Source organism: Lethenteron reissneri, chromosome 14 (genome assembly GCF_015708825.2).
Source record: "Lethenteron reissneri isolate LAM-NWPU_2019-01 chromosome 14, ASM1570882v1, whole genome shotgun sequence".
NCBI classification, from domain to species: Eukaryota; Metazoa; Chordata; class Hyperoartia; order Petromyzontiformes; family Petromyzontidae; genus Lethenteron; species Lethenteron reissneri.
The window spans coordinates 5,057,398-5,129,486 of NC_083792.1; the positions used below are offsets into that span (position 1 = coordinate 5,057,398).

Here is a 72,089-nt window from a genome sequence, read left to right on the forward strand (position 1 = left end):
GGCAAGATCGCTTATGAAACATGGGGGCCTTACCTGGTAAAAAAAAACTGTTTAGTTGATATTTTTGGTTCTTTCGGCAAAGTCACGTAGAAGGGAAACAATAACATCATAAAAATATAAAACAATTAATTTCACACGACGTTTCGATTGCAACACAAGCAATCATCATCAAGAAAAATGTATTGCTGTGGTTTTCAGTAGGTTAAACGTTGAGTTTTATAAGGGCACCACGGGGTTGCCAGCCCCTCCCCTCCCAGCCTCACCCCTCCCACCCCCCACCCAGCCCCTCCCCACCCAGCCCCTCCCCACCCTCCCCTCCCCACCCAGCCCCACCCTCCCCACCCAGCCCCTCCCCACCCAGCCCCTCCCCACCCAGCCCCTCAGTCCCCACCCAGCCCCTCCCTGCACGACGGACACAATAATCCCCTGTGGGCTGGTGTAACCAGGAGGTTCCTACCAGTATCAAAGTTTAGTTGATAGTTTAGTTCATGGCGATCAACTTTCTCACCAGGTGCTCTTGCTAACGGGGGATTATATATAGACGTTCCTGTCCCTCGCAACACAACCAGTTCTCGGCTCCTCGGTTCAAGGATTTCATCAAGCGTGCGCGGTTCAAAGCGGGATACGTCGATCGCAGGCCCGAGTCACGTCTCACACCAGTTCAATAATTGTTTCGAAATGAACATCTCGCTCAAATAAAACTGTCAGGAAGTTGTGTGTGATGAGGCCACATTCATCATCAGATGTGCTGCTGCTGCTGCAGAACCGTCGTGAGCTGCGTCTGCGTCTCTCTCACTTTTATTTACATTTCCACGATTGCACCCTGATGACTTTAGATTTTTTTTTATAATAGGCCCAATGTCATAAGGACACATGACATTTGATCAATCATATTCTATCACCGTGAACTCTAAATGTACACCATTGGTTGACATGGGAGCGGAAACACTCCGTGAATGTGCCTTGGCAGTAGTTTGATCTCTGAACCATTCAGTCACCCCTGTTACAAAGAATGTCATGGTGTGATTTTGAACGTATTAACAAACTATATTTACCGCGTTGGCCGGAGGTGCTCACCGATGGGACTTTTTCCAGATCTTTCCAGGATTTGTGAGCTCCTCACACAATCCAGCCTGGTTAAACCCAGGATTGATCGTAGGCAGGCCAGCCTAAATGTTTCTAACCGATGTTCCATTAGGGGGGTACCACGTTTCGTCCACACACACACACAGACACACAGACAAAAAAATACATTTATAGGTAAGAAGATGGCCGTGTCGGATGAAGGAGGGTGTATCACACACACTGGCATTGTCCTCCTGCACTGGTCAAATATCTATTCAGAACGCACTGTATATTCAACACAGTTGCTTGCTGCTTTTGTGCCAATGCTCTTGTGCCACAGACATTGCTGGTAAGGAGGCAATTCCAACAATCCTCATAATGTAATTACCCAGCAAAGGTTTACCGAATATCTCAACGACTAGCTATCAGCAAGATTTTGCTGCGGCTGTTTGGACCAATGCCAGCTTCTTAAAATCTACATGCAGAGAAAGTCAGCAACCTACATTCACAACGTGCCAGTGGGTGTCACACTGGGTGGATGTCAACACTTTTAAATAAGCATTCGCTTTTTCACGCCACCTCTCTGGCCTCTCTACACGCTGCGAAGAAGGGCCTTCACCCCGAAACACCACCGATGATATACCCGTTCTTTTTAAGGCGGTGTTTTATTGACGAATGTACCGATAATTTTTTGTTGCGCGAGCTTGTGCGTCACTGCCAACGAAGCAGTGTTTAAGTAAGTGGGCATGGACAATGCATTTCGCTCGAAGGCCATTGCTCTTCACTACATTTCAGACAGGGGCCACTTTCGCCGAAAAAGTCATCAGCGTGAGGGCCGCCACACATTTCAAACCATTGGGTTCGACAGCACGATGGAGGTGTTTTCACATTTGCGTATTGTCGGGGGCGGCACGTCAAGGGGCTGCACTAAAGGCCACCGGTTGCCCGTGGGCCTTGCAAAGAAGAACACTGTGCTACAAGGGATGACAGCGAATGGACGAGGCTGGTGACAAAAATAAATGCATTTAACTCCATCTGAAAGGTGGGGGGAAAAACACCTGGAAGATGGGCCTTACAACAGTTAAGCATTCCTTCGGCATTTTATCGGTTTGCGCATGTTTTTTTTCTATTCAAAGGGTTGTGTAATATTGAAAGCTATTCCTCTAAGGCATATACAAATTGCTCAACTGATAAGCCTCAACTCAAAAACTGCTCTACTGGGGAGTGGTAGAAAGTGGTTCACGCGCTGCGCGATGAACACGGGCGATCCGAGTTTGGCGTCCGGCGGTGAGTAACATCGGTGGCCACGTGATATCAATTTGGTGCTGCCCTGCCACTCCTTCACACTCTTACTGACCAGCGTGGTATGTATGGATGTTGAACTTCTTTTGCACCGTGCGAAGAAGTATGGTAAAAACAACAACCCTTGAACCGATGATGACTGGGGAGACCATCCATTACTGGATTGGGATTGGTTGGAATGTATTTTCTTTATATATTAACCATACCTACATCTCCTTTTGATCTCATTTTAAACATATAACTGCCATGAATGCCAACATATAAACATCTTATTCGCGCGAACAACCGATCCCACAATGTATTTTTTGCCAAATTTGATGCTGTGGGTCAGTGTTTAAATTAAGAGAAATGTGAGCCGACACATTGAGTGGCACACAACATTCAACTCTTGCGAAATATATCACAGGCTCATTAATAGCACTGTAACGATTGGTATGCCAATCGTTCCACGACCTCGTCTTTAACACACCCTCTACAACATGCCAGCGTGCTTTGGCAATGCCCCAGAAAATTAATGGATTGAGTCTGTGCTTAAATCGGTCAACCATTGCAATCAGCCTGTGGGAAAGTAATCTTGAGACTATTCAGCTGCCTAAATTGACCTGCACACATCATCATCATCATCAGCCATGATCTATCGACTGTTGCATGTGAGCCCCCACGTGTTGTCAGAACCCACTAATCTATAGAACTCATTCCCTCCAGGTGACACGTGCTTCTCAAGACCACTTCTTTTTTTAAGTCAGTACGACGCTGATAACTTTCATTTGTTCTCTGATCCACGTGCTCATGTGTTCCACCTCTCAGTATAATTCCAAGCAGGCATCTCACCGTGCTTATGTATGTTGCACTTCTTTCTCACCGTACGTAGATAATCGGAGGTGCGGGGTAGGACAGTTTTTCATCGTATTTTGGTTCATGACCATGGTTCATAACAGGTTGTAGCAGTGGCGGCTCCTGCAAAATCTCTCAGGGGGGGCAAATGTCTGGATGATTGATAAGGATAAGGTCCACCCATGCAATGGATAAATTAACAGCTTAAGCATGTAAAGGCAACTTCACTTCTTTAATATTAATGAAAAATAAAGTGACTCTTACAATACATCTTGCTTGTTTCTATACTCACTATTAAAACAAACCACTCAAGTTTCTTTTATTAAAGATTCCACTCGGTGGCAACAAATTATATTGTTGGATGAAACGTGCTTACGTATGATGACGTAAGCACGTATGATGACGTAAGCACGTTAGGGCGAGCCCTCCCGGAAGCCATAGAGAATGCATTGCAGCGCCCCCGTTCGAAAAAAAACATCTTTGAATGTAAGTCTATGGGGCCACTCGGGGCGATTCTCAGCCAGAGTGAAATCGCCCAATAAGAGGCGGTACTCCACAGAACGTGACATGACGCTGATTGGACTATATCCAGAGGCTGCAGTGACGGCGAGCGTGACTCTGTGGTTCAATGACATTGGTGGTGCGTCGCCCAATCGCCCTAATGAAGAAACCGCCCCTGGGTTGTAGTACACATTAATTTTAAAAAAAGTTTTAATCTTGGCGCAATGGCAATTTGATTTCCACGATCAAGCTTAGTTCTCTAAAATAATTCCAACCTCTCCTTTACCTCTTTATCATTTTGATTCTGATCCGCTATCGATAATTGACCGAGTTATACGTACGATCACGTGGTTTCCAATCGTGTACCTCTGTCGGGTATCTCAAATTGTTTAGTGAACTTGTTGTCCGTGGCTTTGGTTTGCTCATTTATCTTTGGTGCAACTTTGCAGCCTTCCTTGTTTAAGTTTTTCAATAATTTCCTGTGATTAAAATGCACTGTCCATGGATACCATTTTAAATGGACGAATTTCCAGACCAATCAACCACCATTGAGTAATCCTGATTTGGGAAAGACTTTTTTTCTACCGTCGACCACATAGTGCCATTAATCAGATTCGGCAAAAGGCATAATATAAAAAATCGTCGAGTCTAGCATTTGTAGAAATCGAAGAGGCATTTGATTTAGTAAAATAAAATGAAGTCTAAAATATGATAATTGTTTTTTTTACCCTTCTATCTGGCAACAAATCTGATAACTTTTTACAAGGACTCATGTTTGCATAGACCGCACTACCTGCAGTCATAATACAAACAAAAGACATAACTCTGATAATGTATGCACTGTCCTTGAAGTTGATTGGTCCACACCCGAGACAGCGCACGTGCGCCTTTTGGCGTCATCTGGTCCAACACCAGGGTGAGACTAGGCTCTAAGGAAAGCTGTCTCGGGTGTGGACCAATCAACTTCAAGGACAGTGCATACATTATCAGAGTTATGTCTTTTGTTTGTATTATGGCTGCAGGTATTGCGGTCTATGCAAACATGACTCATTGTAATAAGGTGTCAGTTTTGTTGCCAGATAGAAGGGTAAAAAAACAATTATCATATTTTTACTGGCAAATGAGGTTCCTAAAGTCTAAAATAATTTACAAGAATAAAACAGCTATACTGAGATGTAATAAATAAGGCAAGGACTATAAACATGTGTCAGAAGGGAAGTGAGGAAAGGTGACACGCTTTCACAAAGATTATACACCGTGACGTTCGATGATGTTTTCCAAATTGTGTATTGGAGCAAAAACCACGAACATGAATACGGGAAACTATTAAGCTAAACAAACCGCACAGAACGAAGATGGGAATGCAATAATATAAAAAGGGGGAGAGAGGGGGGGGGGTATTCGTGTTTACAGGTACAGTGCAATTTGACCCACAAACAACAAAAACCGCATTTAATCCTAACATCTGGCAGTGTGGCGCTCGACACAATGAAGGGCATTATCGGGCTACACGTGGCAAAGTGGAATCTCGCCAGAGATGTCCCGGGAGGGTTTAACGTATTAGGATGTCACCGACCTTGACGGGCAGAGGCTCCTGCATCGCTCTCTGTTTTTTAATCTCGGTGCAAATTTCCCAGGGATGTTCCTCCAACCTCTGACGGTGCTTATCACTGGGCCTGGTCTTGCTCATATCATGGGGGTGGTGGGTGTGAGGTGGGAGGGAGATGCAAAAAAAAAGATACGTGCTTGTAATACCAGTCCATTAAGTGATTCTCTGTAGCCGATTGCACAAGGGGGCCAGGTGTACACCGTTGGCATCGCCTTGGCAAGTCGTTCAGGCCCGCGTGAGTGATGATGTCGCGTCTAGACACGGCGAACGAGCCACACACGAAGGCGTGCCGACTTTAATGACATTGAGATGTCCGCGGCTCGCTCAGTAACGGGAGATGGATAATGTCCATTGCGTGGCTTTGTGAAACACGCACGGCTTGTTTTTTTGGTCTTAATGAAAATTATGCATGGAGCTAATAGTGCGTTGTTTACTTGGTTGTGGATTTACATTTTTGTGCCGCAAACGGTCAACACGCTCACTTGTGATTGCAGAATTCTGCATTTATCTAAGTGCTTGAGTTAATTCCGTTCTGTTCTTGTGTGTGTGATCCCAATATGTCCAGCAGCTAAATGGAAACGTCGAGGTCCGTCCGCCACGAGAGGCCTTCGGGAGAGAGTTCGCGTCGTTTTGCTATTCCCTCCGCTTTTTCTGGAAGACTTTGTTGTTTTTTCCTGGATTTTTTTTCTGTTGCGCGTAGTCACTTTAATATGTTTCTTGTTCATGTTTTTGTTTGTTGCGGTTGCACCCGATTCAAGAGCCGCATGGCTCGCAGGGCTATAGCTAATAAATTAAACTGAAACCGAAGAACAAGACTGCGGTGGTTCACTACGTGGTCCACAGTTTGGGTTGCATGGCCACACTAGTGTGGATCGTGTCTTTAAAGTGCCATTAATGAAGGTGGTGTGCGCATTCGCCTCTTGATGGTGCCGATGCGTATTCTTAGGTTTTTTCGGTAAAGTCACGTAGTAAAACATTAAAATTAATAAAAGTAAAATAAAATAAAAATCACGACGTTTCGGAGGCAACACAAGCTTCCGTCTTCAGGTGGAACCGTCACAGCAACGACAGCTGTAAATGAGAGATTACAAGCGCTACCACTCCGTTGAAAGCGGTGGGTATTACCTTGTTATCTCGGCATCTCTTGAGGAAGGCCAGCGTCTCGAGAAGCTGTGACTTCTTGTCTCGTTGTCTGTTAAAAACTCTAACAGATATGTGGAATTCCTCCCCGTAGAGGGCATTAATTCTATATTTGAAGCTTTCGTGACTGCAAGGATTCATATTCTTAGGTTTTTTCGGTAAAGTCACGTAGGTAAAACATTAAAATTAATAAAAGTAAAATAAAATAGAAATCACGACGTTTCGGAGGCAACACAAGCTTCCGTCTTCAAGTGGAATCGTCACAGCCATGACAGCTGTATCAAGTAAATGAGAAATTGTCTAGAATTGGTTCCTATGCGGTTCATGGTCACGCCATCGTCAGTACCGGATTATCCGAGTAGCAAAAGTAGCTACATATGTAGTAGCTACTACCGGCCCCGCACTTTCAGCTATCAATTCCGGTTCAGCGATTCTGCACTTGCTCTATTACTATAGTACTATACCGCCTTCAACTTTTACGAACGACTGGGTGTTTCAGGTTAGCGATTTGTCGTATTATCTGGCAGTATAGCAAAATACAATTACTTTACTATGCAAGTAAAAAATGTGTGTTTTAATAATTGCGTGGTTTTTTTTTCTTCATGTACGGCCCCATTATAACATATGCAAGAGGCGCCGCACTAACTTAGTGCGACACTGGGCAACGTGGTGTCTTCAAGCAGGAACATCAAAGTCAAGAGGCGTGCGATGTTTGGAACTCGCACGAGGCGGGGTTTTATTCTGGACGTTCGCGTTGTGTCCGCCAGGGTTAATCTCTCGCGCCAAGAGCTTCAAGACAACAAACACTACACCAGTGAGAGAGAGAGAAAAAAAATCAGTTCAAAGAAGATGCAGCCAAAACAAATAACTCGTACCTTGTAAACTTGTAATACGTGTCCCTAGGCTGGCTGTCGCAAGTTTGAATTTCAGTTTGTGTGAAAAAAAAACCCATGTATTCACGGTCAAAGAGCTTTTTAAAAACGTCAACTAGTGTATTATTAAGTATCGGAGTGATGCTAGTGACAAAATTGGACTGCTGTTGACTCTGAATGTCAGTGTTTTGCACCCTCAATTAATCGTCTTTTTTGTGTGTGGCACTGCGTTGGCAGTGTTACGCGAGCGCACAGAAGATTAAACGCATTCATCAACGATGTCAGAGCGGTATCGCAGATGTTGCAGAACTAGATTTGAAGCTTTCGTGACTGCAAGGATTCACACTCTTAGGTTTTTCGGTAAAGTCACGTAGGTAAAAATAAATAATAAAAATATATAATAAAATAATTGAAATAAAATAATAAATCACGACGTTTCGGAGGCAACACAAGTCTCCGTCATCAGGTGGGACCGTCACATCAAAAAATTACTCACTTTATACAGTAAATTTTAGCTGTGACGGTTCCACCTGATGACGGAGACTTGTGTTGCCTCCGAAACGTCGTGATTTATTATTTTATTTCTATGATTATTTCTATATTTTATTATTATTTATTTTTACCTTCGTGACTTTACCGAAAAAAACCTAAGAGTATGTTGCAGAACTACTTCTGAGGTCACCTCAATTGGCCTCTTATACAACACGAGTGTTGCGCCTTTGAAATTCCCTGCAGTGTTGATTGCATGTCAATCAAGCCGACGTGTTTAAGTCTTAGAGCTGCAATTTTAGCCGAATTTAAAACAAATGTTATTGTTTTACGTGCAGTAATTGGTGAGCGAGCCTATCGACCGTCCCCGCTGCATTTGAGAAGCCGGTTGTAATGTTCTTGTTACCGTGTCCGTCCAAATTCGAACCCAGGACTTCAGCAGCGGCCACCGAGTGCCCTGACTCCCAAACCACCAGGACACACTGCCTTGGTGTTGTGTCTTGAATCTCACGAGGTGTGATGGGGTGTGTTAGACCAACAAGTCTTTTGGAATTGGTGATTCACGCAGAGATGGATCCATCGAGCGTGCACGGCACCAACCTGTAGGGAAGCGAGGTGACCGCCGGAGTTAGTGTTGGAACCCAAGTAACGATATTGCAATACTACTAAGTACGAATGCATCTCATGATGCTGCACAAAACCAGTGTGATGAATGCATTTTGTATTACCGATGATAATATATAATATACTTTAGAGAAAACGGATAGCCATAGGCCAGCCGTGGTCAACTGGCGTCTCCCGAACCCCGTGCGGTCCTTTAATCCACCACATGCCACTCTATCACAATAGCAAATAATGATAAATTAAAGTTGTATATTTTGATTTAAAGCTTTCGTGACTGCAGTGATTCATATTCTTGGTTCTTTCAGTAAAGTCACGTAGAAGGGAAATAATAAAAATAATAATTAAACACATCTTTTTTTTATTATTTCCCTTCTACGTGACCAATAATATAAAGTTGTATATGTTGTATGATATATTATAAACTTGGCTATTTGCAGAACTCACGGGTACGTTGTGGCTCTTGGTCTGTCACAGGTTGGCCACCCCTGCCAAAGGCAAAAGAGAAGAGGACGCCGGACTTGAGCAGGGGCTGGGGGTCAAGAGCACGGATAACTGGGAGTAGGTTCCATATTGTGGAGTCGGTAGAGAATGAGCGTCCTCCCATCGAGCCGAGGCCGAGTGAGAGATTTCGACTGGGTGGCCTTGACTGCTGGATCGGAGAGATGAAAGGAAGTACGTATGTTGAACTTCTTTTGCACCGTACGCAGCCAACCGTGCTAATCGGAGGTGTAGGGGATTGACAACAAGCTAAACACAAAAAGCGATTCTAAAGAAATTGTTTTCTTCAGGCTAGCGATTCGCTTTCCTTTTCTGTACTTTGCATTCCTATCGTGTTTTATTTTTGTTGTAATTTTCTGACTCGCCCCCACTGGAGATCTGTGAAAAAGAGCTTTTTCGCTCATCGGATTTCTCCAGGATAAAAAAAACCCATCTGATTGCGTGATGTGGCAGGGGTAGGCGAGTGAATGGACGGTAGTAGTGAGAGGAGAGGAGATTAATAGGTGAGTTCGTCGAGGGGAGTAGGGCGAAATGAAAGGGGAGAGGTGGGAGATGAGACGGGAGGGGCCATGGGGGGAGGAGGGTAGTCCATGGAGAATCTTTAAAACAGGTGAGGGCAATCTTCAATATGAAGCATGAAAGATTATAAAATTTCTCCAAGGAACTCTGATCACCTCCTAAACACATTCACCAAAAATCGATTTGACCAACCACTCCGAAGTAAAATACTCCTCAAAAAGAAATCAATTCTCAGTGATATCCATATATATAGTTTTAAGATTACGCACGCAAAAAAAAGCCAGACTGCGCCATAGTAGCACACGGTTGTGACCACGAGCATCCAATGCCGCTCAACAATGAACACGTGGCTTTCTATTGCCCTTCATCCATCCCGACAGTGACCAGGTCCAAAACCTGCTTAGCTTCTTAAGTCTGATGCGATCAGGCTGGTGATAGGCTGCCAACTCCTCTTCTTTCGGGGGTACGTGTCTGAAGGACGTTCACACAGTAAAACAGTGAATTGCACAGCTTAATAGAAATACCCTTGACTGGCGAAATGAAGATGTAATTATATGATGGATGGCACCAAGTGATGCATTGGTGCAAGGCAAAGACTACGCTGCCTGAAATGACCAAAGCAATATACGTTCCAAGTGGTGACTGCCGTTTCAAAATTGACCTTTACATTTCCCTGACCATGCACGGATGATGCAACTAAAATGGGTGTTATTTTAGGAATATTACCTTATTCGTTGCATGTAGGACGAGGGAGCAGGTGGTGCAGTGGTTGGTGCACTGCACTGTGAATTCGTGGACTCCTGAGTTTGATCCTCGGCCACGACTTAACGAGGCTCGGTGATATCTGAACCGGTCCTCGTGACAACCCATGCTGACCAGCATGGTGAGGTATGGTCAACGCGCCCCCCCCCCCCCCCCCCCACGACAGACATGGTGTGAGAAGCCCTTCTTCCAGCAATAGATTAACATAGGGCTGGTTAGTATTACCTTATAATTCTATCATATAATAGATTGAAATCTAATTTCTTCCCCCCGCACCTCTGAATAGCATGGTTGGCTACGTATGGTGCAAAAGAAGTTCAACATACACACAAAGATAATGCTAATAAAGACTAATGTATGAGCAGTATATTGAACGTGTCGGCTTTCGCCACCAACGTTGTGAGTCGTCATCGACTTTTGGGCCAGATCGCACGAGTAAAATCCAAATGTGTGTTGTACACCCTCCTGCCACCCAACACAGCCAATAACATTGTCACGTGAAAAGGTGCCGATGTTTTGTTTTACTGCTTCAGCACAACGGTGTTGGAGAGCGATCCGGACACATTGAACAATTGCATATTTCTCTGGCAACACACCCGATGTGCCTAAGCAATCGTAAATTGGTACAGTATACAGATAATTATTAACTTGACTTACATATACTGAGGGTATGTCCAAAGTAATGTGGTTTATCATTAAAGCGAAACTTAAATAAAATACTAAACTTTCAAGTGCACATATTGCATGTAAATGTGAACACACGGATTGATTACATTAAACACACCCTGCGAACATCACAACCACCGACATACGGATGCATCATCCAGCCCTGGGCAAATTATCACGGTTCTGAATTCCGGGGATTTGTGGGATTATAGCCATTTGATAACAATAAGTACAGGTAATCACTAAAACTCCAGGGTCCAGTAATTGGAAATGCAATTATCACAATTACCATGAATGTGAATATAGTATGTCGGCAAAAATGGGAATGAATTTAGAATGTCATTAATCATGACAATGCAATTGTAACCGCATTTATATGGAATTGAATTCAAGAACATAACCCATTATATATAGTATTGCTATCTAATTGAATGTATAATGGGATAATGAATGGAACACATCTGAGATGATGTCCATCATGGAGAGATGGAGCGATGAAATCGGCTCGTGTGGAGGTGCTTGGGGGGGGGATTGCTATTTTTGCAAGATGGCGAGGGATAGTGATGGTTTGGGGAGGCCTTTGTCCAGCAGTGGATTGACCACGACGACGACATGATAAAGAAGCATTTGAAAAGTGATAAACCTGTGGCAAGGAATCATTAACATTAGCACTTTATTGCACTGACAGCCACGAACGTCCATTAAAACAAATAAGACGTGTTTCCTCAGCTGCTACATCCCAACAATCCCCACCAAAATGAACACCAAAGAACACTTGGTGAAATTATGAAGGCAGTCCATTGTTACCGCATTGAAATCGAGCAAATTAATGGTATGAAGGTTCATTAGCAGATTACATCGCTTCAGAAGGTGACAAAACAATTACAGTACTGTTATGCTTTTCAACAAATGGTGATTTTAAGGTTTAATATATCACCTGTAACGATTTTAAAGCACAACAGTTTACAATTTTTCAATTGTAAATATTTAGCCCTTTGCTAATCCACTGCTGGATGAGGGCCTCCCCCCGCCACACAGGTGGCAAGGGGGGTTATTTAGATTATACACTGGTCAACACATTTTTTCTGGCATAAGGTATTCCAACAGTTGTAAGGTAATTTTGGGGTGCTGATTCCAAATCTGGCATCAGTTTTTGTCTATCACTTCAGGTTTTTGAGATATCAAATATTGCATTTTCAATAAAAACTGCAGAAGAAATATATTAAATAAATGTGGATACTGTATCTACATAAAATGATATTATAAACACACTATCCTAAAAATACAGCACCATATTTTAACACTAAAGCAGTCACTGACTCCCAATCATAAGTGACAGAGTTAATTTCGGGTAAAATCAATGAAAATGGGGTATGCCGATAGCATAAAAATGATGTGATAGAGCAAATCTGAGATCAGATTTGGAATCAGCATCCTGAAATTAGTCTAAAACAGCTGCAACAGTCCAGGGCACGCTGGTCAGAGTGGGTTGATGAGGCTTGGTGAAGGCAGGGAGCATACACATTGGAGCAGAGTACTGCACAACACTGCATGTTGCTGCACTCCCCTCCACTGAGTAACAGTTGCCCCGCAGTAGGCCTACAACACCTGTTTAATGCGTGGTGGTCGCCCATCCAAGCACTCTCCAGACTCAAACCTGCTTAGCTTTCGACATCAGGAGTGTTCCAGACGTTTCGGTCGTTCGTCGGGCGTTTGTATACAGTATTACAGATTCAGATGTAAATACCGAAAAACACGACGATACGCACTCAGTGCATGTATTGACCTATTGAAACAACCGCGAACGAGCATCTGTGTTAATGCGATAGCCCACTTGCCTGTACAGAATGATTCAGATACAAAAAGTAGTTCCAAGCGAACGGCTTATGAGGTACATAACGGACACCACGGAACGAGCGTTAGCCAGCCAAAGGACGAACAACACTTTGAAAGTCGGGTGCCTCCGAGAACTTGCGACTGCGAAAAATGAGACTTGTCAAGATTACGCGAGAGGCTCACTGCAACTCCTTTGATGTGCATTAATGAGAACGGAAGCTTCGGCGGGCTACGCCACTGATGTAGAGAGGCAGAATGCGACAAATCCTGATTTTTTTTGTGAGATACAAAAATTGTAGGGGCGTGCAAGTGGAAGAAGACGTAAATACGTTTCACATCCAGGTCGGAATAGCAGTAATGCCTCTGCATGAGACACAAGCCACTTAAGTAATTAAACCAGACCATTTGTTATGTTACTACAGGCAGCTTTTGTTCATTAATATACACACCTCTTTTTACAGACGTGTGCAGCACCGACAACGCTATTGTTAAATTTCGATTTAAAGCTTTCGTGACTGCAGGGATTCATCTTCTTGGTTTTTTCGGTAAAGTCACGTAGAAGGAAAATTATAAAATAATAAAAATAAAACCTAATAAAATAATTCTCACGACGTTTCGGCCACAATGCAAGCAGCCGTCTTCAGGTGGAGAACAGGTCAGACTCTGCCTTCTCGACAGACCTGTTCTCCACCTGAAGACGGCTGCTTGCGTTGTGGCCGAAACGTCGTGAGAATAATTTTATCTTTTATTTTTATTATTCTATTATTTTCCTTCTACGTGACTTTACCGAAAGAACCAAGAAAACGCTATTGTTGTAAACTGGCCAGGTAATCAAGAATTTAGTCGCGCCAGAGATGTAATTAACATATCGGGGCTTTTGTACAGGGCGACATTGGCATTGGCTCTATATTTGAGAGTGTCATGGAGAGCTTTGACATTTACTGTAAACAAGTTATCAATTGCAAGGACTCATCTCATCATGACAGAGTGGCAGTTGTTGAGAGCACATGGCGATACAAAGGACATTCAGTTATCTAAGGAAGTGAACGTCACTGCATGTTAGGTGGCATCACATCCTGCACAAATGTGACGTTTAATTTGGGGGGTTCTCTTCCGTCAACAAAATACTGCCCATGTCCAGCAGAGCATTATTTGTTTTACACTACAATGAAATCTTGATTCGATGTGCCAGTGGATGAGGGCATGTGTGGACTTCTGCTGGCCTTGAAGTCCCTCCTGCATGGGAGGCGGCACGGTGTAAATAATAAATGGCGATTTTAATTATGGACCGAGGTGTGTTCCACTTCACAGGGAAAACAAGAATTCCGGCCACATTTCATTATGGTCTTACACGGGCATCGAAGGGAACTTTGACGGCCCTTCAAAATGAATGTCCATGAAAAAATAAATCGTGCAGGTATGAACAGCATAACAATGAATAAATGTGCTGTTAAATGATCAAATAATGGTGCACACATCTAAATGTGAAACATCTTATGGTTGAGTGCCTTAAAACCTTGTGAACGTTACACGTTTTATGGCTCTTTCTCCAACTGCGTTTGACCTCACGGTGTAAAGTTATGTTTTGCAAATAGCCATCTAACATCGATGCGAGCGTTACCTTTGTAAGTAGCGGTAACTAAATTCTGTAACTGAATTCAGGCAATGAGTCTCAAACAAAATTGAGCTTACAAAACAAAATAATACGGATATGCAATCTGACATATGTTTTAGGACTTTTCACAGAGGTACTCATAACCAAAACAAGATTTAAAGTAGCACTTGGCTATTGTGTAAAGCGTGTAATGATAAGTTAGCATCCACGCGGACTTGACTGCACATCTGGCGCTCTCATTCACTCCTGTGCAAAACTCTGTCACATATATTCTTTGTGAACTTTTATACATTAAGCTCTACGATTTATGTCAACAGATAACCTCCATATTTCATTTAAGTGCTAACATGCAGTAATTTGCTTTTGTTGTTCGACGTCGTTGTTTTTTCATCAACGATTAAACAATGCTACATTACCAATGAAAAAAGACCACCGATCAAAACTTTACGTTGTCAACACAAACTACAATTAAACCAGTTCAGGTGTCAGTGCTATATGGTAAATACCCTTGCCACAATTAAGTGCCAAATTGTGTAGCGGTGCATACACACGGTACACACTTTTCCCTATGAAAGTCACAACAATCACCAACAAGCTCCCCCTGTGTGTTTTCGGGTTATACCACGCTGCATGTTGTTGCGACGTTCTTACCTGCCCCTATTGGACATCTGTGAAAAAGAGCTTTATAGCTCATAAGATTCCTCCAGTATAAATAAATATTCTGATTCTGTATTGTCCAACACAACGTCCGGACGTTTGCTCCACGCTGTTAGGGGAGCTACACCAGGTTCCAAATTCAGAAGTTAAACATTGCATTCAGTTCCTGAACAATTCACTTGCTGAGGTTTTAGAACTGAATATTCGGAACAGTTTCTGAAGAAAGATTTCAGCGCGTGGAGCGAAACACAACGGGACATATGGCAACGACCTCCACAGTAGAATAACCACATACGTCTGTCTGGCCACAAATCAACGGTCTAAACACACTTGAGCTACATTCCACAATTTGCGTATACAAAACATATATAAAAAATAATTATTTAAATATTGACTGATCGTGTGTTTGCGATAAACTACAGCGTCTGAAATGTCAACTGGAGGTTGATTTTAAATCCCAGCAGGTAGCGACCGCTATCCCACCACGATAATAATTATCGGCTGTGCAATAAACGGCCTCGACTTATGAAGATGTGGCATATGACTAACTGTTGTTCAACAACTCCTGCGTCAAATTTAATTGGCCCTTACAAATTTAAGATGCTTCGATACTTGTTGAACGTGTGTTTAAAGGCGAGAGAATGCACTCCGCAGATTAATGAACAGCAGCCGGTCTTAGAATTGGCACAAAGTTGAATGTCGAACAGTGTGTTCGAAAGCTTAAAAGGATACCCCAGTGTCTTGTTTACAGAGCCGTGTTAAAATCTTCGTGACCTTTATAAAAGTGATCCACTCCATAACCTACATTTTTAGAAGTTGTAAGCCGTGCTTTACAGAGCCTTTAAAATAATAGTGCATTACTAACTTGAAAGTATTTGTAGAATGTGAGATACATTTTTTTGAGTGAACTGCATTTTAAAGTGAACATTTTCAAAACCTTAAAATAAATATTAACAAAGTTGTTATACATTTAATATAATCTAAGACTGGATAAAAAAGCTACAGAAATCCTTACAAATTTATCCCGAAATCTTTTTTACGTTGGGAAATGCTGGATGAAATAAAAAAAAATGTATTACATAACAGCTGCCATTTTTCTAAATGATAATCTGTTTCTGATAGCACTAAATATACACTTGAACCTCATGGCGGTATCCCAGGGTACCATAGTACCCTGGCTCTCGCATAATGTCCGTGATGCAGTCACGTTTAGTCTGTTGATGGTCAGCGATGCGGCAATCGACTCATCTCGACGAGCTGGACACGATGCACTACTACGGTGCGTATGAGCGGTCAGGGTTTCAATTCAATTGTCCTCGCTGCGTTTCGAGATCGCCGAGTAGCACCGATTTCGGATTGATTGGTACCCCAGTCGCGGAGTTGAGTAACACCCATGCTCTTAGGTTTTTTCGGTAAAGTCACGTAGGTAAAAAAAAAATAATAATAAATAATAATAAATGAAAATAACTAAATTAAATCACGACGTTTCTGAGGCAACACAAGTCTCCGTCTTCAGGTGGGACCGTCACAGCCAAATTTACTGTATCAAGTGAGAATTGTTAGCTGTGACGGTCCCACCTGAAGATAGAGACTTGTGTTGCCTCTGAAACATCGTGATTTAATTGACTTATTTTCATTTATTATTATTACATTTTATTGTAATTTTTTACCTACGTGACTTTACCGAAAAAACCTAAGAGTATGGATCCTTGCAGTCACGAAAGCTTCAAATCTAGAATTAAGTAACATCCCTGGAAAAGTGTACCAGAAATAAAATGTTTAATTGCCTCGGAACATTTTGTATTATTTGGTACCCAGGGGTACCGCCATAAGGATCACGTGTTCCCTCACCACAGCAATGTGCAACTTACAAATCAGGAACACAATTTACCACAAGTTATTAGCAACTGCCTTTCCAAAATATCACACTACGCGTTTTTTCTCGGCCATATATGATGTTAGTTTTCTCTAAAATATATACACGTGACTGATGTATTGTATGTAGCAGGTAAGTTAGACGCGAGTTATTTCAGTGTAAACTTTCATCCTAATAGGCTACTCGTTAGATTAAAAGCACTAAATAACGTAGTTATTACGGTGTAAATTCACCCTGCTGTAGATGATTTATATGATTTTTCTTTACAGGCAGTGTTATTAGATTTTTGCACTCTCGTGGCCATTTTTTTCAATTTCAAACCTCTCAGCGTTTTATCAGAGTGCTTCACTGTGCCTCTCCAAGACGACAGGAAAATAATACGCGTGGCTTGAATTGGGATACGTTTAGTAAAAGTAGGTCGCAACTATTCTGTTATTTTGTGACATTTACAACTGAATTACTGTGCATTATTGATGGCATTTGAGACTGCACACATTGGATTCATAATTGAGTGTTCATTTCCTCGTCAATAACGTTTGAAGCTGGAGGAAATTATTAAAGATAACACTCATCTCCCACGCATATGTCAATCCACTGCTGGATGAGGGCCTCCCGACACCACGTGGGTATTGACCACACTGCACAATTTGGGTCAGTGTGGTTTAGATCTGGGAGCATAGAAACACTGTACAAAAGTGGCTTTTGCTACACTGTCCTTTGCTGACCACCAAGGGGCGCCACGGTGGCGAGATGTTATCTCCCTCGCCTGGCATGCAGGAGGTTCGTGGGATCGATCCCGACCCGGACGCATGTATATTTGGAGTTTGCATGTTCTTCCTGTGGCCGTGTGGATTTTTCTCCGGGTCCTCCGGTTTTTCCCTCCACATGTAGAAACATGTGTTTAGAGTATTTGGCTGCTATACTTCTGAAAAATATCTATACAGCTCAGTGGGCCGTACCTGATCAAATAAAAATAGTTTAGTTATAGTTTAAGTAGCCCCACATCCACCTGGGACAACCTGGCATGCATGGTGGTCACCCACCCAATAATTTACCAGGCCCCAAAATCCTGATGAGCTTCCGAGATATGACGAGATCGGGCACAGTCCTGCTGATGTGGTCAAGGGTGTCTCCATGCACCCAGTGATAAAATAACCATTTCACTACAGTGAGCCCATGCCTGTTGCTAAGGGTGAACTGTGGGTAGCTCACCCTCTTACCATCCATCAGACTGAAGTGAATGAGTCGCTAAATGACCCTCGAAAGATGAAGACGTTCCCCCCCTGCAGCAGGAGTAAGCACTGTCTCTAAGATGACCTTCACACACCCATGGCCCTATATTAATTCGCGCACATCATACTCTTGCCGAAACACTTTAACCCTTGCTCCTTTTGTCAGCGTGTAATTTTTTCAGTTGGAGCAAATGTATTGCATAACCAGGTATTAACAGCTTTCAGTGAAACACTCCTACTCTGCACCACTGTACTTACCTGCTCAACAAGCTTATCAGCCAACATGTCTTGGCATTTGTTATAGAAAGTGCTCAATAGTGTGCTGGTCCTCTTATCGTTCCAATTTCCATCATCACAAGGTAATTGGAAAGCTAATTCTTTTTCGTGACCCATGCACCCAATACAGTTTCAGCTTCATCACCGTCACCACTACACGCTGAGAACAGCAGTAGCATCCCCAGAAGTAGGCGGTAGCTACTTCCATTTCACTGTTACATCAAGGCCTCCCCTAAAGCAGCAGCAGCAGCAGCTTTAATGTCCAAAAATAAATAAGACAAATAAAACCTATGTACGTGCTGGCGTGCCCGTAGTCTCATCAGCTGTAGAAAATTAGCTCAGGGATCTGTCCCCCCTGCACGCCCGTCCCATTGGTGCTGTCGGAGGAGCACTGAAACTGAAAGGCGATGCCCTCGCACTGCACCTCGGTCAGGCCATCCTGCCCGAAGTAGCTGAGGCTTGGTCCGTCGAGCACCACGCTGGCCGTGTAGAACGCGTCCGGCTCCACCTGCACGGGGTGCTCGAAGTACACGGGGAACGTGGCTGGCGTGCCGTCCGCCGTGAAGCGGCTCGCTCTGTGCGCCACCACGGTGCCGCCGCGCTTCAGCTCCACGCGCGCCGCGTACTCGGTGCGCGCGCCGCTCGAGCCGAAGAGGCCGAAGCCGCCCAGGAAGATGCGGCGGTCCACCGAGAACTGCACGGCGTCGCAGCGGCCGTGGTAGCGCCACTGGTTGCTGCGGAACGTGCAGCTCTGGAAACGGCAGCAGCGACGCGGCTGCAGCCCCCGCCTGGGTGCCGTCGGGAAGGGCAGCTCGGGCTTGCCGCGCGCCGTGTGCCACAGGAACACGTCGAGAGTCTCGCGGGCGTCCAGCACGCCCGACTGCGCGGGCCCGTCGGCGAAGTCGCTCAGGGGCATAGCGGGCAGGCGCAGCAGGTGCAGCGCCTTGCCGAGCGCCGAGCGCATGTTCCCGGGCGTCGGCGTCGCCACCGATCGCCGGCACTCTGCTGCGGCCCAGCCGAGAGCCGCCTCGAAGACGACCGTCTCGGCCGCGTTGAGCGTCTCGCGCGACAGGATCGCCGCCAGCGTTTCCAGGTCCACATCGCAGAAGCTGTCCGAGCGCAGCGCCAGCTCGGCCTGCCGCAGAGCGGGTTCGCTCGTCAACCAGCGCACAAGCATTGCCGATGTGTGTACATACGTATGTGCGTACGTATGTTGAACTTCTTTTGCACTGTACGTAGCCAACTGTGCTGTTCGGAGGTGTGGGGGAAAGATGTCGATCGACGCTTCCTTCGCGTTCCGTAAAAACGTATTACGAGCTGTTGTGGTGCATTCTGGGTAAAAGCATATAGAAGTTAAAGTATATTTCAGTCCATTGCCCTATTGGCTTTCCAGACCAATATTATCCAGCTGCATTTCTTTAAGCACGATAACTCATCACTCTTTGTCCTCGATGGGTTACTGGATTCGTCTGAGAATTCAAAAAGAGAGGAGAAATGGGGTTTAGTGTAATTATTTGTACTGCCAAAAGGTTCAATACGGCTTCAGGATAATTCTTATACTCAATGGTACTATTAAATTAGTAAGTGCAAAGTGGTCGAAAAATCGGTGTCATATGCACTTTTAAACGTTTGATGATGGCCTTCTGTAAACGTGCAATTAAAAAGACTGTGGGCTGCAATGACAACATTTTAACTTGAGTATGAGTGCACATGGCAAACTATGTGACGCTATAACAATTATAACCCACTTGGTTCATCTAAAGAAAAAGCATACGATGATTACCAATCACGTGTTTATACGAATCGCCGTGTGATGGTGTTTTCTCGATTACATGCTTGCCTTTGTAACAAGAAGCCGGCAATGTTCGTTTTCAGATTCCCATTACACGAACTTACATGAGAAAACGATTGCCACGGCACAACAAATGACGAATACACCAGAATAGCAAATGTTTGTTTGCATTTTAACGCATATTTGCTTGTTTAACAAAAAAAACACTGCAAATCGCAGTACACACATGTCAAACAACTCCAAATCAGTGATCTCTTTCTTCACCCTGTGTGTACAATTCAGATCAACGGTGTTCGTAATAAACCACACAAATAACATGAGGTCAACGAGAAAAATGATTTTTTTTTTATCAGGCAACATATAAATAAACACGCGCAAAAAAACTCGAACTTCTGAAAGCATGTGCCCTTTTAAGTGTCAGTCTTTGTTAGCGGGAAACACAAGAAAAACTGCATCCGATTCTCAAGCAGAAAGGCTGCACAGCACGAAACAGACAGCAGCATCTGACCCGGACTAATGCGAGCCACGGGGGATGAACATGCACACACAGGCTTGTCTGCTGGTTGCCGCTACCCAGCGGAGTCCGCTATAATTTTCCAAAACACTTGAGAATTAACGAAAAAAGAATCCTCCACCACAAACGCAATCCACATGTTGTTCTTCAGCGTTATCGTTGCTTCATTAAGAGGCACTATTGTTGATGACCAATTTAGTTTACATGCGCGTACCATGTTTTTTTTTCATTGTGCACACAAAATGGGATATTAAATATAAGCACTGAACAATGACACAATGACTTTGAAGGATTAATTGCGACCGATGTGTTAGGCATAACTTCGTTTTGTGCGATTAAATAGTTAACCGGCGACACAGATTTTGCATGTGAACATTATACACGTACGATACTTTGAAAAGGTTTTAAGAACATTATCACCCCTGGAGGTTTTTATTTTTATTAAAAAAAACTCCACGCAGTGAGCGCATAGAAAATAAATGATGTCCCACTGCCAGTATCAGCCATGGATGGCCGAATGCTTTCCAACGATCTTCGAGAAATATTTTAATTTGGCAGCCAAAAAGAGTTCTCAACTCGGGGCTGATGTGAATAGAGCAGGCATGCATCATTAACGACGATGGTTACTTTTCCCGATGCAACAACAAATCAATGAAAAGCCTTTCAGTTCTCAGCCGTGCCTTGTTGGGAGGTTTGTTCACTTGAATCCCTCACAAATCTAAATCACCTGTTCAAAATGACGGCAGGCAATGATGATCTCACATTGGATTTTCTCCTTACGGTATATCCTGTTGCATCTATTGCTAGTCATAGAGACTTTAAGTCTGACATTGAAGAGTAACACGTTATTTGGTCACCCTGGAAAATCTATCCAGGTGTCAAAACTCAATATTCGATCATGATCTCACTCAGGATGTGTGATCAGTTCTTTTTCATGTCTGTGTGCATGTGGATGGAAACCAGAGTGCCTGCATGAGACCCATACACATAGTCAAATAACATCCATCATTGCCACCGGTCCTGAATTCCCAGGATATCCTATTTTTGACAGAGCTTTCACGTTTTTGTCAGAACAGTGCATGTATATGAGGTTCTCTCCTCCTCCGCTATTGTGATACATCGTTCTTCCCATGTGTTCACAGGTTTGCACCTTAGGTGGCAACCATATATAACACTCCAACTCCACATATAAAAGTCCACAACCTACTTTCTGTGACTCCCATCCTTCAGGCCCTCTCAGGAAACCCCGTCTGCGCAAGTCATCCAACCCGAAGATCCACGGTATCCGGATCAGAGAGAGAGAGCGAGTGAAGGAGAGAGCTAGTGAGCGAGCGCGTGCCACACTGCGCGCCGGCCAGTGCAACAGTTCCTGCACTATTCCCTCACGCCATCGAGAAACGAACTTCTCCAGGGCCCTCACCTGTGCGTCGATCACCTCCCAGCAGCGGTCCGCGAGCTCGGGCTCCTCGAAGAGGCGGCTCTGGGCCAGCAGCACGCAGGCGTTGCGCGCCGTCAAGCTCGTCTTGAGGAAGGACACGCAAGCGCGCGCCAGGTGCAGCACCATGTACTTCTTGGCGACGTACAGCGTGGCCAGCACCGAGTCGGCGTCCAGATCCATCTCGTCGCAATAGATGTACCTGCCAGTGCAAGTGCTCATATGTCAAAAGCGCCACGGTGGACGAGATGTTAAGTACCTTACCTAGTATACAGGAGGTTTCGTGGGTTCGATCCCGACCCTGACACCTATATATATTTGGAGTTTGCATGTTCTCGCCGTGGTTATGGGGATATTTCTCGGGGTCCTCTGGTTTTTCCTACCGCATTTAGAAACATGCGTTGAGACTATTTGGCTGTGATAAAATTGCACGTGATAAGCCACTTCGTTGAACTATCATTTGTGGCCAGGCTCGCTTCTGAAAAAGAGCTGTATATCTCAGTGGGCCTTACCTGATAAAATAGAAAGTTTAGTTTTTAGTTTTAGATAGCTGCATTATCCTGGGACACTGCTATGATGCAATTGTGAGCGCACCGGACTTGTTAATTTTAGAGGTCGTCAGTTCAATTCGATATCCCAGCGCGGCAGTTGAAACAATGGGGCAGGTTTATTTTATATCCCTGCCACCGTCTCTGTCCACCCAGCAGTACAAATGGGTTCACTGCAATTAGTCTATCAGCCAATTACATTTGGTGGGGTATAGTGTGGGTACTTCCATCTCTTCCAAGACGTATGGCTAACATGGAAGAGTAGGCCAAGAGCCCTCTAGAAGCCCTTCTGCCAGCAGTGGCGTATGCAGGGAATTGCAGAGCTGCACCTTTAATGCATTTATTCTATTCCAGGGGTGGGGGGACATAATGTCTGTGAGCGAGATGCGGTCTGTGGGCTTGATGCGGTCTGTGAGCTTGATGCAGTCAATACAAATTAAATTTTAATACGGCCCATGACCACATGGGGCCCGCCCCCCCACTGGGAAACGGCCTGCAATATCTTGGCTGTACGAATTAGGGAACATTATAGGGAAATACTTTTAACCTGATAAAACTGTGTTTGTGATTTTAGCACACTCGGTCACCTGTTGTCTTTTAAGGTAGTTTTGAACACAGTCAATTAGCACGGTTGCGTGTGTACGGTGCAAAGAAGTTCAACATACGTACGTACACAGTCAATGCATACAATCCAAGTGTGATATAATTGTATTATCAACTCATTTGGCCCACCAGAAGCATATTAAAGTACTGTATGACACTCGGTAAGATAAAGGTTTTCCATGTTGAGCTGGGTGGCACTGTGGCAGAGTCGTCAAGTCTCAAAAGGAGGGTTAATTACTGGTCGGTGGTTACACTGGCACCACTGTTCCTTTGTGGGTAATAAAACAAGACAACCCACTTTCTGGTAGGGTAATAGTGGTCATCCTGTGGAGAGAATGGCCCCCGCCATAGGAATGTGGACTTTACATCAGTGACTCAGATCTGACCATGGCGGTGAGCACCACTCAAAACACAAACGTGAGGAACTGAACATTTGAATCATATGACCACTTTAATAAAATCAGATGGCAGTCAATTTTAGGAATTATTGCAAGGATTTTTTTGTGCACATCCAGATCCTAACGAAATGTATTAAAGATGGTGTACTCGTGTGAATGACGTCAGAGGTACTTTAATGACCACCCAACAGGACAGTTTATCGGGTTGCTACAGGAAATTAATCAGAATCTGTGCCAAATGGCCCAGCGGCGACGGTGCACTATCTTCACCACGTTGAGTCAAAATAAATTGCAAGGGTGAGACAAAACTTACAGATGGTACAATTACATTGCCTCATCTTAATAACATGAATACAAGAAGCATAGCATTAACTTTTCGTGAGCCACTTAATGTTACCTCGTCCTGAATGCCTGCTGAAGTGAAATAACCTTTCTCGAGGTCAAACTGCCACAAAGCAATGCTTGCCACACGGATGACAACAGAGCCATAGATACTCTCATTCATGAACAAATACATGTAGGGTTTATCCTACTTTGACATTTTACATTGGACTGCAACCAAACGTGCAGTGCATGCCGAGGCAGAGGTAACACTTGTTTTATTTATTTTCTCCATAGAGGGGAAAAAAATATACAAGAAAACAATTGTAAAATGTCTTTAGCGTCTGCGTCACTTTGAGTGGATGGCCATTTATTTACTTATATAGCGAGTTTGTACAAACGTGTACCGATTCTACGTTTGAGAACATATTACAGTATTTGCAATAGTTTATTTACGCATTTCACATGGACATATCAAAACTATACAACCGAGGCCACTTTTGACACCGAGTGAACAAAAAGCAACGAAGGCTTAAAAACGAGATGCTTGTGGCACTAATTACATAAAGCCAATGAACCTTACTTGCATGCATTGCGTAACGTAAATGCAACTACATTCCAGATCCATTGGTCATCACCAGAGGTTTCACTGCCTGCGTCAATTGCCTTGGAATTAAACGGCGTCGTCACATGGCTGCGACCGAAGGCAAAGTCTGTCACGTAGCCCATACACCGACTCCTGGGGACAAACCGGATTTAAACGCGAAATTTGACCCAAATGGCACACACGCCAGGCTTGTTGCGTTGGCAGCCAGGTGGCCCAGACGGCTAAAAGTTTAGAGGCTGTTTGTCAGCAGTTAGGATACATTTGTCAGAAGTCAAAAGCCTGCAGCAGTCTTCTGCATAGCAATTACCAACAGCACAGTAAAATGCTTGGCTAATCACAGAACAGTCAGAATAATAATGGTTCATGGCATTGAGCATTCAGTACCTTGTTTGAAGTGCCATTCAATGGCTGAAGCCATCCATATGAAGGGTATTTCAATTAAAATGTGTATATACACACACGGTTGACTGCAGATGTGTAATTGTGGACTCGATGATGATGCAATTTCACGCAGAGATTTTGGCTGGCTAGCTCTCAAGAAATATTAATTTATTATAGACAGATTGAAAATGTCAGTTACAAACAGTTATGGATCTGGCCATGCAGTGTTAAAGCCACTACTTGAAGGTTTAGCTCCAGGTGTCAGGAAGAAAGTGGTCTCTGCCAATTATACCTGGGGAGTACTGATGTGAAACCTCAAAAATGTTTTGCATTAAGCCCTCAATCCACATTTAATTGCTACTGAACATCTTGCATGAAATGCAGCCAACGAATTGCATATGGTGGTGAAAAGTCATTTGTCTTACCACTCGGGGGTCAAGTTTATTTTTTCATTAACGTCAGTGCTGCTAAAAAGTGCTCTGGGATGCATGTTAAGTGCTTGAGATACACTCGGAGATTTACTGAGTATCTCTCGATTAAAAACAATACATGCAAAGCTCCCAGGGCGACCTGTTTATGGCCAAGATGACAGCATGCACCTCGGACGTAATGCACCTTTGTCGGACGTGCTGTGTTTAACAGTCATTTAAATGCAGCGCATGTACTAATATTAATACACTCAGGTATTGGTTCACAGTGTTGCACGTTTGTCTTGATTTTTAACTACCGAGGCTTTTGATCAACGACTACAGCATCTCTTAAACATCCCACCATGTTATCCAATACCTTGCACATGTCCATCACACGCACTGCCGTGTAGATATCGCCGCCTGTCTGATTTGAGTAACCCATCACAATAAGATGCTCGCAACACAACCACTTCACAGCTCTGAGCTATTTCGTGAGTGACACTGAGCCACGAGGGGAGGATATAGAGGCTTTTAGAAAAAAATTGAAAAGGCTTACTTCAACATGGCGAGGAAGGCAGGTGGCTCTGCATCAGGAATTACAATTTCAGACTTCTCTTCGGCAAGCTCTCCATAGAACATGGCATAGAAGACCGAGCTGCTCACCCCCAGCAGGTACTGCAAAAGCAGAGTTGAACGTGTCAAGATTTTGACGTGCAGCAGTCAAACACACGTCTCTTTGCTACGGCACAGCAGGAACAATACGGGGGTGTGGAGACGCTTCAATGAGGAGTGCCAAGAGCTGCGAGTTGGCCAAATGTTAGAAAGAAGTCGTGTCAGAGTCAGGCAAAAGAAGCTCCTGGCGATAGTGTGAAAGGGCAGGCAAAGTAAAATTCTTGTTTCATACGAGTTTGACCAGTCGTGGAAAGTTGAATTTTAAAAAGTCCACTCGGAAAACCAATTGTGCAAGTTTGGTTACACTTTTGCTCATGGTAAGATATTTCGAGTCTGCCACTGTAGCTATTCTTAATGATCAAGTACTACCAGAGCATGAATTAAATGCTGCACAAGTTAATTTCAATGTCACAACATCGTATCATCACACAAGTTTGCAGGACTAAAAGAAAAGGTCAACCAAACAAAGTTCCCAAGCCACTCCAGAAGAACTGCATTCTTTTAAGGGATATTTTTAGGTGACTATTACAATACAGTCAAGCAGGCTGAAAGCAGTGGAAATACCTGAACCTAACAATAAGAGAGAACATGTCACAAAGTGACTAAATATGGGCAACTTATCTGGCAGGAGATAAAAAGACAAAAAAACACCTTGGCTGGCATTGAGTGCACGACATGGTGATCCAAATGAAAGCGTACATTTCTTATATAAGTTTTTAAAATACATTAAAGAACAATGCATTCTTTGTCCATGGATTGACTCATATTAATAATACAATTTTCCTTTTTTTTACTCCAATTATAATCCAAGTGTGCCATCAGCATCATTACATGAAATTAAGACACTTCTATTCAGAACTCTTGCAGAATTAAGCACACTACCGCATGACAGACAACCTCTGGAAGATAATAGCACAACACGAATTATGAGGTCCCTTCAATTTGCCTCCAATCTACTCCAGGTTATGCACATACATGCCCTGCTATAGAAGTGATATTTGTGGACTTAATAAAAACAGGATCAAGTAAAAATTATTAAAAACAAACAGTATAATTCCACATCATGGTCTTATTTGCGCAGTCATTGGCAACCAGGCCAAGACCATCAACTTCCTACAAAGTTCGAAGCCAGTTTAATCAGACGTGGATTCTGACCCAGGATCTCAACGGTGCTGACTCAACGCTCTGCCACGGCGCAAAATAGATCAGCAGACGATATGTCTCCTTTTAGGTAGTCATATCTGTCTCTCCACGTAGAATAGTTTATGCACAACCCATCAGCCATTCTGCCTTCTGGAGGCACATCATTTCAGGGGCATGTACTCAGTACATGAATACTCTGGACCAGTTTCAACAGTGTAATATAACACTGGTCAACAAAAAAAAGAATTATTTTTCTGGCCTGGAATTTTGCAGCTGTTTTAGACTAATTTCGGGGTGCTGATTCCAAATCTGATCTCTGATTTGCTCTATCACATCTCATTTTTATGCTATCGGCATACCCCATTTTCATTGATTTTACCCGAAATTAACTCTGTCACTTATGATTACAAGTTGTTGCGAGTCAGTGACTGCTTTAGTGTTAAAATATGGTGCTGTATTTTTAGGATAGTGTGTTTATAATATCATTTTATGTAGATATCCACATTTATTTAATATTTTTCTTCTGCAGTTTTTATTGAAAATGCAATATTTGATATCTCAAAAACCTAATGCGATAGACAAAAACTGATGCTGGATTTGGAATCAGCACCCCAAAATTACATTAAAACCGTTGGAAGACCCTGATGCCAGAAAAAGTGCGTTGACCAGTGTAATCAGCATTCAGGCTTGCTTGAAGGCTGTGGAACTGATGGGCTGTGTAAAAACGACTTTTATTTGTTACGTGGAGAGACAGATAAAAATGATATATTGCTTATCTATTTGTCACTTATATTCTCCACACCACTGCAAATGATGATTCTTTAACATGGCATGGAATTTGTTCCGTCATTTTCAGTCAAGACTAAATTATACTTTCGTGAGTATATGATGCACCCAGCATTAACAATAGTTTAACAACCAGCCTTGTTGCTAATGTATACTGCATTCAAACAGTCACGAGCGGTGGGAACGTATTGCTTGAACTACAAAAAGTTAATTATGCATAAGAGGTATTTCTTTGGATTATGTCGCGTAAATATATAAATGTGTCGTTAAACCATCAACCACCCGACACAGCCAACTAGTAAGGGTTGTCACGTAAACAGAACATGCCAATTCGTCTCTAGGACAGCACACCGGTGGTGGAGAGCCAAGCCACAACATTACAATCTAGATTGTAAATGTTGTGGCTTATATATTTACGCGATATAACCCAAAAGAAACCTCTATTATGGATGATATTGTTCGCGAAAGCCTACGTGTTAAACTAAGGAAATTATGCTCGCAAGTTGTTTGGACTTTCTTTTTACAAAAATACAGATGACCAAAAGTTCACGATAGGATTTTTCTCTCCTGAAAGCTCAATCAGAAAGCCGTTTTCTTTTTTTTGCACAATAAACTTCACGTTATTCGTTCAGGCAAAGGCTGTAATGGTTCGTCAATCTACTTCATCAGTGAACAAACAGTCCTGAAAGTCTATACGAATGTGTGAATAGCAGCAAGACACGTTTGCATTGTTGGCAGCCAGCACAAAGCAGAGGGGGTAAAGTGTGGAAAACGGCACAATGTGACTTGATTCTTTTCACCTATTTCTTTGTGTTTTCCAAAAACGTATCACAACACTCAGGAAAACAAGGAGCACGTTTGAAACCGTTTACAATAAGTAAAGATGGACAACATGGCCTTGGATTATTTATACACTGCACTTTTTGTTTTACACACAAACCGAGGTGAATTTAAAAGAAATTATTTGGTGATGGTGCACGAGCAGAAATGCACTGCCAGGGGGGAGGATTGCACATTGTCTTAACAAGAACCTTCCCAAAATGAATTGTGCCAGCATCATTAAAAAAAAAACTTTTAATATGTATCAATTAATTTCGTATTTTTTTTAGATAGTTGAAGGTTTTTTTTTCTGGCGCTTAATCGCTACTAATAGGTATAAATGTGCCATTAACCCTGCCACCACCCGACACAGCCAATTAGTAAGGTTCGTCATGTAAACAAAACTTGCCAATTAGTTACTACATTTCAGTGCACCGGTGTGTTGGAGAGTAAAGCCACAACTTTTACAACATGAGCACGAAGTTCCGCTGGTAATTACATCCAGCATCATTGGGCGATTTTGCCAGAACGATCTATATGCCAATTTAAAAACTGGTAATGAGAAAACATGTTTTTATGTAATTCTCACCAGGCCCCATGGTGTTAAGTGCAGTCTACAAGCCTTTACAATTATATATCTCTGGCCTCTCTGGAATGTCCTATGAAGACAGGCCATTGCTCGAAATGTCCTCGATTATATATTCTTCTGTTAAAGCAGTGTTGTTATTATTGGCGATTTTTTGCATTTAAGAATTAAGACAACTGGCATTCATATTAATGTCTGAGTAGTGGGGTGAAGCAGTGGCATAATGATGAGCACACTGCCCAATAAGCTCGGCTACTTGAATTTGATTTTCCAGCCGGCGCTGATATCAGTGGCTAGTGATATCTAAACCAGTCTAGGGTGCCCTTCCCTTCACAAACGCGCACTGACCAGCGTGGCGCAGTTTTCGTCAAACAACCACTATGTCGGCAGCCTTCATCCAGCAGTGGATTGACAAAGGGCTGAGATTAGTGCAGTAATTTCTCGTTCAAAATGGAAGATGCATTCCTGAAAAGTGCTGTGTTAATCGAGGATTTGCTGTATATAAATTACAGGGCATAAATAAATACAATTAAAATTTGAATTAGATTTGCACCATAAAATAAGTCTGCAGCCATACCATGGCGGGATAATGGACTGAGATGAAGGTACGCCGCCGCGTACTGTATCCTTATGCGCTTATACCCAGAATTCCCACACTGCTCAGCCACGCAGCTCACGAAAGTAGTTCGTCGACCACTGCTCAGAAACCGCGTTATAATAGGCGCGTTACACATTGTGCGCAAAGTGTTCCCCCCCTAATAGAAGAACCGCATCTTATTAAAAACGCGTTAAGCGAGGACTTGTAATGTAGTGATTATACAGGGTTCATATTCTTTGGGTCTTTCGGTAGATAGATACAGGGTTATCCATTGACCATTGCTAGATACCCCAACGAAAATAATGATCAATTATAGAAGAAACTACAATTATATTTTCAAGCCTCTACACATCTCCCAACAATTTCAATACTTATATCTTTTAGCACTCTCCTCAAAGATACGGAGCCATCATTTTCACAATGTTCAACCAGCTGTTTAGAAGAAACTCAGAGGAATATCAGAAAGCAGCGGGCTACTCACAATCGGATCACCTTTGGAAGTACATCGGAAATCCACAAAGCAACACCTGCCCTTTTCACTGGCACTTTCAGCCGCACGCGGATTGCTCGCTGCAATAGTCCATGCACATCTCGGGGGCTTAATGGGTCATCTCACCTTGTGTCCGGGGATGCGCTGGCTGGCTCCCTGAGGCCCCACCACAAAGGTGACATCTGAGATGAGCGCGTTGTTAAACATCATAGCGTTCCTGCAGCCAATTCAACATCAAATACAAATACAAACAAAATCATAACCAATGACAATGTTTTTTTTTACTTTACAACCCTTTGTCAACTCACAGCTGGATGAAAACCTCAAAGACACCGTGCCAGTCACAGGGGTCGTTTGAGAATATTTCACCATGCTGGTTAGTGCTCGTCATTGCTGGCTATCAAATTCTCTGGGTTCATAGAGAAGCACTGCGAACCACTGTGCCGCTGCTCCATCCCTCAGATGGAGGGATGGAGCGCCACGGTGACGAGATGTTAACTACCTCGCCTGCTATACAGGAGGTCGTGGGTACGATCCTGACTCTGACGCCTGCTGTACATTTGGAGTCTGGATGTTCTACCCGTGGTTGCGTGGATTTTTCTCCGGGTCCTCCGGTTTTTCTCTCCACATTTAGAATCAACATGCGTTCAGAGTATTTGGCTGCATTAAATTTCCACGTGATAAGCCACTTCGTTGAACTATCATTTGTGGCCAGGTCGATTCTGAAAAATAGCTAAATAGCTCAGTGGGCTTTACATGGTAAAATGTAAAATAGTTTCATAGATATGTAATGTTGCATATTCAACTTGCTGAGGACAGAGAATAGGCAGATATGTGAAAAGGTCAGTTTATACGAACATTTATAAATAGTTAGTTACATCATGAAAAAATACTGCAAAGGGTGGTGAATTTGTTAAGGTAAATATCTGACAGTCAGATATTCTATGTTGTACCATACATTTCTAGTGCACCACATCCCTTCCTGTTCATCTAACCTCTTTCTGATTGACTGTGGTCATGGGTCGGCCATCATTTTCAAATTTCGTAAAAAAAACTCAAAATTTCAAGAGCCACAATGCTTGTGAATACGAGGCGGTCCTTAATAAAGAAATGTATTTATGAATGTTGAACTTTTTTCGCACCGTGTGTAGTCAACTGTGCTAATTAGAGCAGTCCTTCAGAAGCCGCATGCGGCTCTGGAGGTGCAGGTTTGCCGACCCCTGACCTTGGTGATGTATGAATGGAAGGTGGTGACGGAGGAGCCAACAGGTGATGGGGTTAAGGCCCTGAACTGGATCCCAGACATGCCGAGCTGTGCTTAAAAGTTCTCCATCACTATGGAGGCTGGAAACCAGCTCCTGACCACTCCTGTGAGCCACTTTTATCACATATTGTTAATAATATTTTCAACAACTGAGTGCCTACAGTATTTTTACCATTCTTATAGCACAAAGGCCATTAGGAAAGCGCTATGGTTATGCTTTGTAAGCATTACAGAACATTTCTGTCTTGACCCTACTGCATGCGGATTCAACCATTTGCAATTGCTTTATATTTAAAATTATAATCGACGATCAGATACTGTATATTTTAAAAAATGCATAAAAATTGGAAATTAGATAAGGACAGCAGGTTTAGATGTTAGCCATAATATTAATTACATGTTTAAGTCACAAAATAGTTTTCCATTCTGTCAAAACTTTCACTGACCGTTCAATATAGAGATCTAACGAAGGACTATTTTACAAGGGGAGTGGAAGGAAATGGACGAGTTGGTGGGCGGTGAGAAATTGGACAGGACTCTACATGCCATGAAGCGGAAGTCTGCAAAAGGTGGGAAAGCATCAGTTCACCGGCATTAACCCTCAGTTGTGAGGATGACTCTAAATTATCACTGAAAGTAAAACTGCTACAAGTACACTTAGCGCCACTACTGCACACTGTCTTCCCAGTTTTAACAAACACAGCATTTTCATATGATTACCAGATTATTTCAGTCACAACTATCATGCATGGTGCTAAATGCAAAATGTAGAAATTCAGTCATTTCAGTTACAGTTACTAATTGCGTCACATCACCATCACAAGGGTATGCTAGTGCAAGCAATGCACGTAATAGGATATTTAATTTACATACAAATGGGCAGATGGTGCACTTATTTGATAATATTCCCAAAGCACATTATTAAAGGGCTAACGGTGAAAATATATACAGCATGCCTGCATTAGATTACAAACTACCATGGACAAAATGCGATATTTAACACGTGCTATACATATTCTATACACTACACGCACATATTCCATAACCGTCCTACAAAAGGGTGCAAAAGCTTGGTCAAGGCATTATCGGCTCAATCATACCTCTCATTCTGTCCCACATGATGCCAAACAATGAGCGACAGGTTTTCCCTGACCCTTAAGAGCCACAGTAATGGGCTCAATTCTCAACCGGTCCTCTCTGTGCGTGCACTTTAGGTCTCTCAGGCAAGCCCCAAGCACCTGTTGCTGTTTGCAGCCAAGCAAGTGTGCCACCAATTTTATGATAGGTGTGAGTGGGTATTTGATTTATCAGTGGAATCTCAGCTGAGGTCACACCAACCCTGCTGGATGTCAAAATGGGTTTTAAATGAGCAAGAAGAAATTGGTTTGTTTGTTTCTTGATGTTGTTTTACCACAAAGGCTCTGATGGGATCTGAAGACGTAAACTTTCTTTGCCACGTATGTTTGTAGAGCACATTTGTTGAGCGTAAAAAATGTGTCCATGGCCAAATAGTAATCCATTGAGATTATCTCCGTCTCTGTGCGTGTCATTGTACCATGACAATTGTGTTATGTTGCATTAGCAATGCACTCCTACATTTTCATGAAAAGCTCTGGACATAGAAATGCATTATTATGGATACAAGATTCACCAAATGAAACAGATTCCCACTTGCAATGCATTCATCGAATTGTGCATGTAGGGATGGATTACTTTAAATTATTTGTGTTATTGTGATTGGTTCATGTGACGTTGTAAACTTCGGACAGCATCGATTCTAACAAGGGTCAAACTAGACTTAAATCTTGAATGTATGATGGGACCTCCCCAAACGTGGCGATTCCTCCAATTGTGGAGAGGATGAATGGTTAGACGCATGCTGGTAATTGTAATTCTAACAAAAGTAACAATGGGAATACAATAACACGCTTAAATTTGTGCAAGTAAACATGAAGCAGTACAATTTTGGAATTACACTGAATCACTAGAAGAGGAACACATGGATGAGATAAAATTCACAAGTTGGAGACATGAAAACTAAACTAAATCATTTTAAATTTTACCAGGTAAGGCCCACTGAGCTATATAGCTCTTTTTCAGAAGCCACCTAGCCACAAATCACAGCTCAACGAAGTAGCTTATCACGTGGGAATTGAAAGCAGCCAAATACTCTAAACACGTTTCTAAATGTGGAGGGAAAAAACGGAGGACCTGGAAATAAAACCACATGACCACAGGAGGTGTCAGTGTTGGGATCAAAACCATGACCTCCTGTATACCAGGAGAGGTATTTAACATCTCGCCAGCATATTGACTCATAAGAAAATCGGGCTTAGGAAAGACACGTCACTAGAAAGGATGATGCTGGTCCAGACTTATGATGAATGACAGTATGTCGACATTGGAGATGGAGCAATGAAAACATCTTGTGTGCAGGAGCTAAGATTAATTGTTGCATCATGAGACCACGATGTCTTGGCGAGTCCTTCATACAGTTTTCGACATATCATGGCTAATGATGATGATGATGATAATAAACAAACTAAAATACAACTTCAAAGGCCTAGAGCACTTCACTTCAAACTAAACATATATGTACAGTAAATGAGTGAAGGTTAGATAAGTGAAAGAATGTTTTCGATCTTACGGAGGGTATTTATCAGAACAACAAAAAATGTTTAGCCATAGGCAATCCACCACAATACCCACACTTTCTGTAACTTTAGGGAAATCAAATAAAGGCACTGTTTACCAATGTCTTCATGTGATTTGCTTACTCTGGTTCTTTCGGTAAAGTCACGTAGATAGAAAATCAATAGATTGATCACGTATATCAATATATTGATTTTCTATCTACGTGACTTTACCGAAAGAACCAAAGAGTATGGATTCCTGCAGTCACGAAAGCTTCAACTCAAGATTGATTTGCTTACCACCAACAATTACGCAAGTAGCTATCAAACTAGCTTTACCTGAAGTGTGCAATATATTCAGCGAAAGAAGTTCAACATTCATACATACTTAGTGTGTAATGCCATAAGCCGTAATTCTGCTTGACTGTTTGAACTCCAATGGGTAACTCGGCTCCCAAACATGAAAACAAAAAAGTGCTGACCACGATCCTGAAGTCCGGACCGAATGTGCCGCAACATATTCACGTGGATTATTAATGACACCATGCGGGTTTCTATTTTAAAAACACACCGTGGAATCACAGCTGTGGAACAAAAATAAAGCTGCACTAGACCGCATGCATGCTGTACACAACATACATGTAGTCACACAGTGAAGATAGTGTATCTGTATGTACATATAAACTAAGACCTTATTGATCGCTTAAACGTCCATTTAAACCAGTTATTTTTTTTTTCCAAGGGAGCCCTGGGTTTAAAACATTTTCATTAATCCTATGCTTGACATGTACATGTGAATCTATTGGAACTGCCGCACAGCATGTGTGAGAATGCGCCGAGATCCCACCGTTCTCGCACTGTGGCTCGCTGAGCTTGCCAGCTGGCCTGTCCCGGTTCGGCTCCAGTGATCTCCGCCTTCCCACCGGCACTCTGCTGCGCCTTCTTGCCGTTGCCTCCAACGTCCGCCGCCATGGTTCGCTCCCAGGACCCGTCTTGGTCCCAGGGCCCGTCCTGGTCCCAGGGACGGCTCGGCACAGGCGGTAGCTCCTTGGTGGAGGTCCCCTCTTCTCTCGGAGGCTTGCGGCTCCGCTTGAGCGACTCTGGCAGCAGCAGAAAGAAGGGGAAACACCGCATGGCTCGGCCGGACAGATGAGGGAAGAGAGGGAAGGCACGGCGACCCGGACCGATCCGGGCATTAACGCGCCCACGTCCAGCGGGAGCTTCTGCAGATTTCTACCATCCCGGCACGCACATGGCCGCTCTTCGGATACGATGCTTTGAAGTGATGAGAGAGAGAGAGAGAGACAACGCTCGCTGCGTTGTAAGTCTTGTAATGAACACAAGTGCACGCTCTGTGTTGTTAAGACTGCGCACGAGAGGCGTTCGCTCGGCGGTGCTGCCGAGGTTGAACCCCCCCGAGCGCGCTGCGTGCGATGTTCGCGACGGTGACACGCGCACCAGAGGACACGTGTGTGTGCGTGTTGTTGTGCGTGCGTGTTGTGTGCTGGTATGCGGTTGTCAGCGTGTTTAATAGAGTACTCATTCAAGTACATATATTGTGAGCGTGAGCTACATGTGCACTGTGTTGGCATGCGGTGGTCAGCGTGTTTGATACGAGTATTAATGAAAATGTCAATTATATGCTGTGTATAAGTAGTATACTATATGGACTGGTCAACATGTATGCACGTAAGGATATACAGTATATATGCTGCGTGTGTAAATGTTATGTGTTGTGTGCTGGTACACAGTGTGTTAATGCAAGGTTGTGTATATATTGTGCGTGTGTGTTGTGGAATGGTCAGCGTGATTAGTAGAGTTTTAATGGAAGTGTTTACGTATGGTGTGTGTATGTCGTGTGTGTAGCCAGTGTTGTTCCGAGTGGAGATGTGCAACACAGCGTGTGCACAAGAACAGCCTCGTAATGTTTAGACATACAAGTGATGTTTGTTACTTTGCCTTTTATGTGTGTTGGTATGCAATGACCGGTGTGTACTCTATTAAAGCAAAGAGTGTACATCAAACTGTTTGTGTGCTGCGTGTATTGGTTCTATGTATGAGTGAGCGTGGCTATAAGAGATCATTAACTCCAGGGTGTACACGTGATGTGCCTTGTGCTGGCAGGTCATGTGTGAGTGAGTATGTGTTTAACGCAGCGTGTACACGAGAGTAATGATGCAACGGTATATGCTGTATATGATGCGTTTATGGTGTGTGTACAAGTAGAGTACAGAGTCTTTAACAGAGTATTATTTCAAAGATATATACTTAAACAAATTTTTTATATACCACATTATGTGTTTGTGTTGTGGGAGCACGTGCATAATACAGCATGTTTATGCGAGTATTAATGAAACGGTATATTTATGTAAATTCTGCGTGTATGTGTTGTGTGTTGGTATTCGGTCATGGTGCGAGTGAGCGAGTGTATTGACAGTGTACAACAAAGCATTACTGCAAGCATGTACATATGCTGTGTATGTGTCTATGGTGTGTGTATGTAGCGCGGAGAACGGTAGCGCAGCGCTACAAACCCGGTGATCCAGGTTAGATTCCCTTTCATGGCCAACACCAATGACGATCATCTGAACTGGTCCTGGGCCTCACCAAGGTCGACTTAGCTTCAAATGAGTACCTGGTGCGGTGTGTAAACATTGCCTCGTAAGAGACAAGGGTGGCCGGGCGTGGTGCTGGCCAACTCCTCGTGTGCCGTGTCGGCCTTCATAGGTGTTTGTGAAGAGCACTTGCCCCAAGAGTCTTTAAAGGCTATACGGGGGACATGTTTCTTTGTAGCAGAAGCTTTTTCTACTCTGTCCTCCTTTGCGCTATATCTAGTAGCCTTGCGTTAAATCGAAATTTAGACTTGGCGAAGGTGCAACTTAAGTCGCACATGCATCCATATGCCAGAATGAGCAGGGTAGGTTACGACTGTAGGAGTCTTGCATTAACAGGAAAGGGACCGTCCATAAATGACGTCACGCGATTTTGGGCGATTTTTTACCCCCCCCCCCCCCTTGTCACACGACGTCACAAAAAGTCAGACCCCCCCCTCAAATATGACGTCACAAAGCTCTACCCCCACCAAAAACAAAATGCTTCAAATCTTTTAAACTATTGTCATTGTAGTGCGTATTTAACGTGCCACTGCACTTTGATGTTGTAGGAGAAAACATTTATTGAAAAGTATATTTAATTAAGTAGAACGTGTTGTCTATAGTTATTTAAAGTTGCATATTTTGATGTGACGTCACATTTCTCAACCCCCCCCCCCCTCGTCACACATCATCACAAATGTCTGACCCCCCCCCCAGGTGCGTGACGTCATTTATGGACAGCCCCAAAGGTGATGTACGGATTTTTTAAAACAGTTTTTATTCTAACACAATTCGAGCCCCGGTCGCAAGCGGAGGGGAACAAACCGATGTCGGTGCGGCAGGCCCTTACAAGGGGGAAGTTGGACTCGCTGCCCCACACAAGTGGGGCACCACGTGAAGGGGCACGAAGATTGATTTGGGGAGGGGAAAGGGGTAAGGGAAAGGGGTAACTAACATACTGGAAAAAGAAAAGGGGCCGGGGTTAGGTTGGAAGGGGGGGGGGGGGATAAAAGGGGGAGAGAGGGGGGGGGAGTACAAAGAAAAACCCTAGACAAAATAATAATACACACGGGGGCCTCATGTGGAGTGACGCGCGGGACACACAGACATTCTTGGCTCATTATAATAGTAAATTCGCGGGGGGGGGGTGCATCAACCGTACATACACAGGTGAGGGGGGGGTGTAAAAAGTACGTGTGCGTACAGGGAGGGAAGGGGGGTCAAGTTTTGACAGATTTTTGCGTACGTACTAAATGGATGTCCCCTAACCTCCCACTGAGCGATGCTCTGCTCCCGCTCTTCACGACGGAGGGTTGCGGCCCCCTCCCCTTACACCCGTCCCCATCTCCCAACGTCCTCACCCACGCACCTCATTTTAGGCTCCGTAGGAATGGGGACCATCTGGTCTCCAACTCTCGATCCTTCCCTTTAAGCTTGTGGCTTAAGTGCTCAAACCCTGCTTGGGCTAGAAGGTTATGGAAACTACTGTTTCCACGAGGGGGGGGGGGGGGGAGGTTATGATCTTTCCAATTGGACAAGGCCTTCCCGGCCACAATGGTAAAGCTTTGAAGTAGAGCATTTTGATGTTTCGGCAGAGTGTCTGGTGTCAGGCCCCACAGAGTCGTTTCAGCTGAAGGGCTGAGACGAGTGCTACAAATGCTGTTAAAGAAGTTCAAGATCTCCCAGTCGAGTTGTATTACGTACGGGCATAGCCAAAAGGCGTGAAGGTAAGACTGAACCGTACCTGGGGAGCATCAGGGACAATCTGGGGAGACCTCCATGAATTGTGCTCTTCACTCATTGGTCATCTAGGTTTCATGCATGAATTTAAACTGGATAAGCCTCAGTCGCCATTATCTTGGGCCAGATTGAGGGGCCCGCCAGATTTATGTCCATTTCTGCAGGGCGAAATAACTTAAAAGTTTCCGAGTGACTGGTCTGGTTTGGGCACCTTCGCCGTCCGTCAGGCTCCATAGGACCGGGGACCATCTGGTCTCAAACTCTCGATCCTTCCCTTTAAGCTTGTGGCTTATGTGCTCAATCCCTGCTTGGGCTAGAAGGTTATGGCACAGGCGATAGGCATGTACAATTCTATATTTGGCCTTTGGTATTTCTAGCCAATTTATGATTGGGTGAAATTGTTCGCTCAGGTTCTTACCACGGTCTTTCACAATGGCGTCTCTGATTTGTAAGTATCTAAAGAAATGGGAGCGGAGGGATATTAAACTTAGCCTGCATCTGACTAAAGGACAACACCCCGCCCCTCCTTAGGCAGAAGATCCCCCACAACTTCCAGGCTGGACTCCCTCCTGCTGACCCACATTATCTCCTGCCCCCCCCCCCCCCCCCCACTTTCAAAGTCGGATTACTCCAGAGCAACGCTCTTCTGAGGAGAGGGACCAGGAAGGTGATATGCCTGTCCCTGCAGGTCCCCAGCATCGAGGAGACCGTCCACAACGGTTTTATCTCTCGGGGTCTATCTCTGGGTGAGGCCAGGACAAACTCAATAAGGGAGCACGGTTTTACAGACTCCTCTTCTCAGCGTTTAGCAATCCCAACTTTCGTAGGACCGAACCTGCAGGCTTATCGCCGTATGGTATTTCGGTAAATCCAGGAGAGCTAAGCCACTCTCCCTTACCGGTAGAGTGGGAGAAGGGTAGCCAATACACGCGAGAGTTTACGATTCCAAATGAACATATCAATTCTGGAGTGGAGTACCTTAAAGGGCCTTGGAATATCGGAAAGGATAATACTTAAGTGTACAACAGTTTGGGGAAAATCGGCATCTTGATCAGGTTTGCCCTCTTATAGAGGAAGAGGGGGACGTCTGCCCATGCCAATAATGAGGCCCCAATCTCCTGAGGTGGGGGGGGACATTTTTCCCGAAATGCGTTGTCAGTGAGGAAGGGACCATAACATTGAGATGTTTGATATAGGATGGAGACAACTTAAAGGGCAACAGACCCTCTGGGGGTTTGAGAGATACCAGTGATAGGGGATTCATTTTGACTTAGCTACGTTTATTTTAGATCCCGAGTCTCCCCCATACTCCCTCACCAGGGCCAAAATAGTTGGGATTGATAAGGGCATCATCAGCATAAAGAAAAATTTTGTTTTCTACTGTGCTGAAACTTAGTCCCGCCAACTGCTGGCTTCTCCAGCCAGAGAGAGCGCAACCCACCCTGCCTTGTACCTCTGCTTAGCGCAAAGTTGAGAGATGTTAAGCCGTTTGTAACCACGGAGACCATAGGGTCAGCATACAGGAGTCTGCACACATCAATGAACGGGAGAAGAAAGCCCAATTTGTCCATCACCCGGAACAAAAAGGCCCATTCGACCCTATCAAACGCCTTTTCCCCATCATCCAGGGTGACGGCGTAAGTGGCAAGGTTGTCCTTGCTGGCTATCACCATCGCATTGACCATAGTCCTGACATTGTCTGCGGCATCTCTGTTTTTGACAAACCCCGTCTGGGCTTCGCCAAAACCTTGTCTAGTCTCATTGCAAGGATCATTGCCAAGGGAGATGGGCCTATAATTACCCAGTGCACCGGGGTACCTGGCTTATGTAGAACCAAAATCCTGGCTGCGTTCATCGACCAGGGAAGAAATCCTGAATTTAAGGCTGTGTCCAACGTTACCCTCAACTGACATATAAAGGCGGCCCCTAATTTTCAATAAAGCTCCAGTGGTATCCTGTCGGGCCTCGCCGCCTTCCCCGCCGGTGACGCGGCCATGGCATTGAGGAATTCATGAGGTCTGAACCCAAATTGGGGAAGGTGATCTTGGCCAGGAAAGAATGCATATCCTCTCCGGATAGAGATTACGAAGTGTACAAGGATTCATAGAACTCTTTAAAACACGCATTGATGTTCTTGGTCTTAATCACTGGAGAGTCCTTCCCACTTCGAATAGAGGCGATGTAAGAGCAATGCCGCTGGGATTTAACCATCCTTGCCAGAAATCTAGTGGTGGTGCGGGAAGGGTCATGGAAGGGCAGCCTGACTCTTTAATAACAGGCTAGCTTGGTCATTCAACAGCCTTTCTTGTCCCATTTTCGTGCCATCTATTTCTTTTAAAACCCCTGAGGACTATGAAAATGTAAACTTCCCATGAAGGCAAACAAGGTTCCCCTCCAGCTCATGTTGTCTTTCCCGGATAAACGCTCTTAGAGCATCCCAAATTATCTGGGGGGAGGGGGAGGATCAGAAGTAGAGTTAATCCGGATGAATTCATCCATTGCTTTCCTCAGCTCCTCAATCATGTGTTCCGTGTCCAGAAGCCGCCTATCTCGGGACCAGAAGTTACTCGCCACCTCGTAGGGGTCTAAAGTGAGTTGAATTAATTATTATTGGGGCATGGTTAAACAGTTGCATGTTCAGAATTTTAACCTTCGTGAGCTGTGGTAAAAGTGGTTTGGAAATGAGAAAGTAATCAATTCTGGACAGCGTCCTACACCTTAGAGATATGGGTCAAGTAATTTATTGTCGGGTTCAGGGTCCTCCAGGGGTAGACCAGTTGGTGTTGAGATATTATTTCAGCCAAGAGAAGTCTCTGTGCAGCATTTTGGTCTGAGATAGTTGTATTAGATTTATCGAGGGCATGGTCCAAGACCAGATTCTAGTCCCCTCCCACAATGACCTCCCCCACTCTTTTGTCAATCAGAGCCGTTATTGCTGAAAAGTGTTTTAGAGTTGATGGGGGTGTGTTAAACACATTGAGTAATGTGATTTCTTTGCCCTGTAATTTTCCTGTGAGGAAAACATTTAACTTGGGAGTCCAACACCAGCGAGTCCGGTGAATTTTTTTTTATTGACCAGGAATTGCCACACCTCTGCTGCCAGAAGTATATGCAGCGTGGAATATACACCCTACACAAGCCCTTTCATGCTTATTGGTTTCCGGTTGGAAAAGGTGCATTTCCTGAAGGAACGCAAGATCAGCCTTGTGTTTCTTCAAGAATGAAAGGGTGCGGTGTCCCTTAATGGGTTGATTCAGTCCAATAACATTTAGGGAAATTATGTTGAGTTTAACAACTGCCGGAGGGATTGTCACACAGCTGTCAGAAGTCGGGAGGGGAGGATCGGGTCTATAACATCTGGCATTGCTACAAGGAGTGGACCGGGGCCAAAAGAGGTAACCATAATATACCAAATGGGATTTAGAAGCTGCTACACAAGGGGAAAAACAGGGAAAGGGCAACCCAGCCAACAAAATTTTGGGGGAACAAAACAAAAAAGACACGACCAGGCCCAAAACCGAGCCCAAACATAGAGTCAACCACGGACTCCCGAGGTGCAGCCCTCGAGGCCGGACCCTATTTCTTTTCAACGACGACCCGCAACAAGAACTACAGCACACCAAAAACGACCACCCGCAATCCCCTTTTAACAATCTGGGGATAAAGGGGAAGAGGAAGAGAGAGGAAAAGGGAGAGAGGTAAGAGGGAGGGGGGGGATGAGGGGGGAGACGGCCACGCTCACTCCGAGTCCGGGCCCGACTACAGTGGCAGGGGACAGAAGGACTTGCATCCCATTCCGCCCCTGAAAGAGGAGCGAAGATGGGTGGGGCTAGGGGAGGCGCAAAAGGAGTTCTCCTCTTGGTGGCGCAAGGGAGGCGGTGCAACTACGGGGAAGGTGGCGCTGAACCAAACCAGTCCCCGGCGCTGAACCAAAGCAGTCCGTGGCGCAGGGGAAGGTCAGGATTGGGTACCCCACCCTCCCATGGGAGGGCCTTCGGTGAGGGTCTCCAGAGCGGACGTATCTCATGTAGGGATATTTTTTATGCAGTATCAGATGGCAAAGCCCATTAATGTAAGTGCAATGCAATCTCACACATTCCAATAAAGGCATTATAATCTTCACAACTACATAATCCATCTGTCTCAGACGTACAGCCTTTAATCAACCACACTGCCTCTATAACTGGCCGGCTAGCGCTATATGGCACTGTATCACAAATATTTGCGAGTTCATCACATTGCAGTCAGTAGGCTCTTGGGTTGTGGTGGTGGCAGCGATATGGTAGTGCTGAGCATTACCCCCTCTTATGCATAGGTATTCTCCAGGTATTCCAGTTTCCTCCAAAAGGAAGCCAAACACTCTATAATAGAATGCATTCAAATATCCCAATACAGGACCCTCCAGAAAAGATCCTGAGGCTCAGGGGGGGTTTCCTGGGTAAATAATTGTCACTTTGACACAATGACACAAGTAAAATACGATAATAGATTACAAACAACTGGGTCACACATCTGAGTTTTCTATCAGTTAAATTTGTAATGGAAATTGTTTCTCCCACGTCTGCCCTGTGAGTTCCTGCATGGTTAAATAAAGGATTAATTGACCCATGACATGAATGTGCTACATACTGAAGCATACAGAATGCACGAATGAGTGAACACTTGTTTTAAACGCATTAAAAATTTTAAATGCAATATTGCTCTCTACTAAAGTCAGAGTCAATAGCATGGCATACAGTACTTAACTTGACCGCAATGTTTCCGTACAAGTTCAACGAATAATGATGTCCATTAGACACGATTTTTAGCAGCTGCAATGCTGGGATAATGACTTGCAAACGTTGTCAATCCACTGCTGAATGAAGACCTTCCCATGCTATCATGGTGGTTCTCTCAATCATACTTCACCATAATGCACAGTGAAGGTTGGGGCGGGAGCAGGACCTGCGCACATATCACTCGCCACATCACTCAAACTCTAATCACTAATCACCGACAGCTATTAATCACTGAGACCACCGCTCCTCCTTCGCAGATATAGAATGGCAAATTTTTCATTACACAACAGATGACACACACACTTTTAGCAAATATGAAGATGTAATGTCCATGTCATGGCCAAATGAACCACCCAGAAAAAATACAGTACAGTAATTCATCCATCCCTTCTTAAAAGGATTCTCTCCTTGAAGACTCCACTGTGTAATGCACTGCCAAGCAGTTCTAGAAACATTTTTTGTGGTGTATTGGAGGCTACAGAGAACACTGACATGGCCATGTACTTAATAGTGTATACACATACTGTACTGTCGTAAACACAGGTCTCCCTTGAAAGATACTTTTGGTCTTAATACGCTCTCAGCTGGTTATAAAGGACAGAATTAAATGCACTGAAATTGGATAATGAAAGGTTGAATCATTATTGAGTATTCAAAACAAAATCATGTTTTCATTAAAGGCACTTTAATGCTGAATTGGGGGAGTAATGGTGCATTGGCTAGGAATGCCACACTATGATCGCGGCTACCTAAGTTCAATTTCCGACTAAGGCTAACATCAGTTGTAAGCCCCAACCCCCTTTACAAACCTGCAACGACCAGTGTGGTGAAGTATGGTCAATCAACCTCATGCCTGACACTGTGTGTGGACTAACAATTCAGCAGTGGATTGACAAAGGACTGTAATTATTCATTGTTCCATTACGATGTCGATGCTAACCAAAACTCGATTTTACACACCACTATTAACACAAGGCCTCACAGCGCTTTACATAAAATAACCCTACCCGATATGAACAAAACTAAAAAGGGGAAAAAAACAATATTAAAGGGGGGGGGGGGAACACACAGATATGCAAGGGAAAACGTATATGTAAAATACAGTTTAATAAGTTAATTATTAATAAAAATTTGAATTCATAGATCAATACTAATTCGCAGATAAATGTGTTTTAATATATTTAGCTGGTGTAGCTCATTTGAGCTATCAATGGCACTACAGTAGTTGCAAAAGCTTAGTTTTCATCCGGACTCTTTCTGGTGTGCTCTCACATCAGAGGTCGCAACCGGGTACCCGATACCCGTACCCTACCCGATAGCCGGTTACCCGTACCCGGCCGGGTACGGGTATCCGTTTGTGACCCTGGTGCGGCCAGGTACGGGTAGGCCGTGAGTCACTGGTGAGTAACCGTTTGTCACTCATTTCCCAACGTCTTGTCTCTTCTCACAATTCAAGTTCCTAGAATCAACCCACTCGCACCTGCAACATGGCTTCATCCCAGAGGTCGCAATCGGGTACCCGTACCCTACCCGATACCCGGCCGGGTACGGATAGCCGGGTATCGGGTAGGGTATGGGTACCCGTTTTCGACCCTGGTGCGGCCGGGTACGGGTAAGGAATCAAAACCCGTTTGCGACCTCTGTCTCACATATGTATGAGTCCAAGTTCTCGTCATTGACATCTGCATTGTGGTAATAGGGTACCTTACTGCACACCGCCAGGCTATAGACCACCCACCCAAAAAGTAAAAATTGTGGTCATTATTTTAGGCAGCAGCGACAGTGAGACAACTGTCGACACGTATTTGGAATAATCAGCGCAGTATAAGCCACCATTGTCCCCAGCCGACACATACTCTTCTGTCTAACGAGGTTCCCATCATTTACAGAAAGTGAACATTGTTTTTGGGTGATAGTGCATTGGCAGTGGGTGCACAAGCACACATTCGTCAATAAAACAAACTGCCATGAAGAGAAAACAACATACAATAGGCAGCATTTCTTTCGTAAGAGAATCGACTTTGCAATCATGGTCAGGCACCCAGCCGTAGCGCTCTCCGTGACATCACTGCATAAACCTTTTACATGCCCTGTTGTCAATCAACTGCTGGATGAGGGCCTCCGCATGCAAGTATAGAAGTACAGTACAACAATTTATTTTTTATGTAATACCCTCTTCTACTGCTCACCACATAGCACTGACACACTGCATATTAAAATATGTCAGAGTGATGTTACTAGAATGCAATATTCACATGCTTTAAGGCAATTTTATAAACTATTTCTTCATTTAGTAAAAGTTTTAAACTTTGTGTCAAACAGCCTGGCACACACACAGCCTGTGCATGTGTCTGCCAAAAAAACTCCACCTTTTTTTGGCATGTATCTTTAAATATTTTTACTTGACAAATTAGTTGTTCTAAATTGTGCTTGTGCACCACTGCCAAGTCAGTATTCCCAAATAATTTGCAATAAAAAGTTGTTAAATGATAATCGAAAACCAATAGTCGATTCCTGAACTTATGGATCAGTACTTGCTTCCAATGGCAACTGGTAATGAATGCAATGATATTTATAATTGATGCATTGATTGGTTATGTATGTCCTGAACGAAAAAACCGCAAGGCCTTAGGCATAAGTCACCGTGTTGTACATTTGCCTTGGTTGTTAAAATGTGCAGCCCTGCAATTGCTTACTCATACTACTGCTAGCGGAAGGGCCTCGAGTAGAGGAAGCTGTCGAGGTTATTTGGTCTACTCTTCCACGACGACCAGACGTCTTGGAAGATGTACGAATTACACTTTACCCCGCCACATTCCACCTGCTAATTGACTTAACTGCGGTGCACCCAGAATCAGAATCTGTATTTATACTGTAGGAGGAATCCGATGAGCTATAAAGCTGTTTTTCACAGATGCCCAGGAGGGGCTGGTCGGAACGTTACAACAAACAATACAAAACCACGATTGAGTGCAGAGTACAGGAAAGGTAAGCAAATGAATAAAACATATGTAATAATAAAACGAATCTATTGTGTTCTACCAGGTTAGGCCCACTTAGCTATTAGCTTATTTTTTCAGAAGCGACCTAACCACAAATTATAGCTCAACGAAGTAACACATCACGTGAAAATGTATAGCAGCAAAATTATCTAGATAATATAAACCCATTTAGACTGCAAGGGGATTTAGAAAATCGCCCAATTGTTTCCACTGCCGCACCGGGAGATTGAACTGAGCAGGCGACCTCTTGATTCCGAGTGAAACGTGCTAACCACTACACCACAACAGCTTATTTCATTTCTGGCATAAAGGAAATACAATTACTGTTCATTGCTGGGCATTGCTATGTGTGCGGTAAACCGGGAACGGGTTTTTCATGCACTTGACAGTAATGCAAAACAAAACGATTTTAGCAACCCGAGTAATAACACTTTCACAAGTCTCGCCGGGATTAGTTATGATCAGTTTCAGTAAAACGTGGGATTTTAAAGATTTGCCCCACGGTTGAAAAAACAGATTTACAATGCATAGGACAGGAGACGTAAACACAAGTGTCGAGTGTAAATAAAGTTTACATGAGAAAAGGGGTAAACATTTTGAACCGGAGTGGTTGAAGTAACAAAAACACGTTTCAGAAGATTCGAGGGAGCAAGACTCAAGAATGCCAAACCGAGTCACCGCAGTTTTTTTTTACAAATTTTTAAAGTGTAAAGTATAAATATGCCAGTGGGAAAAACTGTGTTTTAAGTTGAATTAATGTTTTAAGTGGTCGACGAGAATTTCTTAAAATTCACTGTGGGTAAAAAATGTTAAATTACTATCACAGACGCGAATTCTTTGGTGCTGCTGCGCTGGCAATGATACAAAAGCACAATTAACAAAAAACTCAAATTCATCAAAGGAAAAAATACATAATAGGCCATGGCCATGAAGAAGGGCCATTGCTTTAAACGTCACCCATTATATTTTTAATATATAATAGCCCAGAAATGTGTGTAACGCACGTGACGTCACTCCACATGCCACACCCCCCGTCATTAATAATAAAATAATCATGGGTGGGTGGATTTTTACACTCACGCAGAAGAAGGTTGAGTGGAAAGATATTTTTTTTCGCAAAGTCGCTTCAAATATGACGTTTCTTTACAGAAAGTGACGGTCAAAAATAAATATACGCAGCACAGTGCTACATTCGCACGTGACGTCACTGCAAAAGAGGACCTCCCTCCTCATTAATAATCATGAGCGGGTGGATTTTCACTCCTGCAGGTCGAGAGGAAATATTTTTTTAAACGCAAATTCGCTTTCATTTGAAGTTTCTTTATTGAAAGTTAATCAAATAAATAATTATACGCAGCGACAAAGTGTCTTTGGTGTCTTTATTATATATACATTTCTCCGTGATTTTCCAGACATTGTATCGAATTCAATATGAATACATACAACCCCAGCGAGCGAAAGCAGAAGAAAATAAAGTATCAGAGCAGTGATTTCGAACTAATTTAAGGTGAGTTAAATGCAGTGCTACAGTGACATGAAGTGAGGTGTTTTATGACATAGTTTTGTGCAAGAATCACTGCCATTAATACACCGTGTTTGAAAAAGATGGACCCGATTTGAAATCGCTATATCTCTGCAACCACGAACCGCCCATGAATGAAACTCTTACCACTTGAAAGGGCGGGGCATAGAGAGGAGGGTGGGGCATAGAGAGGGCAGGGCATAGCGTTTAAAATGATTACCGCTCGATGCCTCTCCCAGCGCACAAACAGTTTTTAGTCTCAGTCATTCGCAAGCCACACTGCCTCAACGTTGGATAGGTCGCACGGGACCCCAAGACTTGGCGCTACACTCTTGGCCCCCAAGATCACCCCCAGACATCACACCCACACGGTCTTTGACCCACGGTCAAAGACCGTGTGTTTGTGCCACCATTAGCGACTAATCTGGATGCCCTTAAAAACAGAATCACGGCAGCGGTGACTTCAGTGAAAGAAGACACTTTGAGAGGCATTTGGGACAAATTCAAGTATCGTCTCGATGTTGTCTGTACAGCAGGTGGAGGGCACATAGAGCATTTATAAAATGGTTAGTAAAACTTGATAACTCATTAAACTGTAACGTTTTGTGTAATTGTAACATATTGCCATCGTGATATATACTGCTTTGAAATTGGGTCCATCTTTTTTTAAACACCCTGTACAGTACAAGAGATTCACACAAAATATCGTATACCGAGGTTTCATTTTTTAACCTTCTTGGTTCTTTCGGTAAAGTCACGTATAAGGGAAATAATAAAATAATAAAACATAATAAAATACAATTCTTACGACGTTTCAGCCACAACGCAAGCAACCGTCCTCAGGTGAAGAACAAGTCTGTCAGACGCTGTCTTTCCGACAGACCTGTTCTTCACCTGAGGACGGCTGCTTGCGTTGTGGCCGAAACGTCGTGAGAATTGTATTTTATTATGTTTTATTTTTATTATTTTATTATTTCCATTCTACGTGACTTTACTGAAAGGACCAAGAAGACGAATCCCTGCAGTCACGAAAGCTTTAAATCGAAATTTATTTTTAAGTGAAGAAATTTTTATTTACGTGCAACAATTCCTAATAAAAATGTACAATCACAAGAAAACGTAAATGTACATCTTTAATATTACATCTTCCGTCCTAGGACGGGCAAAAGGCTAATTGAAGGTCAATTAAATACAGTGCTACAGTGAAATTAAATGAAGTGTTTGGTTTTTTCGGTAAAGGCACGTAGGTAGAAATAAAAATAATAGAAATAAAATAATAAAACCTAAGAGTATGAATCCTTGCAGCCACAAAAGCTTCAAATCTAGAAGTGTTGGATGACATCGTTTTGTGCAAGATTCACTGCCATTAAAACAGTGCTACAGCGAAATGCAGTGCAGTGTTTGATGACATTCTTCTGTGGATGATTCACTGCCATTAAATGTACACAAGATACAATTATACTCTGCTCAATTTTTTCGTAAACTTTACAGCTTCCGTCCTAGGACGTGGCAAAAGGCTAATATCTTTATATTCATACTCTTGTGTTTCTTTCGGTAAAGTCGCGTAGGTAAAAAAGAAAAAAATAATTATAGAAATAAAATAATAAATCACGACGTTTCGGAGGCAATACAAGTCTCCGTCTTCAGGTGAGACCGTCACAGCTAAATATTTTATATTGACGATTGTGTCGAATCACAGACAATACGGCATCATCAAACAATATCGATTGTACGTGATAACAACAAGTTTGAAAGTTGAACTGGTGTAACAAGATGGCAGCAAGTCTGCAACATTTAAGGAGAGTGCAAAACTACATTAACTTCAACTGTAACAAAAACAGGAATGTAATCCAGTGAATGAAAATTGCTCCACAAGTAGGAAAACAGTTTAAGTTCTAAGTGAGAAAAACACACAAACACAAATACACATTTTCGCGGGATTCACCCCGATTACGAAACACATTAACGTCAACGTTTACGCAGTGAGGCGTATTTAAATACAGGTTAAGCTGAACAATTTGGTGGAATTCAAAGACATCTGTGCCTCTAAAACATTTTACTGGTACAGTGACGCGATTCTTGGGTTTCTACCCAGTGTACCATTACACAGTACAAGCGTACACACAGGCACACAACAACAAGGGCGTTATACACAATAACACAACACGTTAACAACGTACACTCATGCGTGTGTACATACACACACAACGCAGAGATGTGCTGCGGTTCAAACAATCACAAGTTGAACGTGACTAGTCGCTAAAGTGAAGTCACTCGCACACGGCTCAATCCGATCACGTAAAGACACTTCGATGCGTATTCGTCTTACCCTGTCGCGTTAGTCCTCGTCGTTTAACCAGCTGTGCATAAATAAAGAGGTGAACTTGTTAAAGCGTTCTGAAGGAGCTATATGTGTGTGTGTAACATTTAACGCTTCGCTTTTGTTTTGCTTTTTTTCTTCCTTGAGTCGCCTACCCCGCCCCCCGACTCCTCCTCCCCCCGCCCCCCACGTGATGTCAACTCAGGGGGGGGGGTCAAAAGGTCACGAGGGGAGGAGCCAATGCCCCGTTATACGTCGTCTCGCAACTACGTCGCCGCTTCGTTATTCCTCTACCACTGCCAAATTTGCGTCGGTTTTAAACCCACGCTTACGTCCCTTTCTCGTCGTCCTAGTCAGCATTCGCCGCCGCCTACCCTGTCCGTCAGTTTTATTTACGTCGTTTCGATATCGGACGCAATCCCCGACGTAAACCGATGAATTGCCGTAATTGGTGTTTGCAGGGGTCACGTGCTGCCTGCAGAGTTGATTATTCAGAGTGTTCATCGATGAATGGATGCATTGAATCGGTTAGAATCGATCGAACCACGACAAAAAATGAATGCAAAGACACATTGCACATGTGGAGAGTCGAATCGTGCACGAATAAGAATTTTTGCCTTGTATGCAAATTCATATTTTTGCACTGCTTGGAATATTAAGAGAAAAAATTAGGTGAATGTAAGTGGAAGATTATACACGTGTGAACTTAAATTGTGACTTACGAACACGATTATGTAAGAGATTGTATAACTTATCGGCGGGTATTTGTATCAGTGTGTGTTATAGGCTTTGAGCAGGATCATAAAAATCAACAATGAAAAAGAAAATGGACCAAGAGTTGCAAACTGCGTAATGCTGCACTGAGAAATGCTTGCCTGGAATTACATTGGGACATCAAGAGGAACACGTGGATTAGAGAAAATACCCACTCGAGATACGTTGTGATGCATACTATATTTGTTGGTCGAATCGAATAGGTTAAACGTGTGTTGTGCACCCTCCTCCACCCAACACAGCCAATTAATAAAATCGTCACGTGAACAAACGTGGCAATGTATTACTGTTTCAGCAGCACACCAGTATGTGTATTAATCGGCTGTGTTGGTTGGAGGAGGGTGTAAAGCACATTTTCCGTACGCTATCCTACGTGTTAAATTTCGATGCGTCACATTGACTTAAAACATGTAAGTGTGCTTCTGCATGACACTTCATGGTGAGAAGCAATAGTGGCCGGTGGTCAAGACTCACTAAAGAGTAGCAGACAAGGGAGGGAAACACTCTAGAAAACATGCACCGCTGGAATCGAGCGATGAAATCAGCTCGTGTACAGATGCGAGAGAGATTGTTGCACGCAAATTCGTGACAGATGGGGACGACTTGGGGTGGCCTTCTTCCAGCAGTGGATAGCTCGTTTATTGACATGTCAGCTTTCACAGATACGTCAACACCTTTCTTAACGCTGGGTAATTTTTTTAATAATCTGTTATTGTTAATGATGTCCAAGGGTAAATTCACACTGCGGGTCATTTGCTAATTAACCATTAGGCAGCTGCACTTCTTATTAAGAGCATTCGTCGCAATATATTTTCACAAAATGCAAGCTTAATGAAGGCTGAGAAATTTCACTTGGAAGGTCAAAACAGTAATGAGCCAAAGGAGGGTCGTGTAAGTGAAGTTTCCAGTCAATTACACCTCAGAATAGACATTTACAATGTGTCAGTATCTTGGAGTCACTGCGAAGCTAACCAGGGATGTTTGGAAACATCTCCAAATCGCTAACATGCAAATAAACCTGCAATATATACATCTTTACCAGCAGCACCACGTGGTACTTCTGTTACCCAGCAATGCAGCCGTGGAGTACACATGCTTGGCATGAGCTTGAAAATTTGCGATCACTTATTGCGTGAGATGGACAATGACTGATCTAGAGTGGTAGAGCGGTGGCATTGTGGTTAGCGCATGGTACTCTGACCGGGGAAACTTGAGTTCGATTCGCGGCCACAGCAAACATCAGCCGTGAGTGATATCCAAACTGATCCTGGGTTCCCACCTGGATTGAAAACTCATTGAAATTGAAAACTCAATTTCTTTTGTGTTGAGTTTGTTGTCCTTCCCCACACCTCCAATTAGCACAGTTGGGGTACGTACGGTGAGAAGGAAGTTTAACATATATACACATACCCCATCCACCAACCTACACTTAAATGTGGTCGACCAGTAACCATGACTGACTTGACATGAGGAGACGTTCAGCCAGTCGTGGCATTGACAAAGGGCTTTAGATTATTACATCGGTGAATATATCAAGAAAAGTTAAAGTTTATTAGGGCTCAGTGCACATGCCCCAGGCTCAGTCAAACTAAGGCTGTCTTAAGATTCTTGGCATTCATTGTTTTGATACCCCGGGCTTATTAAACCAGACTGACGCCTATCCGGCTTGTATAATAATACTGTACATAAAAAGCAGGTTTGTGGCTTCACCAGTACTATGCTGTATGTTACAAAAACAGCAACAGCATGTAACAGTGGTCGTTTTAGGTCTGCCACCTGTCCTGGTTTTCCCAGGATCGACCTCTTGGTTGTAAGTCTTCCCTGGACATTGAAAAAATTTGCCGTTTTTTCAATTGCGTGATAATGCGTTTAACGTGTGTATAGTTCCTCCCGCCTCTTCTAGTTTTGAGAGATATTCTTCTCATGATATGTTCCAGTTCTTTTGTAACTCAGAAATTGCAACTATAGGTGGTATGCAGAGAGTACACCTATACCAGTTATCTTGATTAACTTTTGGTGGAGTAAATTACCCTCAGGTTGTCTCCAACCCAGTGAAGTATAGGCAAATAACTATAATGACCATCACGTGGCAAAGGGCATTCAATTATTATGGGGCTATAAATGATTACAGTGTCAAATACTCTATCCGATTATGTTGTTTTTATTTTATATGTGCAGAAATACTGCCGCACGAATGTTCAAAGATGGATACAGTTTAGATTTGAAGCTTTCGTGACTGCAAGGATTCATATTCTTAGGTTTTTCGGTAAAGTCACGTAGGTAAAAAATTAAAATTAATAAAAGTAAAATAAAATAAAAATCACGACGTTCCTCACTTGATACAGCTATCGTGCTGTGACGGTTTCACCGGAAGACGGAAGCTTGTGTTTTGCTTCAGAAAAGTCATGATTTTTATTTTATTTAGATTTTACTTTTATTAATGAAATTTTTTTACTTACGTCACTTTTACCGAAACAACCTAAGAATATGGATACAGTTCCTGCATGGATGTGTTTACCACATGTGGCAAGTCATGTCAAAGCATCTAAATTCTCAATTTAGCATGTGAGGTTTATTGTTAACCATGAAGTGACACCAGTTGACCAGGGAAAACCTTAGCAAGTCTCAATATATGTTTTTACTGAGGGTTCTTTACTGAAGAACGAGTAGCTGGTACCTGTGGAATGAGCGGCTTCCTGTGGAAGAAAATCAAGAGTGAGCAAAATAAACCAAAGAATAATATATAATAGGGGAGAATGCTCAAAGGTAACATAGATGGGTTAATGAAACCATTTTCTGTACTGACATCTGGCCACCCCATATCCCGGAATGTTTTGCAGTTTCACAAATCTGCATCATCCATTAACACTTACTGCCAAAGGCTGGATCACAGGTGTGCAATGCCATGCCTGGATCTATAATATGATCAATATAGTGTGCTGCTTATCCATCTGATGTATACTTATTGACTGAGACTATTACAGATATTGTGCAAATAACACAATGTAGATAGTTGGAGTTTAAACATGCAGTTTACAAAAGGGTATTCTCATATATGAAACCTGGTACATTCTATATATATTTAACTAAACAAATACATAATTACTGTACAGCAAATATAAACACACGGACTCAAAAAACACACACATGAGCTTGGATTTGTTTTGGCATCCATTCATTATGAAGCCTGAAATTACCTTTCGGCAAAATGGTCACCGAAATATATTCAGGATTTGACATTATAAAGTACATACTCAACTGAATATGTGCATCAATAATTAACGTGTTGGACACAATTTAAAATACAAGGTCCTTACATGGAGCCCTGCAGGTCTGCTTCATTTTAGTGCATCCATATGGCATTACACCGTATAACCTTTCACAACCTTCAGTGGCCCATTAACCTTCTTGCAAACCACATTCTTAAGCGGTACACAGTACACAGAAAGGGTGAATGCGTAATGAGTTAACATAACAATTTAGCAATATTCTCATAAAATTGATGAATTTACATTTCGGTTGCAAACAGAGCAGTGTTTCCTGGCCTTACCTTTTTCCCTTCCAGGCATTCCGATGAATCAGTTAACCCGCCAAATGTGTGGCCGTGAGCCTGCAGACCCAATTTAAATTAAATGCGAGGATAGCTTTCCAGTCCGATGTGCATTTGGCTGCGCTTAAATTACGCGCGTAGTTTAGTGGGCATCGTAATTAAGACTGCATGAAGTTCCACAAGTGAAATGCGCAAGGTGTAGGCAAAAAGTATGGCATGGTCCGACTGCATTCAATTAATTCGTGTAACTAGATTTCCTTCACTTCTCATTGTATTTCCAGAAGGACAAATCTACACTCAAAAGCTCAAACCAGCAACGAAAAGAAAAAAAATATTATTATCAGCCCTGCTTACGCTAAATCAGTGTTATTCCCTAATGTTCAGACGGGAGCCACTTTCACCGATAAGACATCATCAGTGTGAGGGCCGCCACACATTTGAAACCATTGGGGGTTGACAGCACGATGGAGGTTATTTTCACATGTGTGTATTGTCTGGGGCCGCAATGAAGAACACTACCCTAAATTAACATAAATAAACACCATTTACATTTATTTTTATTTTACCGTAATGTTTTTTTTTACAGCCTTTTGTCAATCCGCTGATAGGCGAATGCCTCTCCATTCTCTGTCGGTCATGAGTTTTGAAAGTGTTATTTTCTGGTGTTTGTGAGGCACAGATATGAAACGGATAGTTCCAACCAATAGCATCTCGCAAGAGCATTGCTTTAATGGGCCTGATTGCAAACAAAAGCTCGGAAGGTCAAAACTATTCTAGAGTATGCCTGCTTAAATAATTTCTGTCATGAAATATTGATCTGTCAGGACCACTGGCTGATGGACTATAAAAATATGGATTATTATGTGCAAAGATAGACTTCTGTCTATTTCATAACCCATAATGCTATCAACTACCAATAATTTGTTTTTTTCCCTTACAGTATAAGCAATGCGAGTATAAAACTGCAGTGTATAGCTTAATGGCAAGGGTACACGATGCACAAGCAAGATTAGAGTATTGTGACCCCATAATGACAGTAAACGGGTGGAGTAGTGGTACAGTGGCTAGTGTGCTTTGCTATGAACCTGGTGAACTCAGTTAAATGCCCAGCCATTGCTAACATCAGTGGGAAATTATATTATATCTGAGCCAGTCCTGCCCTCCCCCACTTCAGCATTCCGCACTGCCAATTGCATGGGGAAGCCTTCATTCATTTAGAATTGTGAATGGCTGGAATTTCTTTACTTCTAAATACCCGTAAAAATTGTCACCGCAACAGTTGACATATTCGTCAGATTCAACACCTTTTAATCTGGTGCATCAAAAATATATGTCATCAGCAATGAGACTGCAATGAAATCTTTAAAGGACAAAATATTTTTATCAGCAGTTGAGAATTAATGGCCAATATTTATAATACCGGTAGCATTGCCAATATCCTTCTATTGAGAAATAGTGAGACGATCTATAATGATAGCACTTTTCATGATTGTGAAGCCAGGGTTCTTAATCCAAAGGCCAATCACAGCTGAAACAATGGGCTAATGCTACATTCAAATTTGTAATCTCTTAAAATCAAACCACCATGTTTAAAATGTCAAAAATTAATTGGATGCAGAACGGTACGCGCATTCGAATGAGGAGTCAATTCAGTAAGGCATGTCTGTTAAAACAGTTGATTTTAATTGTCTCGTAAATTATTACATACGTCACAAATATGAACACATTCACGGCTCTGTCGGTCCACTGCTGGATGAATGCATCCTTCCACTGTTTTAGTAAGGGGGCTTGGTTGGACCATACTTCCTCATAATGGGCAATACAGGTTGGTGAAAGGGGGGGTGGGCGCAGGCATAGTTCAGACATCATCAATGATGTTAGGCGCGGCCGATAATATAACTCAGACCTCTGGGTTCATAGTGCAGTACGTTAATCACTGAACCACCACTCTACCCATGCTAAATGTAAATTCTAAGTTATAAACCGTACTTGTCAAACTTATTGGTGGTAGGGATTGGGCGGGATGGGGGTAGGGGCAGGGGGTGTCTAGGATCGCTTCTGATATCACTCGGCACCCATGTCAGTCATGGCCGGGAATTTAACTCAAGTCATAATGGCTTCATGGCACAAATGCACGAATCCCCGTGCCATCGCTCCCTTCACCAGACACCGCACAGAGTGACTTAATTGCATATTTCATTACATTCAAATTTTCACAGCTGTGCTTTAAGTTAACTATGCACGGGGTCATGACCAGGTCATCGAGGGCCATAGGGGGACAAGAAGTTGGTGCTTTTGCTCCGTTACAAAATGGTATAAATTTGCACTTGAAGTGTCAGGGCCTTTACCCATTTCCTTCCCTGGGCGGTGGCATGTGCCGCCTCACCCAATAATCACGGACTCATGTCGCACCCGCACACACCGAAGCAACATTGAATAACAAACTGAAAAGGGGCCCCAATAATCGCAACGATTTAAATGGACAACATTCGCAGCGACCCGACAAAGAAATGTTATCGTCGCTTTGCTTGAACAGTTTCGGTGCAGCAGACTCTGACTAAATGGTTTAATGAATGTGATCAACTTTTTAAAGCAATAAATCATATGAATACTTCGTAATATTATTTTCCCTAATTGCAATCGGCCTACTGATAATTGAAATGTACATACTTCGGTTTGTTTAGATCTCGCGAAGGGACATATTTTATTTGGGTAAAGTGTAAGATCATATTTTGCCAAGTATAGTGACATAGTTGTATTTCCTAATTTCCTTAACCTTACCAACATATTACAATTTTAAATAAATGTGCACGCTTCCTCCCCCAGAAACCAACCGAACATAACAGCATGCATGTTGTGTCTCATCAATTGCAGTGTTTACTTCCTGCAATATTACCGATGTAAGGAAGAGTCTCATCATGCCAGTTATTTACCCAGGAAAGACACGTTTCCAGACTATATATCCTTTTTTTCTGTGGGAGCGTCTTGCCTTGGAGTATTTGGCCAACTGCGATACTGAGGGATGCTGCCGTGGTGTGATGGTTAGCACACCGATATGGTGGCCACTTGGTTTTCCCACCGCTGCAGTTGAACCGATGGTGCAATTTGCTTAACCATCCTCCCACCCGCACGGCTGCCCACCCAGCAGTATACATTGGTTCACCGCAGTCAGCCAATCGGCAGGTCAAGTGTGTCGGAGTAAATGTGGGTACTCCTACCTCTTCCAATTTTCTTTGGTTCTTTCGGTAATGTCACGTAGATAGAAAAAATAAAAGTAAACAAAATAAAAACTACGACGTTTCGATCACAACAACAAGCGAGCGTCATCGAAACGTCGTAGTTTTTAGTTTATTTACTTTAATTTTTTCTATCTACGTGACTTTACCGGAAGAGCCAAAGAATATGAATTCCCGCAGTCACGAAAGTTAAAAGTCAAAACTCTTCCAAATTGTCTCACAAGCGTGGACGAGTAGCTCTCTAGAGCTGCGTCAAGTGGAGGCCTTTGCACGAGCAGTGGCGTGATCAAGTCCTTGCCGGGCTGCTTTATCTTTTTACCTTTAACGGGTGCTCGTGCAAGGAAACTGGATAACCCACTCAGCATTGATATCCTCTGGCTACCTCATAATCCCTATTGGTCACCTATCCGAGGACTGTACCAGCCATGTACCACCGTGCTCAGCTTCATAGATCTGACAATATTGGGCGCATTTACAGTGATTTTGTGCGTGGTCTTGGGCCTTTGACTGTTCACTTCTTTGTCTATCCCTGATATCAACGTCATGATCGAGACCCAAGCGAGCAGGCCACGTCTGATTTGATCGAAATTTGCTGTTTATCTATAATATATTTTACATCTCTTCTCATTTTTATTTCCAAAGCTTAAACAAAGGCATCATCAATTCCAATTGCCATGAGAAATCCCATTGTTTAGAAGTCTGTTAATTATTATTAACCTTCTACAACTCAGTCCACCCACAGTGATTCGTTGAAGTGTCACAATTCAAGGCGCATGATTCAACTCAAGAATCCATATGTTTTGTAAAAACAAATGTAACATCTTATTTGTATTGTTATATTGTCTCATGTGTACGGTATCACAATAAAAACAACCTATTTAACCACAATAGGTTGGTGCGGGTTTGTGAAGTTGATAGGAGTGCAGGACCGTTTTTTAAACCACTCACCACTGATAGCATCAGCCAGGAATCTAACTCAGATCGCTGGACTGACGGTGCAAAGCACGAACCACCTGCACGCGCCATTATTTCTCTGCCACGCCATTTGCATACGATTTGCATGAATCTGACAACAACAATCGTAAACACTTTTCATACCCATGATTGATGAATCTATCCATAGTTACATGTCTAGTAGTTTTATTTACCCGTCCCAGCCTCTCTTGTTTTGCCAGAACTGTACGGTACATTTAAACCTATCAAAAACAAGAAAGATAAACAACGAGGCCCCATGCTATTATCACATATTTAACCATTACTGTGGTTCATATTCTTGGTTCTTTCGGTAAAGTCACGTAGAAGGGAAATATAAAATAATATTAATATAAAACAATAAAACTTCTCACAACGTTTCGACTGCAACACAAGCAATCATCATCAGGTGTGAAATCCACAGCAAGAAAATTTGAAAAAAGTTTTATATTTATATTATTTTATTATTTCCCTTCCACGTGACTTTACCGAAAGAACCAAGAATATGAATCCCTGCAGTCACGAAAGCTTTACATAAAAAAAATCATTACTGTGGTGTATATATATATGTTCAGTATATGCATATGTAATGACACCGTGCATTAATGTGGTTTTGTTGCAATAAAAACCCACCTTGTCATTTTGCTTCTTCTCTGATGTAATCCAACATGGCCATATTTAACATAATTGAATTTAAGATCACAAGCAGTTGTCCGAGTGCATTACGACAACCCTTACGTAATGAATAGGAAACCAAATGCAATAAAATTGTCGTGCTTTCATGTTCATTAATTCTCACCCGGATTTTATAACACGGAGTTAGTGTGGAGAGAGGTCTTCACCCTGCGTTGAATTGAGAAAAAGGCTGTAAATTTAGTTATCAGCATGGTGTGGAGCGGTGGCGCGGTGGTAAGCACAGTTGCTTTTTGAACCCGACCCACCTGAGTTCAATTCCCAACCGAGTGATATCTGAACTGGTCCTATCTCTTGCCCCCTTCACCTTTCTGCATGTGGTGAAATATGGTCAAACAATCCCTTGAGGACCAAGCCAGCATGAGAAAGCCTACATCCAGCAGTGGATTGATGAAAGGGTTGTGCATTGTTCTTATGGCATAATGTAAAACAAGGGGCAAGTATGAATGTTAGGAAATGAAGTGCAGTTGCCGAGATGACAAGGTCGATAAAGAAAGCCAGTTAAAACTTCAATCTCCGTTATCACTTCATGCGTAGGCTTTAGCCGACCAATGTTATTATTCATAATGAGTTCATTTTGGGTTAGATCGTGTCGTTATAATATCAATGTTTTAACTCTAACCCTCCACCACCCGATCGCCAATCAAATCAAGTTGTCACGATGGAAACTGTGCAACTTGATTTTGTTTTTCAGCAAACCGCAAAGTTGGAAAGCACGCACCTTCGATTACGTGTTAAACTGATCTTCGATTATAACGGTTTGCTACATAGGTGTGCGAAAGAAGTTCAATATGCATACATACAGAGTGTTGAGGATTTTGTATGACTTTTAGCTGGAGATTATATACAGCACCATCAGATGTTAACAAAAACTCCGCTCTTGCGTGGGAGAAAAACTAAATTGGCATATTTGCCCATGTGACAACTTGATTTGATTGGTTCTGTCAAGTTGTGGAGTATTATAGTTAAAAACAATTCTCATCATACCACACCATCTAAGTTATCATAGTCATCCCAAGAGTACCAGTTCAAATATTTACATTTAGCACTTGGCTTTATTCATTTTTTATTCATCACACACCACAACTTAAAAGGTAACAAGTAAACCCGTAAAAACTAAGTTTTTCACTATAAATCCTTTATATGCGTGGCATCGGGGCGGCTCGAGTCCTCTCGTCCTCTGGCTTGAGATGGCTGCCACCTATGGGTCAGATGATTGCCTGGTAGCATTAAACAATTAGTAATTAAATATTTTTTTTCCCCTAAACAGTGTAAAATTTTTGAAACATTTTTTCACGAAAATGCATTGTCACGCACAACGAGTCTGTGTGCAAAATGTCAGCTCGATTGGATCACGGGAAGTGGGTTAAAAAACGACTGAAATATTTGCACGGTCCTAAGCAAGCAAGCGAACTTAATATAAAGGATAAAAAAAAACCAACCAGCTTCATGCTTGCATCTGCAAGGCTTCTAGTAACAGCTCTTGCAACATCTCATTGGCGGTTACGCACGTGGCCTGTAATCCAGCACTGTGGAGGCAGCGAGGGTTGGTGGAACGCACAAATGTTGTGAAAGTCCCTTCCCATGGGCGTCGAGGTGCCCATACCGTGTCTTGCCAGGAAAAGGCAGTTCAGCAAAGGGACTCATCACCATCTGTTCCCATCTGTACAGTGATAGAGTGTTATATTCTGAGGTTTTTTTCGGTAAAGTCACGTAGGTAAAAAATGTAAATTAATAAAAGTAAAATAAAAATACATAAAATAAAAATCACGACGTTTCGGAGGCAACACAAGCTTCAATACAAGCTTCCGTCTTCAGGTGGAACGTCACAGCACGAAAATAAAAATAAAATAAAAATCACGACGTTTCGGAGGCAACACAAGCTTCCGTCTTCAGGTGGAACCGTCACTTGATACAGCTATCGTGCTGTGACGGTTCCACCTGAAGACGGAAGCTTGTGTTGCCTCCGAAACGTCGTGATTTTTACTTTATTTTTTATTTTACTTTTATTAATTTAAATTTTTTACCTACGTGACTTTACCGAAAAAGCCTAAGAATATGAATCCTTGCAGTCACGAAAGCTTCAAATCTAGAAATGATAGAGTGTTGCCCCTCACATGCGTGGGTTTTCTCCAGATGTTCCAGTTTCCTCCCACCTTTAAGATGCGCTTCTGCAGTGGTCTGGAACCCTCTTCCTTCCGATATGAGGAAGCCACTGGAGCTATTCCACTTTTGGGTTGAGATTAAAAACTATTTTTTTAGAGCTGATTTTGTGTTTAGTTTGTTGTCCTTCCCCCACACCTCCGATTACGACGATTGGCTACGTACGGTGCAAAATAGTTCAACATACATCCATACAAATGCACGTACGTTGGCTGAAAACATCTTTAAAAAATAAAAACTGGATAAATAGGTCGACGGCTGCTCACATGAGCGCCTGACGAGGTCACTTTTCAAATGTTAGCGTACCCTGCCACAATTAGTAATCCTCCAATCGCTTATCTGCAAAACATTTGCGCAAAACCTCTTATCATCACCAAAAAGCATTTGCGGACAATAGGACTCCGTTCTGCAATACTGGATGAGAAAATCGCAAATAAATACGGATAATAGGAACAGTGGCACGGATATAATTAATTCGCATACCATACAGCAAGCGTGGAAAATAGGAGTCGTGGACAAAAGGGGGGTTCTCTCCTGGACAGCTCCCTATCCACTTATCCGGTATCCGCGAAGCAGATCACAAGGGATTAAGGAAAGTCATCAGCGTGGTTCATGCAGAACTGAAAAAAAAACCTTGTCATTAACCGCAAAGCGGTCAAGGAAAATATGCGCTGAATACGCTAAATTAGCAGCACACTTGGCACACATTGATACCCAGTTTGGCATGAGCACTAAATATCATTGACCGAGCGTTATAAGAAGGAATTGCAGCCAAAAGCAATCAGGATCCCTTGTATGTGGTGACACACAGGTAATATTGGTTTTCTCTTGCCTTTGAAGTACATTTTGTTCATTTTCAAGCATTTTTTTTGCACGCTGTGTGATGTTTTTGCATGCAATGCGCATGATGGTAATTTGAGAAGGCTGCCACAAGTGCTTGATGTGTCACTCGATCGTGTCAAAGCCGCTCTAGAGAATTCTGCATTGAGAAAGATTCTGTATTTTATGTTATAAACTGTTGGGGGCTTGTAGAGTGTGTAAGCAACTGTTAAATATGGCACGTCTTCATCTTCCTTTGCATTGACGGTCACACATCGCTGCACTGGCTGCTAATTTTTTTTGCTCAATAGACCTCAGAGAAGGCGAAGTAAGGTCAAACAAGCCTCGTACACCCACACACGTCACGCCACGGGAGGCCTTCATCCAGCTGTGGATTGACAAAGGGCTGAAAAAGTTCTGGAAGATTTCCGATCTGGGTTCAAGACGCACATTTTGCACTTGGCACCATGCCAACAATTAACCCAGGATACCATACTCTTTGGTTCTTTCAGAGAAGTCACGTAGGTATTAAATACGTGACTTTACCGAAAGAACCAAGGAGTATGGATTCCTGCAGTCACGAAAGCTTCAAACCCAAGATACCAGTTTCACGGCGTCGAATGCGAATCGCTCTTCGGCGATGGTAAAGGGGCACACGGGTCGGAGGAACCTAGGTGCCAGGCTACGGAGATGTGAGTGGGTGGGTGGTGGGGCTCAGTTCATTCCTTTTACTGAAGCCCATGCCAACCACGCTATTACCGCTGAACCAGCTGTGCCACCACTTCTCCATATTGAGTTTGTCAGTGTGAATGCAGCTTTTGCCACTCCGATGTGAATTATCAAACGCCGTGGCCTTGTTGTCTACTGATTTGTGGATAATAAATATAATTTAAAATTTCTTGTTAGAAGAGCCGTGTGTCAGCATCAATTGTAGGCTTGCCAGAAATATCTAAAGAGTGCACTAGCAGACTGTCCATTCGTAATTGTATTTTTGTAATTCCACATTCCTTTTGTCCAGTTTGTACTCTGGACAATAGAAATGTGGATTTTTTTTATCACTAGTTCTGGGCTGCCTACAAAGCCATTGGAGTGTGGAGGTGCCTACATACTAACACTGTTAAGTATCCTTCCTTTATGTTTTCAATTTTTTAGGTACTTTTTTCATACAAGGTGCCATAATCATGCAAAACATGTTTATGTAAAATATTATCACGCGACTTTTCGCAATTTTCATTCGTAAACACCTTTAAAATGCATAACCTGCAAACAGCAACGTTCACTGAAATGAAAAGGCGGGCAAAAGTGTTTGGGTTATTGTTGGTGTGTGGGAAAATTATTGTAGAAGAAACATTTTCAAGTCAATTATTTTGGTTGTGTGTTCTGCACTTTAAACCACCAGAGCAACTGTAGCCACCGAAATATTTATTTTAAAAAGGTGGCGGGGGAAAAAAATCTGAAATCCTACCGCAAAAAAAGACATATCAGAAGAAAAATGGAAAGAGATGGCACTGCTGTCCATCCATTTTGACAGCTGGCTATTGCTTCGCCGCTGTTGCGTGACTTTGGCCGTGGCAGTGTCCCCTGGGTCACGCGAAGGGGCTCCACTCCCGTGGGGAGGGAGCTTTTGCGATCCCCGGTCGCTCGATGGAAACTGCTCGAGAAAAATCCGTTTCCCTTTCGGCGCTACACGCGCTCGCCCACACGGAACCTTTTGGCAGACAGACGCCCGCCGGTGGCCCGCCGTGGAATTTTCTATTCCCGTTGCACTGCGGACTTCATTGGGCTCTGTTCATCCACAACAATCCTTATCGGCAAAATATCTGCTTAATACAGTACAGTGGAATCCCTCTTCACGACGACCCCTGTTAACAACTATTCGCTTAATGACGGGCCTCAATAGAGCTCAATGTGTAGTGTATAGTGAAGTGTATAGTAGTGTCCGGCAAACAACCCATTACCTCCTCGTGGTGCCGGACGGGGCAACGCTGTCGTGGGCAGTGCTGTGGGGGAAGGGCCAATTCTGATTGGCCTTTCCCCTCATGGTGTTTGTGACCACCATCAATAAATTACCGCTAAACCACGACAGAAAAATGTAATTAATAAGCTTGCGCCGGAGGCCCCGGGGGAACAGGCGTCTATGACGTTTCCTGGCCAAACCCCATTTGGCAGAGCCAGGAGACTGAATCTTTACCCTCGGGTCTCCACCAGAAACAACAAAAAACCACTACGTGTGGCCACGTGGAATGTTCGAACGCTCACTGCGGAGGAGAGGCTGCCACTCCTTTGTCGGGAGCTGGATCAGTACCGCCTGGATCTCTGTGGTATTCAGGAGGTTCGGTGGACTGGCTATGGCTCCTGCCACCATGAGGGGTGGACAGTCCTCTTCTTGGGGCAGGAGACTGCCAAACAACAGAGAGTGGCTCTACTTCTGAACAAAAGAATTAAGGGGGCATCGGAGCGTGGCGGTGAGGTGTGGGAAGCTGTAAGCCCCCAGGCTACTTTGGGCTCACCTTCCCATCAACCAGAGGCGAGGAGTGGTGGTCGTGGTTACTTATGCCCCCACTGAATACGAACATCCGTGGAGGGATGCAGGCAAGGCCGATGAGTCAGATGCCTTCTATGACCTCCTGTCACAGGTGCTAGCTAAAGTGGCCCCTCGGGATAGAGTCATCTTGTTGGGTGACTTCAATGCCCGAGTTGGTCATGATGATGGCACCTGGTCTGGAGTGATTGGAAGGCATGGGCCAGATCAGCTCAATAACAATGGCAGGAGGCTGCGAGATTTTTGTGCAGCCCATTGGCTTGTAATTACCAACACGCTGTTCCGGCATCGACGCATCTGCCCACTGACCATCAACTTGTCATCTGTAAGATGCGCCTGCCATTCTTCCACTCCAGTGGTGGGTGTACACACAGGACCCCATTCAAACCCTTAGTGGCATGGTCTCAGCTAGCTGATGAAAGTTGCAAGTGAGAATTAATCATCGCTTGCGGCTGGGGTTGGCATCGTCCCCCACTCCTCCTGATGTCGAGGGGAAATGGGCGAGGATTAGGACTGTGCTCATGCAGCTGCAATGGCTGCTTTGGGTACACGGTCCAGACCTCCCCAAAGACCCTGGCTGACAGAGGAGGCATTCAAGCTGGCTGAGATAAAGCGACAGGTCCACTCTCATTGGCTACAGTATCCCACGTCAGAGAATGAGGAGGCTTATCGCAGCATTCGCTCGGAGGTTCAGAGAGCCGTGAGGCGCTGCAATGATGGGTGGTGGTCGCGGGTTGCTGAGGAGATGGAGTCTGCCTCAATGGCCATGATCACAAATCGCTCTTCAATTCCATCAAAAAAGTAACCTACAGCGCCACACCTATTACCATCATTAGGTGAAAGAACGGTGATCCAATCTCCGACCCCCAGGAACAGGTTTGCAGATTTGCTGAGCATTTCTGTGAGGTCCTGGGGGAGGGGACATCCCTCAGCCTGGATAACAATGTGGCACAAAGTGGGGATGACCCTGCCGAGGCTGAAATATTAGAAGAAGTCACCCCTTGTGAGTGGCTGGCTAAGGTGCCATCTGTTGAGGAAGTACTGAAGGCGATCCAGAGTCTGAGACCAGGAAAGGAACCAGGCAGAGATGATATCCCAAGCGAAATGCTGAGGGAGGGTGTTGTTTGTCCACAGACTGCCCTACATGACATCATAACAACAGTCTGGACCACTGGACAGGTTCAGCAGGATTGGAAGCATGCCCTAGTGCCCCCCCCCCCCTTTAAGAAGGGGGACCGCACAGACTGTAACAACTACAGGGGCATCTCACTTCTCAGTGTGCCGGGAAAAGTCCTGGCAAGGATTATTCAACATCGTCTTTCTAGGCACGCTGAGGAGAGGCTTGCGGAGCCCCAAAGCAGTTTCAGGAAAGGGCAGTCCTGCACAAATGCCATATTTTCTGTCCGTCTGCTACAGCAGAGGTGTAGGGAATTCCAACAAGACCTACATCTCTGCTTTATTGACCTGGCCAAGGCCTATGATACCATCAGTAGGCCTGGGCTCTGGGTAGTTCTTCGTGCTTTCGGAGTCCCTGACCCTCTGCTCACGATCATTAAGGACCTTCATGATGGTGAGCAGGCCCGGGTAAAACTATGTGGCCGGGAGTCAGAGCCATTCCCTGTACACTTTGGGGTGTAACAGGGATGTCCTCTGGCTCCCACATTAATTCACATCTATTTCGACCACGTAGTTCGTGAAGCCTTCAATAGCTGTACCGGAGGAATTTCCATCTGGTACAGATACAATGGGAGGCTGATCGATGCCCGGGTGCGGTGTTGTATCCTAACCCTTCTTCCAAAATTGAGATTTTTATATATTATCTTTTTACTTGTTTTTTTAATGAGTGAAACACACCAAGCGCAGCAAACTGCAAAACACCAGGTGTTGTTAAGTAATGAACCGGAGGAGGGCTAGGATGGCAGAATTTGCAACCTTGCTTCAAGGAAAGATAAGGCCTGATGAACGGGCACATGTCACCCGTGCAAGGGCAGAGACAGTGGGAGTGTCAGCCAGACATAGTTAAGGCAAAAAGCCCAATCATCCTGCATGGTTTTAAAGTAACGTCAAAATTCGAAATTCAACAACAGAGTAGGCTAAATTATCGATCCTCGCACTCGCTCAAATTGGAGACCAGGCTGCGAGCTACATCAATGAACCATTGCCCATTTGCTAATCCAATACTGAATGTTAATATTACTGAAGTCAAAACGAATTCTATGACCTCAGCACATGGGCAAATAATAGGGCAGTGTCGACTCAAAGGCAATGGAAGAAAACAGAGGCGCCTTTGTCTAAATCACAACCACAGAAAGCCAGGAATCATCACTGATTGTGTGTTCAGGGATTCCGAGCTAGTTAGAACACGTGCACACAGGGGGGAGTACGCCTTGTCCTCCTGCAGCTGAGGGAACAAAGATAAACCCAAAAAGGCCTTGGACCTGAAATTAAGAATAACACTCCCAGAGCAGAAGGTTGGATGGCCACAGTGAGCTGATTTAAAAGAGTGTTGTATATCTCTCAAGGCGGGCAAGACCCAGCTGAATAACAAGGCTGCGGGGGTCACCAGAAGTTCGCGTTCGCCTAGTTAAGACAAAAAGCTCAATTATTCTGTATTGCTATTAAAGTAACGTTAAAGTCGGAATTTAACAACAGGGTAGGCTAAAGTTATTGATATTCACACCCACTCCAATTAAACCAGGCCACAAGTTACGCCTACTGAACCATCACCATCATTAAGTCAATATGAAATGTTATTTCCATACTTTAATACTTTCTATACAACTCGACCCGAAGCATATGACAATCAGAACCTTCCTAAGTCAAAATTGAATCGCACCCAGACAGGAGCGAATAGTCGATATAAGGTTGAAGAGGGAAGGAAATTAAGAGCACGGCGAACTGCAAACGCAAGCAAAAAGCCGGGAACGACACCAGCCCAGCAACAGCGAGTCGGGCTTCGACAGGCCATAAAGTAGGAATAATAACTCCCGGGGTCAGGGGACACAAGAAGAAGCAGGCAGACAAAAACCAGAACTGACTCCAAGGTTCAACCGCCCTCACCTACAAGGAGTGACGGAAATTAATGAGGCCTTGAGTTAACGGCGTCAGCTGGACAGCAACAACAACGGCGAGCAGAGATAGGGTGGGGCAAAGACTGCGGGGCTATGGAATGCAACTTCGTGTCAGTAAAGCTCTGACAAACAAGTTAAGTTAAAGACATCACAATACATAATATCGTACATAACATCAATGTTAACGCTACTCACCGTAAACTATATTCCGCTTATAACCATGCAGACACCAAGGAATACGAATTCCTAGGATCAAGAAACTTACCCCTTAACCTAAGATATCGGAAATAAATTAATAATAATAAGCATATGCATGAAAAGACAAAAGTGGAACTTATGAAAGGCCAGGATAACGGGATGAATCACCACCAGGTCGAATATAAATACATAATAAAAACGATGTTAAACCCAGGGTCGGAGAGAAAGGGAGATCCCGGCCGTCTTTGTATCCCCGCAGCGCGGGATAGGAGTGTGTATACGCTCGGGGAAACACCTCCACTTGAGTCAAGCACCACGATGGGAAACGACAGACCTTGGGTTACATACAGAATCATAACTGTGAAATAGTAAGGGACAAATGTTAACTTAAAACTTTTTAACCATTTCTTTGTGCGCCGGGTCGGAGAGAGTGTTGCCCCTCCCTCCAGGTGGTGCAACACGAACAAAGACCCCTATGAGACGATTTGTAATGTCTGTGTTTTGGGTTCATGAAGAAGGCCAAACAAGAGATAATATTGCACCCAGACAGAGAGACGACCTCGAGGCAATTTGTAACATCTGATTGTTTGCTCGTGGGTTTATGGAGGGAGTGTGACAACGGAAATACCGTGGGTGATGCACACAAGGACATACGGACGTACGGACACACACATGGACACACCTGCCTACGGACAGATCCTGACACAGCAAAAATCAAAAGAAGCCCCGCCTTGTGGGCGGGATCCAGGGGGATTTTTCGGCATAAAGGAAAGGATCCTGAGCATTGGAAACTAGTGCGACCAGGGGGGTCGACTCAGGAGTGCGACCAGGGGGGTCGACTCAGGAGTGCGACCAGCGGGTCCACTCAGGAGTGCGACCAGCGGGTCCACTCAGGAGTGCGACCAGCGGGTCGGCTCAGGAGCGAGTGCGACCGGGAGAATCGGCTCAGGAGGAGTGCGACCAGTGGGTCCACTCAGGAGTGCGACCAGCGGGTCGACTCAGGAGCGAGGGCGACCAGCGGGTCGACCCAGGAGCGAGCTCGACCGGGAGGGTCGGCTCAGGAGCGAGCTGCGACCAGCGGGTCGGCTCGACTCATCTTCAGCTCGTCAACCTCTGCCGAGTCGGAGGTCTCTGCTGCCGCCGGAGTGGTGAGCATCGCGGTTTGGCGACGACCCAACGCTGCACGCTGCGAGCGAGTTGTGGGCGCCACCTACCAACCAGGTTCCGAACTGCGACAGCGTATCAACGAGCATCCGAACCAGTTCACCACGGTGACAGGGGAGCGACTGATACGTATGACGCGCACCGCCCCCTCACCACACGACCACCAGGCGTCTGTTTGACATAAAGAATCGACTCCGAACACTGACTATTCAAGACAACTCTTACCACTCAAACACACTCGAACCCATAAGCCATCCGTGGCTGGGAAGGCATCACAACGAGACCGAGTGATGGCCATCCGTCGTTTATAAGAGTATTCGTAATTTTTATCTTTAATATTTAGTGGGCTGTACTCTTAATCGCATACATTCCCAACAGATCCATCAATACGAACTGATTCTTGGCACCTCCTTCCGCCGAGCCACGCTCACGTGGGGAGTGGTGGCCCACCGGATCCTTATCAGGTGATCTGGTCCCCAATTAGTAAACTTGGTATAAGATAACGATCTTCGTAAAAGGAGCACCGTCGCAGGCCCTTACTCCGAGCCGTTCTGTTGTCAGATAACCTGCCGATGTATCTGTTGAGATTGGTGCCTTTAAGAATAATAACTGTTTTGATTGTGTTTTTTTATCGCCGTATAATCTTTCAAGTATCTTTCAGTCATAATCGCCGCACGTACTCGCATCCTCTACAGAATATTCAACTGTCCCGTGACCCAAGGTGCTAACAACGTGATAAGGGTTGCGTATGATCAATAAGGAGTGCGGTACTGCGTGAACAATATTGAGTATAATCATTCATTAACGTTAAGGTTTTCTTAGCATAGTATTTGCATATTTTAACGACTCTCTCTCTCACTAACAACCATCGCGTTATGCGGGATCCATGTGCCGTTGTCAAAGTGAAATCAGACAATCGTTGATGATACTGTATTGATGCCGTGTTGACGTTCCGGGATTGAGGGTTCGCATACTATATCATAGTTAAGGTTGAATTAGTAATAAATTGATCAATACAGAAGTGGTTGTGTGATTCTTTCCTGAAATCTATGCATAAGATCTGCTTCTGCGTTGAGATCTGAACTTGGTGACCTTAATAAACACACTAATACATACTCAGTAAATGTTAAAGCGATAACGGGGTGAACCGGGGACCTAAAATATAACCACGAATACACACTCTGGGAATGTTAAAGCGAGAATGAGACGAACCTAGACAACGATGCCGAGTTAATCTAAGTTAATCTTGCATACTTACACCACACCTGCATAACTGCATACGATTAATTGCCTTATTCCGATCGATAACCCACCCTCATCACCGAGGCGGGGTCTGGTTATCATAACGACTTGCATTATCATAATTACACCCACTCGCATAATTAATACGATTACCTCTCGAATTGGCATAATTAAAATGTGCATAATTACATAAATTAACATATTTCCGGATAATTACACATTTGGCCAAATTTCATTTAATTATTATTATTTTCACTGAATATTCATAACCCACATATACAACATAATAATTTCACCCACGCACGCATACAACATAACAAATTTTGATAACCAACATATACAACATAATGGGGGCTCGTCCGGGATTTCTCGCAGACAGTTTATGCATGAATTCAGGAACGAATCACTGTTGTGTTAATCAAAGTGTTGTGAACTAACGTTGCCTTGTGATTGTAAACGGGGGTATACAAACAAAACGCGCTCTGAAGGGAGATACCAGAGTAGCAGAGTATAACAAAGACAGCTGGGCTGAGATTATTTGCTCGAGTTGAACTGACGCATCCTGTGATACAATTGTTTATATGTGCTCTGAAGGGGAATTCTAGAGTAACTCACGACGCACATGAGATGTTAGAATTAAGATACACTCTTAAGTCTATTAACCACACTACATAATAGAGATGGCACAGGATCCACAACATTCTGAGTTTGACACACCAACGCATAACACTGATACAGAGTGGACCTCTGAGGAGGAGATGGAATCTATGGAAAAACAATATCGGGAATTTGTGTTAAAACGTACTGGACGGACTGCTAGCCAGCAGACGGAGCAGAGAGATATATGGGAGGGGAGCCATACAGAAGATGTTAAGGCCCATAGAAGGAAACTACTTAAGGACGTGATGAAATGTGGCAAAGCCAAACGTGACGTAAAAATTGCAGAAATAGCGAGGGTAGACTCGTATCTCCTCGCACAGACAGACAGAGAAAGATTATGGAATGAGGAAAAATTTGAAAGGGAGAGACAAGAGAAACTGTCCTTGATGGTGCAGGTAGAGCGTCTGCACGCCCTCGTGAGAGAGAAAGAATCCGCACTAAATGCACCAGTGAAACACCCAGACGTTGATACACAGAACACATACGGGAGTAACAATTTACCACACTCCGAGCCACGTGGACGTAGCCCAGGGCCAGATCCCACAATGAGTATGGCTACTATGCAAAGCAATTTTGACAAAGTAACACCCTCGCAAATCGAGGAGAGAGAAGAGGAAATAATAATACGAACGGGAAAACATGAGGCCGACCACCCCAACGTTAGAGAGAGACAAAT

At 43.6% G+C, this 72,089-nt stretch overlaps 1 protein-coding gene across 4 annotated transcripts; it reads right to left on the reverse strand.

Moving 5' to 3' along the window:
• Positions 1-7,065: 7,065 nt before the first annotated feature.
• On the reverse strand, positions 7,066-50,474 carry LOC133342293 (BTB/POZ domain-containing protein 3-like). 4 transcript variants are annotated; one of them, XR_009755111.1, is made up of 9 exons: positions 50,339-50,474; positions 35,221-35,473; positions 30,603-30,693; positions 25,939-26,057; positions 22,100-22,316; positions 18,798-19,508; positions 8,881-8,921; positions 8,219-8,412; positions 7,066-7,257 (listed from the first exon to the last, which is right to left on the reverse strand). XR_009755111.1 is itself a non-coding variant. In XM_061551367.1 (8 exons), exons 2-8 carry the CDS (start codon positions 35,343-35,345, stop codon positions 8,373-8,375), a joined length of 1,344 nt encoding a protein of 447 aa, XP_061407351.1. In that variant the 5' UTR covers positions 35,346-35,473; positions 50,339-50,474; the 3' UTR covers positions 7,989-8,372. The 4 variants fall into 4 exon arrangements, 3 of the variants coding, with proteins under 3 accessions (XP_061407351.1, XP_061407352.1, XP_061407350.1); XM_061551367.1 differs by lacking the exon at positions 7,066-7,257 and having other exon boundaries at positions 7,989-8,412; XM_061551368.1 differs by lacking the exons at positions 7,066-7,257; positions 8,219-8,412; positions 8,881-8,921 and having other exon boundaries at positions 16,669-19,508; positions 35,232-35,473.
• Between the last annotated feature and the right edge of the window lie 21,615 nt (positions 50,475-72,089).

Coding starts and splice junctions, on each gene's coding strand:
- LOC133342293 (XM_061551366.1), bottom strand. CDS start 35,345: ATGGCGGCGGACGTTGGAGGCAACGGCAAGAAGGCGCAGCAGAGTGCC. Junction 30,694..35,220: donor CGAGCCACAGTGCGAGAACG/GTGGGATCTCGG, acceptor AATTGGCTGCAG/GAACGCTATGATGTTTAACA. Junction 26,058..30,602: donor AGCGCATCCCCGGACACAAG/GTGAGATGACCC, acceptor CTGCTTTTGCAG/TACCTGCTGGGGGTGAGCAG.